This window comes from Hordeum vulgare, chromosome 3H, assembly GCF_904849725.1.
Source record: "Hordeum vulgare subsp. vulgare chromosome 3H, MorexV3_pseudomolecules_assembly, whole genome shotgun sequence".
Taxonomy (NCBI): Eukaryota; Viridiplantae; Streptophyta; class Magnoliopsida; order Poales; family Poaceae; genus Hordeum; species Hordeum vulgare.
The window spans coordinates 211,357,523-211,429,611 of NC_058520.1; the positions used below are offsets into that span (position 1 = coordinate 211,357,523).

General features: G+C 47.5%; 2 protein-coding genes across 6 annotated transcripts; both read left to right on the forward strand.

The window, feature by feature from the left end:
* Positions 1 to 29,416: 29,416 nt before the first annotated feature.
* On the forward strand, positions 29,417 to 34,077 carry LOC123443538 (chaperone protein dnaJ 3-like). Of its 5 annotated transcripts, none has more exons than XM_045119951.1 (6): positions 29,418 to 29,896; positions 30,850 to 30,936; positions 31,930 to 32,003; positions 32,132 to 32,379; positions 32,824 to 32,906; positions 33,192 to 34,077. In XM_045119951.1, the coding sequence occupies exons 1-4, from the start codon at positions 29,744 to 29,746 to the stop codon at positions 32,268 to 32,270; spliced, it is 453 nt and encodes a 150-aa protein (XP_044975886.1). In that variant the 5' UTR covers positions 29,418 to 29,743; the 3' UTR covers positions 32,271 to 32,379; positions 32,824 to 32,906; positions 33,192 to 34,077. The 5 variants fall into 5 exon arrangements, with proteins under 5 accessions (XP_044975890.1, XP_044975886.1, XP_044975888.1 ...); XM_045119953.1 differs by having other exon boundaries at positions 33,906 to 34,077; XM_045119952.1 differs by having other exon boundaries at positions 33,912 to 34,077.
* Positions 34,078 to 62,979: 28,902 nt separating this feature from the next.
* Positions 62,980 to 65,795, forward strand: LOC123439810 (probable protein S-acyltransferase 1). The gene is made up of 4 exons (XM_045116475.1): positions 62,980 to 63,529; positions 64,218 to 64,409; positions 64,504 to 64,821; positions 64,921 to 65,795. Exons 1-4 carry the CDS (start codon positions 63,476 to 63,478, stop codon positions 65,632 to 65,634), a joined length of 1,278 nt encoding a protein of 425 aa, XP_044972410.1. The 5' UTR covers positions 62,980 to 63,475; the 3' UTR covers positions 65,635 to 65,795.
* The last annotated feature ends 6,294 nt before the right edge of the window (positions 65,796 to 72,089 follow it).

A 72,089-nucleotide genomic window follows, 5' to 3' on the forward strand; every position in this document is an offset into this window, starting at 1 on the left:
TATTCCTAACGATTGTATCAATGGCGCCTCCATTGCCGCGTTGACGGAAGTTGTCAGTTCCCGCCAACGTCGGTGAACCAATAGTGTAGCAGGTAGCAGCAGTGCAACGAGCAATAGCAGTGGCAAGGAACAGCAATAGTGACAGCAGTAGCAAGTAGCAACAGTAGCAAGTGACAGTACTAGCAACAGTAGTAGCAGTAGAGCAAGAGAAGTAACAGCAGTAGCAACAGTAGTAGCAGCACCAGAGCAAGACAGGTAATAGCAGTAGGACAAATTCGTAGGCAATCGTTCGGTGATTTGTTTGGATGATATTCAGCATGCAACAGCTATAACATGGAGAGATATGTGGCTAGCTCCCGTTCGTCAATGTGATGTAGGCATGCATTCCATGTGTCGTCATACGTGCTTAGGAAAAAGAACTTGCATGACATCTATTGTCCATCCCTCCCGTGGCAGCGGGGTCCAAAAGGAAACTACGGGATATTAAGTTTCTCCTTTTAATAGAGAACCGGACCAACGCATTAGCACTTGGTGAACACATGAACTCCTCAAACTATGGTCATCACCGGGAGTAGTTCCGGTTATTGTCACTCCGGGGTTGCCGGGTCATAACACATAGTAGGTAACTACAACTTGCAAGATCGGATCTAAAACACACATATATTGGTGACAACATAATAATTTCAGATCTGAAATCATGGCACTCGGGCCCTAGTGACAAGCATTAAGCATGGCAAAGTAGTAGCAACATCAATCTCAGAACATAGTGGATACTAGGGATCAATCTCCATCAAAACTAACTCGATTACATGATAGATCTCATCCTACTCATCACCACCCAGCGAGCCTACGAATAGATTACTCACGAACGACGAAGAGCTTCATGGAATTGGAGAGGGAAGAAGGTTGATGATGACGATGGCGACGATTTCCCCTCTCCGGATGTTGGAAATATGCCCTAGAGGCAATAATAATTAGTTATTATTATATTTCTTTGTTCATGATAATCGTTTATTATCCATGCTATAATTGTATTTATTGGAAACACAATACTTGTGTGGATACATAGACAAAACACTGTCCCTAGTAAGCCTCTAGTTGACTAGCTCGTTGATCAAAGATGGTCAAGGTTTCCTCGCCATAGGCAAGTGTTGTTACTTGATAACGGGATCACATCATTAGGAGAATCATGTGATGGACTAGACCCAAACTAATAGACGTAGCATGTTGATCGTGTCATTTTGTTGCTATTGTTTTCATCGTGTCAAGTATTTGTTCCTATGACCATGAGATCATATAACTCACTGACACCGAAGGAATGCTTTGTGTGTATCAAACGTCGCAACGTAACTGGGTGACTATAAAGATGCTCTACAGGTATCTCCGAAGGTGTTCGTTGAGTTAATATGGATCAAGACTGGGATTTGTCACTCTGTATGACGGAGAGGTATCTCGGAGCCCACTCGGTAATACAACATCACACACAAGCCTTGCAAGCAATGTGACTTAGTGTAAGTTGCGGGATCTTGTATTACGGAACGAGTAAAGAGACTCGCCGGTAAACGAGATTGAAATAGGTATGCGGATACTGACGATCGAATCTCAGGCAAGTAACATACCGAAGGACAAAGGGAATGACATCGGGATTATATGAATCCTTGGCACTGAGGTTCAAACGATAAGATCTTCATAGAATATGTAGGATACAATATGGGCATCCAGGTCCCGCTATTGGATATTGATCGAGGAGTCTCTCGGGTCATGTCTACATAGTTCTCGAACCCGCAAGGTCTGCACACTTAAGGTTCGACGTTGTTTTATGCGTATTTGAGTTATATGGTTGGTTACCGGATGTTGTTCGAAGTCTCGGATGAGACCACGAATGTCACGAGGGTTTCCGGAATGGTCCGGAAATGAAGATTGATATATAGGATGACTTCATTTGGTTACCGGAAGGTTTTCGTGCATTACCGTAAAAGTTTCGGGCTCATCGGTAGTGTACTGGGAGTGCCGGGAGGGGTGCCGGAGACCATCAGGAGGGGTGTCACGCCCCAAGGGGTCTCATGGGCTATGGGAAGAGATAAACCAGCCCCTAGTGGGCTGGAATAAGTTCCCACTAAGGCCCATAAGGTTTGAGAAGGAAAAAACACAAAGTGGAAAGAGTTTCCAAGTGGGAAGGTGGAATCCTACTCCACGTAGGATTGGAGTAGGACTCCTCCACCTCCAATTTCGGCCAATCCTTTAGGTTTTGAGGCTGCCTCCTCCACTCCCTCCCTCCTATATATAGTGGGGTTTTAGGGATGATTTGAGACAACTTTTGCCACGGCAGCCCGACCACATACCTCCACGATTTTACCTCTAGATCGCGTTTCTGCGGAGCTCGGGCGGAGCCCTGCTGAGATTAGATCACCACCAACCTCCGAAGCACCGTCACGCTGCCAGAGAACTCATCTACCTCTCCGTCTCTCTTGCTGGATCAAGAAGGCTGAGATCATCTTCGAGCTATACGTGTGCTGAACGCGGAGGTGCCGTCCGTTTGGCACTAGATCGGAGCGGATCGCGGGACGATTCGTTGGACGGTTCGCGGGGCGGATCGAGGGACGTGAGGACGTTCCACTACATCAACCGCGTTTCTTAATGCTTCTGCTATGCGATCTACAAGGGTACGTAGATCGGAAATCCCCTCCCGTAGATGGACATCACCATGATAGGTCTTCGTGCGCGTAGGAAATTTTTTGTTTCCCATGCGACGTTCCCCAAAAGTGGCATCATGAGCTAGGTTCATGCGTAGATGTAATCTCGAGTAGAACACAAAAGTTTTCGTGGGCGGTGATGTGCGTTTTGCTGCCCTCCTTAGTATTTTCTTGATTCCGCGGTATTGTTGGATCGAAGCGGCTTGGACCGACATTACTCGTACGCTTACGAGAGACTGGTTTCATCGCTACGAGTAACTCCGTTGCTCAAAGATGACCAGCGAGTGTCGGTTTCTCCAACTTTAGTTGAATCGGTTTGACCAAGGAGGTCCTTGGATGAGGTTAAATAGCAATTCATATATCTCCGTTGTGCTGTTTGCGTAAGTAAGATGCGATCCTACTAGATACCCATGGTCACCACGTAAAACATGCAACAACAATTAGAGGACGTCTAACTTGTTTTTGCAGGGTATGCTTGTGATGTGATATGGCCAACGATGTGATGTGATATATTGGATGTATGAGATGATCATGTTGTAATAGTTAATATCGACTTGCACGTCGATGGTACGGCAATCGGCAGGAGCCATAGGGTTGTCTTTAAACTAACGTTTGTGCTTGCAGATGTGTTTACTATATTGCTAGGACATAGCTTTAGTAGTAATAGCATGAGTAGCACGACAACCCCGATGGCGACACGTTCATGGAGATCATGGTGTGACGCCGGTGACAAGAAGATCGTGCCGGTGCTTTGGTGATGGAGATCAAGAAGCACATGATGATGCCATATCATGTCACTTATGAATTGCATGTGATGTTAATCCTTTATGCACCTTATCTTGCTTAGAACGACGGTAGCATTATGAGCTGATCTCTCACTAAAATTTCAAGACGAAATTGTGTTCTCCCCGACTGTGCACCGTTGCGACAGTTCTTCGTTTCGAGACACCACGTGATGATCGGGTGTGATAGACTCAACGTTCACATACAACGGGTGCAAAACAGTTGCACACGCGGAACACTCGGGTTAAGCTTGACGAGCCTAGCATGTGCAGACATGGCCTCGAAACACATGAGACCGAAAGGTTGAGCATGAATCGTATAGTTGATATGATTAGCATAGAGATGCTTACCACTAAAACTATTCTCGACTCACGTGATGATCGGACTTGAGATAGTGGATTTGGATCATGTACCACTCAAATGACTAGAGAGATGTACTTTTTGAGTGGGAGTTATTAAATAATATGATTAATTGAACTAATTGTCATGAACATAGTCTAATGCTCTTTGCGAATTATGATGTAGCTTGTGCTATAGCTCTAATGTTTTTAATATGTTCCTAGAGAAAATTTAGTTGAAAGTTGATAGTAGCAAACTTTGCGGACTGTGTCTGTAAAACTAAGGATTTTCCTCGTTGCTGCGCAGAAGGCTTATGTCCTTAATGCACCACTCAGTGTGCTGCACCTCGAGCGTCGTCTGTGGATGTTGTGGACATCCGACATACACGTTTCTGATGACTACGCGATAGTTCGGTGCAAAATACTTAATGGCTTAGAAGCGTGGCGCCGAAGACGTTTTGAAACGTCACAGAACATGAGTGATGTTCTAAAGAGATGAAATTGTGATTTCATGCTTGTGCCCTTGTTAAGAGGTATGAGACCTCCGACAAGATTCTTTGACCATGAAGTAAAGGAGAAAAACTCAATCGTTGAGCGTGTGCTCAGATTGTCTGAGTACGACAATCACTTGAATCAAGTGGGAGTTAATCTTCCAGATGATATAGTGATGGTTCTCCAAAGTCACTGCCACCAAGCTGTGAGAGCTTCGTGATGAACTATAACATATCAAGGATAGATACAATGATCCTTGAGAGATTCGTGATGTATGACACTGCGAAAGTAGAAATCAAAAAGGAGCATCAATGGTTGATGGTTAGTAAAACCACTAAGTTTCATGAAAGGCAAGGGCTAGAAGGGATACTTCGTGAAACAGCAAAACAGTTGCCGCACTAATGAAGAGACCCAAGTCTAAACCCAAACCCGAGACTAAGTGCTTCTGTTATGAGGGGAACGGTCACTGAGGCGGAGCTACCCTAGATGCTTGGTAGATAAGTAGGTTGGCAAAGTCGAAAGTAGTATATTTGATATACATGATGTTGATGTGTGCTTTACTAGTACTCCTAGTAGCGCGAGGGTATTGGATACCGGTTCAGTTGCTAAGTGATTGGTAACACGAAATGAAAGCTACGGAATAAACGAAGACTAGCTAAAGGCGAGGTGACGATACGTGTTGGACGTGTTTCCAAGGTTGATATGATCAAACGTCGCACGCTCCCTCTATCATCGGGATTGGTGGTGAAACCCAAATAATTGTTATTTGGTGTTTGCGTTGAGCATGAACATGATTGGATCGTGTTTGTTGCAATACGATTATTCATTTAAAAGAATAATAGTTATTCTATTTGCTTGAATAATTACCCTCAATGGTTTATTGAATCTCGATCGTAGTGTTACACATGTTCATAATATTAGTGCCAAAAGATAAAAAGTAATAATGCTAGTACCACTTAGTTGTGGCACTGCCACTTGAGTCATGTTGGTGTAAATTGCATGAAGAAGCTCCATGCTGATGGATCGTTTGGACTCACTTGATTTTGAATCACTTGAGACATGCAAAACATGCCACATGAAACAAGTAGAGTAACTTGTTGGGAGTAATGCATTTTTCATGTGTGCAGTCCAATAAGTGCTAAGGCACGCAGCGGATATCATTATGTTCTTACTTCACTGACGATTTGAGTAGATACAGGAGTATTTACTTGATGAATCACAAGTCTGAAATGTTGAAAAGTTCAAAGCTATTTTAGAGTGAAGATCCTCGTGACAAGAGGATAAACAGTCTACGATATGATCATAGAGATGAATATCTGAGTTACGAGTTTTGGTACGCAGTTAAGACAATGTGGAAATTGTTTCGTAGTTCATGCCACCTGGAACACCATAGTGTGATGATGTGTCTGAACGTCTTAGCCACGCCCTATTTGATATGGTGCATACTATGATGTCTCTTATCGAATTACCGCTGTCGTTTATGGGTTATGCATTAGAGACAACCGCATTCACTTTAAATAGGGCACCGCATATTTCCGTTGAGATGACACAGTATAGACTAAGGTTTAGAGAAATCTAAGCTGTCGTTTCTTGAAAGTTTGGAGCTGCGATGCTTATGTGAAAAAGTTGCAGTCTGATAAGCTCGAACCCAAAGCGGATAAATGCATCTTCATAAGATATCCAAAACAGTTGGATACATCTCCTATCTCAGATCCGGAAGCAAAATGTTTGTTTCTAGAAACGGGTTCTTTCTTGAGGAAAGGTTTCTCTCGAAAGAATTGAGTGGGGGGTCATAGAACTTGATGAGTTTATTGAACCATCACTTCGACTAGTGTGTAGTAGGGCACAGGAAGTTGTTCCTGTGGCGCCTACACCAATTGAAGTGGAAGTTGATGATGGTGATCATTGAGCTTTGGATCAAATTACTACAAACCTCGTAGGTCGACAAGGTCGCGTACTACTACAGAGTGGTATGGTAACCATATCTTGGAGGTCATGTTGTTGAACAATAATGAACCTACGAGCTATGGAGAAGCGATGGTGGGCCCGGATTCCGACAAATGGTTGGAGGTCATGAAATCTGAGAGAGGATCCATGTATGAAAACAAAGTGTAGACTTTGGAAGAACTACTTGATGGTCGTAGGACTATTGAGTAAAGATGGATCTTTAAAAGGAAGACAGACGACGATGGTGATAAGTCACTATTAAGAAAAGCTCGACTTGTCGCAAAGATGTTTCCAACATGATCAAACAGTTGACTATGGTGAGACTTTCTCACTCGTAGCGATGCTAAAAGTCTGTTAGAATTATGTTAGTAGTTGTTGCATTATTTTTGAAATATTGCACATAGGATGTCAAAACATTGTTTCCTCGACGGTTTCCTTGAGCAAACATTGTATGTGATACAACCAGAAGGTTTTGTCGATCCTAAAGATACAAACAAGTATGCAAGCTCCAGCGATCCTTCAATGGACTGGTGCAAGCATCTCGGAGTTGGAATATACACTTCGATGAGATGATCAAAGATTTTGGGTTTGTACAAGGTTTATAAGAAACTTGTATTTCCAAAGAAGTGAGTGGGAGCACTATAGAATTTCTGATAAGTATATGTGGTTGACATATTGTTGATCAGAAGTAATGTAGAATTTCTGTGAAGCATAAAAGGTTGTTTGAAAGGAGTGTTTCAAAGGAGTACCAGGATTGAGCTACTTGAACGTTGATCATCAAGATCTATGGAGATAGATCAAAACGCTTAATAGAAGTTTCAACAAGATGCATGCCTTGACAAGTTTTTGAAGGAATTCGAAATAGATCAGCAAAGAAGGAGTTCTTGACTGTGTTGTAAGGTGTGAATTTGAGTAAGACTCAAAACCCGACCATGGCAGAATAAAGAGAATAGACGAAGGTCGTCTTCTATGCCTTAGCCGTAGACTCTAAAGTATGCCATGCTGAGTACCGCACCTGATGTGTGCCTTGCAGCAAGTCTGTTAAGAGGTACACACAGTGATCCAGGATTGAATCACTGATCAGCGGTCAAAGTTATCCTTAGTAACTAAATAGACTAAGGAATTTTTCTCGATTATGGAGGTGGTTAAAGAGTTCGTCGAAAAGGGTTACGTTGATGCAAGCTTTGACACTAATCCGAATAACTATGAGTAGTTAAACGGATTCGTATAGTAGAGTAGATATTTGGAGCATTTCCGAATAGCACGTAGTAGCAGCATCTATAAGATGACATAAAGATTTGTAAAGAACGCACGGATCTGTAAGTTTCATAACCGCTGACTAAAACCTCTCTCATGAGCAAGACGTGATCAAACCCCAGAACTATATGGGTGTTGGATTCGTTGAAATCACATGGTGATGTGAACTAGATTATTGACTCTAGTGCAAGTGGGAGACTGTTAGAAATATGCCCTAGAGGCAATAATAATTAGTTATTATTATATTTATTTTTTCATGATAATCGTTTATTATCCATGCTATAATTGTATTGATTGGAAACACAATACTTGTGTGGATACATAGACAAAACACTGTCCCTAGTAAGCCTCTAGTTGACTAGCTCATTGATCAAAGATGGTCAAGGTTTCCTGGCCATAGGCAAATGTTGTTACTTGATAACGGGATCACATCATTAGGAGAATCATGTGATGGACTAGACCCAAACTAATAGACGTAGCATGTTGATCGTGTCATTTTGTTGCTACTGTTTTCATCGTGTCAAGTATTTGTTCCTATGACCATGAGATCATATAACTCACTGACACCGGAGGAATGCTTTGTGTGTATCAAACGTCGCAACGTAACTGGGTGACTATAAAGATGCTCTACAGGTATCTCCGAAGGTGTTAGTTGAGTTAGTATGGATCAAGACTGGGATTTGTCACTCCGTGTGACGGAGAGGTATCTCGGGGCCCACTCGGTAATACAACATCACACACAAGCCTTGCAAGCAATGTAACTTAGTGTAAGTTGCGGGATTTTGTATTACGGAACGAGTAAAGAGACTTGCCGGTAAACGAGATTGAAATAGGTATGCGGATACTGACGATCGAATCTCGGGCAAGTAACATACCGAAGGACAAAGGGAATGACATACGGGATTATACGAATCCTTGGCACTGAGGTTCAAACGATAAGATCTTCGTAGAATATGTAGGATCCAATATGGGCATCCAGGTCCCGCTATTGGATATTGACCGAGGAGTCTCTCGGGTCATGTCTACATAGTTCTCGAACCCGCAGGGTCTGCACACTTAAGGTTCGACGTTGTTTTATGCGTATTTGAGTTATATGGTTGGTTACCGAATGTTGTTCGGAGTCCCGGATGAGATCACGGACGTCACGAGGGTTTCCGGAATGGTCCGGAAACGAAGATTGATATATAGGATGACCTCATTTGATTACCGGAAGGTTTTCGGAGTTACCGGGAATGTACCGGGAATGACGAATGGGTTCCGGGAGTTCACCGGGGGGGCAACCCACCCCGGGGAAGCCCATAGGCTTTGGGGAGACACACCAGCCCTTAGTGGGCTGGTGGGACAGCCCCAAGGGGGCCTATGCGCCAAGAATAAAGAATCAAAGGAAAAGAAAAAAAAAGAGGGAGGAAGTGGGAAGGGAAGGGGACTCCTCCCACCAAACCAAGTCCAACTCGGTTTGGGGGGGGGAGTCCTCCCCCCCTTGGCTCGGCCGACCCCTTGAGGGTCCCTTGGACCCCAAGGCAAGGTTCCCCTCCCTCCTCCTATATATATGGAGCAATTAGGGCTGATTTGAGACGAGTTTCTCACGGCTGCCCGACCACATACCTCCATAGTTTTTCCTCTAGATCGCGTTTCTGCGGAGCTCGGGCGGAGCCCTGCTGAGACAAGATCATCACCAACCTCCGGAGCGCCGTCACGCTGCCGGAGAACTCTTCTACCTCTCCGTCTCTCTTGCTGGATCAAGAAGGCCGAGATCATCGTCGAGTTGTACGTGTGCTGAACGCGGAGGTGCCGTCCGTTCGGTACTAGATCGTGGGACTGATCGCGGGATTGTTCGCGGGGCGGATCGAGGGACGTGAGGACGTTCCACTACATCAACCGTGTTCTCTAACGCTTCTGCTGTATGATCTACAAGGGTACGTAGATCACTCATCCCCTCTCGTAGATGGACATCACCATGATAGGTCTTCGTGCGCGTAGGAATATTTTTGTTTCCCATGCGACGTTCTCCATCAGTTTAAGCGCGGATGGCATTAATCCTTTCGGGGAGCAGAGCAGCAATCACAGCACCTGGCCCGTGACTCTATGTATGTATAACCTTCCTCCTTGGATGTGCATGAAGCGGTAGTTCATTATGATGCCAGTTCTCATCCAAGGCCCTAAGCAACCCGGCAACGACATTGATGTGTACCTAAGGCCATTAGTTGAAGAACTTTTACAGCTCTGGAATGGAAACGGTGTACGTGCGTGGGATGAGCACAAATAGGAGGAATTTAACCTGCACGCGTTGCTGTTTGTAACCATCAATGATTGGCCCGCTCTCAGTAAACTTTCAAGACAAACAAACAAGGGATACCACGCAAGCATGCACTGTTTAGCTGACACCGAAAGTATATACCTGGGAAGCTGCAGGAAGAATGTGTACTAGGGCCATCGTCGATTTCTTCCGACCAACCATCAATGTCGAAAGAAAGGCAAGCATTTCAAAGGCGAGGCAGATAAACGGAAGAAGCTCGCCATGCGTACCGGTGATCACGTACTTGCTATGGTCAATGATTTACACATAATCTTTGGAAAGGGTCCCGGCGGATTAGCTGTTCCGAGTGACGCTGGGGGACACGCACCCATGTGGAAGAAGAAATCTATATTTTGGGACCTACCCTACTGGAAAGACCTAGAGGTCCGCTCTTTGATAGACGTGATGCACGTGACGAAGAACCTTTGCGTCAACCTGCTAGGCTTCTTGGGCGTGTATGGGAAGACAAAAGATACATCTGAGGCACGGGAGGACCTACAACGTTTGCACGAAAAAGACGGCATGCCTCCAAAGCAGTATGAAGGTCCTGCCAGCTACGCTCTTACCAAAGAAGAGAAGGAAATCTTCTTTGAATGCTTGCTTAGTATGAAGGTCCCGACTGGCTTCTCGTCAAATATAAAGGGAATAATAAATATGGCCGAGAAAAAGTTTCAGAACCTAAAGTCTCATGACTGCCACGAGATTATAACGCAACTGCTTCCGGTTGCATTGAGGGGGCTTCTACTAGAAAACGTCTGATTAGCCATTGTGAAGCTATGTGCATTCCTCAATGCAATCTCTCAGAAGGTGATCGATCCATAAATCATACCAAGGCTAAGGAGTGATGTGGTGCAATGTCTTGTCAGTTTCGAGCTGGCGTTCCCACCATCCTTCTTCAATATCATGACACACGTCCTAGTTCATCTAGTTGACGAGATTGTCATTCTAGGCCCCGTATTTCTACACAATATGTACCCCTTTGAGAGGTTCATGGGAGTCCTAAAGAAATATGTATGTAACCGCGCTAGGCCATAAGGAAGCATCTCCATGGGCCATCAAACAGAGGATGTCATTGGGTTTTGTGTTGACTTCATTCCTGACCTTAAGAAGATAGGTCTCCCTAAATCGCGGTATGAGGGGAGACTGACTGGAAAAGGCACGCTTGGAGGGGAGACAATAATATGCAGGGACGGATATTCTTGGTCTGAAGCACACTGCACAGTTCTACAGAACTCTACCTTGGTGACCCCTTATGTCGATGAACACAAGAATAGTCTGCGCTCCAAACACCCGGAGCAGTGCGACGAGTGGATTACATGTGAACACATCAGGACTTTCAGCAGTTGGTTGGAAACACGTCTCAGAGATGAAAACACTGTTTTTGATGAGCTGTACTTGTTGTCCAGGGGACCATCCTCGACTGTTACGATTTGGAAAGGATACGAGATAAATGGGAATACATTTTACACGATCGCCCAAGATCAAAAGAGTACCAACCAAAACAGCGGTGTCCGCTTTGATGCAGCCACCGAGAGGGGAAAGGACACATATCATGGTTACATAGTGGACATATGGGAACTTGACTAAGGAGTAGATTTTAAGGTCCCTTTGTTTAAGTGCAAATGGGTCAATCTGTCAGGAGGCGGGTACAGGTAGACCCACAGTACGGAATGACAACAGTGGATCTGAACAATCTTGGGTACACTGACGAACCGTTCGTCCTAGCCAATGATGTGGCACAGGTTATCTATGTGAAGGACATGTCTACCAAACCGAGAAAAAGAAAAAATAAGGAAGCGAATACATCATACGATGAGCCAAAGCGCCACGTAGTTCTTTCAGGAAAAAGGGACATCGTGGGAGTGGAGGGCAAGACAGACATGTCCAAAGATTATGAAAAGTTTCATGAAATTCCTCCCTTCAAAGTCAAGGCTGACCCAAGCATCCTGATAGATGATGAAGATTATCCATGGTTACGGCGCAATAAGGAAAGGACACAAGTGAATAAAAAGTGAAGACTTTCTCCACAACTATTATGATGATACCATGCCAACTTTCAACCTTTTTGTAGTTCATTTGAAATGCATGTTGTAACAGACAGGTGAGCACTGCGCTTCTCCCTTCATCGTCTCTACACTCACGGCTTATAAACCGCTAAGAGTGCCTCTCGCTTGGCGAGGTGGGACTAAAAAACAGCTGCAGAAATAATCAACTAAAAAACTCTTTTACCGGTTCATGCCATGAACCGGTACTAAAAGGTGCTCGTGAGGCCCAGCCTTAAAATATGTACCTAGATAATTATCATAGAAGAAAATAAATAAGTAATTAGAATTTTGTTACAAACTTTAATAGCAAAAAGAATTATCGTAAAAGAAAATAAATAAGTAATTAGAAACAAAGAAGAAAGCAAAAAAAACTGGGAAAAAATTAAAATAAAGGAGTCAACTAAAAAGCTTTTATAAACCTCTAGTATTATTGAAACTAAAATTATATAGAATTTTGTTACAAACTTTTGTTACAAACTTTAATAGCAAAAAGCATTATCATAAAAGAAAAAAATAAGTAATTAGAAACAATACAAAATAAAAAAATAAGCATTTTGTTCTAAGTAGAAACAAAACAAAAAACAAAACAAAAATAATGGAAAAAATTAAAAAAATAGATTCGAATTTAGAGAGAAATTCAACCTAAATTCAAAGTGCTAATTAGCCTAACTAGCTCTTTGAATTTAAAGTGCTAGTTAGCCTAACTAGCTGTTTGAATTTAGGCTGAATTTTGTCTCTAAATTCGTACCGCTCGACATTGCAGCCGCGGCGGAGCTTATAAACAGGCTCGGCAGCCCTTCGCTTGGCAAGGTGGGACTAAACATCCAACCGCACCGTGGCTGTGGCAGGCACATGCCTTTAGTCCCGGTTGGTGGCTCCAACCGAGACCAAAGGCCCCTCTTTAGTCCCGGTTGGTGGCACCAATCGGGACCAAAGGCCTCTGCTTCCCGCCCTTTGGGCTGCCGAAAAGAGGCCTTTGGTACCGGTTGGTGCCACCAACCGGGAACAATGCAACCCTTTAGTCCTGGTTGGTGCCACGAACCGGGACCAATGCTTCTGCTATATAAGCCAACACTTTGGAAATTTTCAGATTTGACGGCGTCGGAGCTCATCCACGCCCGACGACGCTCTGAGCTCATCCACAGCGCCGCCAGGCTGCCCCGTCGCCGTCGCACGTCGCCCTCCGCCCCCAAGCCCACGCCGTCGCCCGTCACCGTTGCCCTCCGCCGTCGCCCTCCGCCGCCCCCGAGTCGTCACCAGTCACTGTCGCCCTCCGCCCCCCGCCGGCGTCGTAGTCGCCCTCGCCGCCCACGCCGTCGCCCCGGCCGCCCCCGATGTGAGCCGCCGCCACCATGGTTTTGTTTTTGTTTTTTTGATTTATTGTTTTTAATTTCTGATTTTTTTTGGTGATATTATTGTTGAATATGCATGTTTGTATGTTCATATATATGCAAAAATAGACCGCATCACCATGGTAACTACGACCCTTCTCTTCGATAGACTTCTCCTCCTTTATTTGAAAGGGCGATATGTTGAATTATGAATTTTCCTTAGTAAGATAAGGGTACCTTAGATAGAAGTACGACATGGCATGAACATCGATGGAAAATAAAACAGAACTATGAATGAACATTTAACATATATCTTTAGTAATCCTTTATTTAAGTTGGCAAACAAAGATTATACGTAGTACCGAATGGGAAACCATAAATAATATAATTAAATGTGTAACAAATGTATAATTTGGTCCTTACGTAAAAAGCCCTGAACTTTCATCGTGGCAAAAATATGAACTGAGAAAATATATCACTATCATGTACTAACAGAGAACATTCGATCACCCTCACAAACAGAAAATGGTGACAATAAGATTATTTCAAGACAAAAGATGTTAGTGGTGTGTATAGAGACCCAACACCCATGTAGCAAGATTTAAAGTAATTGACATATTGACCTAATCACTACCAGTCTGCTTTCATATAAACTAATATATTGACAAACACTCGAGAAGACCATATATACCACTTTATCACTTCTCCCTGGAACAATCAATTGTCCTTTTACAGAATTAATTAGCCTAGATGATATCTAAAGGAAGCAAAAAATCCATAAGAACTGCGGGCATTCTCCAAGCAGCAATGTGTATGCAAAAAAAATGAACGAAACTGGGCTGTATCACCAAATTTGAAGTCATCCAGATCTTTGTTCGAAACCTTTCTTTTTTTAAATTAAACTAACAATGTTTTAAATTTCTTGTACCATATGTTTGTGTTCTAGTTTTGGTAGTCCTACGAATCTGATACTTGTGCATCTCGACCTATTTTGGTAGTCCTGCATACTTGTGCATTTCGGATACTCTAGGAACATCATTTCCTTTGATATGTTTATCCTATGTTGTCCTGCATGAGCAATGGGATTAGATATGCAATTTTTGCTCACTGGAATAAACATTTCTGCCACTTTTGCAAAACTTATGGTAGTTGAATTAATCTAATGTTGTTACCAACCAAAAGATGGCATATATTAATTCTTGTTCATTAGATTGTTAGTTCTAGTGCAATATGAGACAGATAATTAACAACTAGTATTACCACCATAGTGAATATAGCTTTGGTTTTATTTATTTATAGTAAGTGCTTAGTAGTTGAACTAGTTGATTTAATAAAACTACTTTATTTTACTATATATAGAAGTAGTTTATTTTTAGCAAGAAAATTAATAGAACTAGTTTATTTTTTAGTTCATTTTAGGATGCCCATCCCGCATCCTCGTCATCGAGTCGGCGGAGGACACCTGCTTGATCAGAGGGCCCCTTTCCGGGACTGGGCTCCGCCCGGCTGGTATTGGGAGGTGCTACCTTCCGGGGAGCGTAGGTTGGTGAGGAGGCAGCCCGTTGTTGACCCGATCCTTGTTTGGTGACGGTCGCCTGGGCCAGTGACGGTGCCGAGGCTTCCGGACACCGCGGAGGTGGTACGTCACCGTGTCAGCGAGGAGGACGAGCACGTCCGTCGCTACATGGTTGCATTGGAGGGCAGGTTCTCCAATACCTGGCAGGTTCTTCAGGGATCTCACTAGAGCTATGATCCTGTGATGGTTCCTTCTCTTTGGGTGTCCACCACCCGCGACGATACCCGTCGGGCGCTACGGTTCTAGTTGTATTAATGATGCTTTATGTATGATAGTATTCGAGGAGTATTAATTAGTGATAATATTCGACGATGTATGGACACAAGAGATCGATGATGTAGTCTTGCTTATAATTGAATGCATGCTAATTTGAATACTACTTTATTTTACGATTTTTTTTTGCTTATTGAATGTTCAAATTGGAAAAGTACTCCTACTTTGAATGCTAAAATTAGAGAGCACTATGCAGAAATCAAGGAGCCCCCGTCCATCATCCGCGCTGTCGTCCCCGTCACCGACCCCCGTCCGACCTCGAGTCAGGGTCTATATTGTTTTATGCTATTTTACCTTAAATAGGGTATTTAATTAGGTCCTCCCTAATACTAATGATCATGTTGCTGTAAATGTTGTATGACAATGTTGTAAAGGGTAGTAATTGGTCTCTTCTGCTGCTTTTCAGAGATGGAGTTCTTCACGATTATACTTGAGAAATCCTCAAGGCTGTTGGTGCCGCACAATTTTGTGAAGATGCTGGACGGCCATCGGCCACAGAACATGAAGCTGAGGTAGGCCGACAACGGGCTTCGCAAGCTGTGGGACGTGGAGGTGGTGTTCGACGCCGATGGCCGCATGTACCTAGATCGTGGCTGGAAGCAGTTCGTCTGTGCCTACAAACTGGGGATCGGGTACTTCCTTGTCTTCAGGTACGACGACAATGCCACGTTCGCCGTGAAGGTGTTCGACACGACTATGTGTCGGAGGCGCTACCAGGACGACGACGATGCCGGTACGCTCTGTCTCTTCTTCCTCTCCATTAGGCTATCTCTCACACCCATTTTTAAAAAAACTTTTTTGCATTTGGCAAGGCAATGGGAGCAGGAGCAGCGAGTACTGTGACAGGTGCTATGTCTACGGCAGCAGCGACTCTTGCAACAAAAGTAGCAGCAACTCTGGCGACAGCAAAAGTAGCAGCGACGATGGCCTCGCGATGGATGTCTCACAGCTGGGCGACAGGGCCATGCCAATTGTGGTAGAGGAGTACATCCCACAGCCTGGCCTGGGGCTTCGCCGCTCTAAGCGCATCAAGATGATGAAGGAGAAGGTGAAGAAGCAGGAGTGAATATCTTAAGAACCTGATGGCTTTAATCTTTATAGTATAAACCTTTTAAGTACGATAGTGTTGAACTGCTACGGCAGTTTTAAGTATGATGGTGGTGTGCCTGATGAAATTTTGTGCATGCTCATGGATGCTCCTTGTTATTATGATGTATGATGATGCATGATTAGTAGGACTTGTTATTATATATGATGATGTATGATGCGAGCATGAAGAGTTATTATATATCAGCGGGTGAAATGAACATAGCAGTAGCGTTGGTAAGCCAAGCACGAAGATAAGAGAGGACACTTCTCTCTATTAGCTAGCTAATAACAACCTAAATTAACACCCAAAACCCCTAAACCAGCCACTTTCAAAAAAAAACTCAGATGCAGCTAGTTTCTTACATGTGGATGCCTTTTGGTCCCGGTTTATGTCACCAACCGGGACCAACGGCCCCCCTACCTGGGTTGCCCGCAGCGGCCACGTGGATGCCCATCTGTCCTAAAGGGGGGAGGCATTAGTAAAGACCTATTAGTCCCGGTTCAAGAACCGAGACTAATGGCCCTTACGAACCGGGACAAATGCCCTGTTTTCTACTAGTGTAAGAGGGTGATCAGGCAAAGCATTTTGTAGCTGGACGAGCCTCCCCCAAGCTTGTGGAAGACTCTCTTCTTGGAGTTGAGCAAAGTTGTATATTTCCTGCAAGGCAGCTTGCTTCTTATGGGCAGGGAAATATTTCTCACACAAGTAATAGACCATCTCATGGGGACTACGCACACATCGAGGAGCAAGAGAGGTGAACCAGACTTTAGCGTCATCCTTTAGAGAGAAAGGAAACAGCTTAAGGATATAGTAGTGGCGGATCTTCTCCTCATTAGTGAAAAGGTTGGCTATTTCGGATAGTTTGGGAAGATGGGCTATGACCGTCTCAGACTCATAACTGTGAAAAGGATCAGATTCGACTACAGAGATTATCTCAGGGTCGACAGAGAATTCATAATCCTTATCGGTGACAAAGATAGGCGAAGTGGCAAACTTCGGGTCATTTTTCATCCTAGCTTCCCGAGATTTTTCCTTCCACTTGAGAAGTAATTTCTCAGTGTCATAGGCATCCTTACACGCAAGAAAATCCTCGGCTATCTCTCTCTCCATAATGTAACCCTCAGGTATATCAGGCAATTCATATCTAGGAGAGCTAGATCTAACAAGAGCAAAAGCAGGTTCTATCTCAAAAGTATCGGTAGTTTCAGAAACATCACGAGCATTGGTAGTAACTCTAGCAATATGAGCATCAAGGAACACTCCTAGTGGAACATCAGGCAAAGGAGTATCTCTAGCAGTATCAAGCATATCATCATCAGGCAAACTAACATCTCTAGCATCATCGGGCAAAGCAGTATCAAGCATAGCATCTCTAGCAGTATCAAGCATAGTATCATCAGGCATAGTATCAAGCATAGCATCTCTAGCAGTATCAGGCAAAGCAGTATCAGGCATAGTATCAAGCATAGCATCTCTAGCAGTAGCATCATAAGCATCATCAAGCACAGGCGACATATCAAGATTTCTAGCAGGAGGTGAAGTCGCAAACTTACTCATAACTGAAGGTGAATCAAGTGCAGAGCTAGATGTCAATTCCTTACCTCCCCTCATAGTTGAAGGCAAGAATTTGGTCTTCGGATCATTCAGATTCTTCATAGTGATCAGCAGATATAAATCCCAAGTGACTCAAAGAATATAGCAATACCTCCCCGGCAACGGTGCCAGAAAAATGCTGATCTGGAATCTCTGGCGTTAGCTAGACGAATGCTTATGACAACAAACCTTGTCCTGCAACGGCACCAGAAGAATGCTGATAGCACTCCCTAGTAATGAAACTAGAAGAATGTTGTTGACGGCCCACCAGCGCGTGGGTTCGCAACAGTTTTCAAGGGTAGAGTATTCGACCAAATTTGTTAGTTTGCCAATCCGGATGTGAGAGAATACTCTCGAGTATTAGCAGCTGAATTTGTCGGATTCAACCACACCTGAAAGATTAGTATCTGCAAGCACAGTAGTAACAGCAAAGTAATATGATAACAACGGTGTCAGAAACGATCTGTTGACGGCAGACTATTCCTAATGATTGTATCAATGGCGCCTCCGTTGCCGCGTTGACGGAAGTTGTCAGTTCCCGTCAACGGCCGGTGAACCAACAGTGTAGCAAGTAGCAGCAGTGTAACGAGCAATAGAAGTGGCAAGGAACAGCAATAGTGACAGCAGTAGCAAGTAGCAACAGTAGCAAGCAATAGTAGTAGCAGCAGAGCAAGACAAGTAATAGCAGTAGCAACAGTAGTAGCAGCAGCAGAGCAAGACAAGTAACAGCAGTAGGACAAACTCGTAGGCAATGGGTCGGTGATTTGTTTGGATGACATTCATCATGCAACAGCTATAACATGGAGAGATATGTGGCTAGCTCCCGTTCGTCAATGTGATGTAGGCATGCATTCCGTGTGTTCTCATACGTGCTTAGGGAAAAGAACTTGCATGACATCTATTGTCCATCCCTCCCGTGGCAGCTTATAGAGCTGGAGCTGGAGTTGGGGTGTGTTCTCATACGTGCTTAGGGAAAACTTCTCTTTTTATTTTTTCTGGGACGAAAGGCAACTTATAGAGCTGGAGTTGGGGGTGGCAGGTGCCTGTGGGCCCCACAAGCCTGCCCACCGCCACCACGGGGTGGTGGCGGAGCAGGGGCTTGTGGCCCACTGGCCCACCCCCTAAGGTGGAACTTGGCGCAGATATTTTTGATATTTTCAAAAACTGCTCCCCGTAAATTTTCAGGACGTTTGGAGAACTTTGATTTGTGCACAAAAATAACACCAAGGCAATTCTGCTGAAAACAGCATCAGTCCAGGTTAGTCCCATTCAAATCATGCAAATTAGAGTCCAAAACAAGGGCAAAAGAGTTTGGAAAAGTAGATACGATGGAGGCGTATCAGTCGTCATCGGAGGTGTCCTCCTCATGGGCCACCAAACCCCTTGGATGAGTCTTCTTGGTGAAGGTGTTCTTGCTAGGGAAAGACATGGGCATGTCCTTGCGAATGAGATTTCCCCCGTTGTCTTCCCTCTTCTCATAAGGACAATCTGCCACAAAGTGACTCACATTGCCGTAGTTGTAGCATGTCCGTACTCGTTGTTTGTTCTTGGACCCACTTGAGTTGTCCTTGGAGAAGTTGGGTCTTGAGTTTCTTTTGTTTCCCCAAAACTGCCTTGAAGCAAGAGCCATGTGCTCATGATAAGCGTATTTTGTGTCTTCGGGGCAACCATCTTCTTCCTCTTCTTCTTCATCAACAATGGCCTTGATCTTTAATGAAAGTTTGGGTGATACTATTTTTGACCAAAAACAAGCAAGGGCATTGTCGGCGGTCTTGTTCATAATATCCATAGCAATGAACTCATCCAACACTTCGCCTGAGGTCAAGGAGTGGAAATTTGGTCTTTGTCGAATGACGGAAGACATGGCTTTGTTGAAAGGCATGACGACCTTGAGAAAGTTGCGCTTGATCCACGTGCCATTCGTATCTTTGCTCCCATGGTCTTGGAGAGCAACAACGAGGGTAGACACACTTCGATAGAGATCATGGGGGTCCTCACCTTCTAGCATCACAAACTCATCGGCCTGATCAAGGACCACTTCAAAGTTAGACCATTGAATTCTTGAGATCCCCTTGTACAGCACCATGATGTGCTCCCAACAATCCTTTGCATGAGTGAAGGGGCGCAGGTGTGGGAGATCTTCTGGTGGAACTGCGGATTGAAGGATGAACAATGCGGAATGATTGTATTGGTTGTCCCCCTCTTATCTTGGAGTAAGGTTCCTTGGATCATGGGGGTCATAGTCTTGCTCGATGATTCTCCAAAGATTTGTTGAACTGTGATTTAAATGAGACTTGATGGAAAAAACCCAATTAGCGAAATCACCTTTAACAAGTTTCGGAGGAGGTCCTACACTACAAGAAATATGTCAACTAACGACCTTCTGTCAGTGACACTCACAGAATTGGTCGTAAATCTACGACCATTTGAGACCAATTGGTCGTAAGCTGTCCGGAGGGGTCCTAACCCCAAAAACTAACGACATTTTTCATCAGAAAGGCCGTAACTTCCTTACTCGAAAAAGTCGTAAAGCAGATAGCCCTGTTTCGCTACCTAATTTGTAGCTAATTACGACCAATATAGATGGTCATAGCTATGACTAGGTGCCACATCATCAGTTTTGCCTAGGTGTCATGTCCATGTGTTAGTTTTTGCCTAGTTTGTGAAACAACCTACTATTCTGTCATTCCAAAAATTCTCGAAAAATTCTCATAAATACTTTGGATCATATATTCCTCAAATATGTGAAAACCCTTCCTTCCATAGTTTGAAAGAAATTCAACAATATTCATTTTCCTATTTTGTTCAGAATAGCACTTTGTGAAGGAATTGTCACTTTGGCATGTCCAAATAGTATAAATTTTTTACAGTGCCTTCATATGCCCTAATTAACATCATACACCAAATTTCAGCTCAATCCATTGATTCATTTGATCCCAGCTTCAACATCCATATTTCTGCACAATGTGATACTTTGCAAAGCAAGTGTCACCTAGGTTCATCCATTTAAGCTAAAATTTTGGCAAGAGAGTCTCCTTAGTAGATGATCATCCTCAGCCAAAATTTAGGTCCATTGTCTATGTGCATTACCCGCACCGCTAATCAAACACTTGGCTGCTAATTCATGTTTGAGCTTAGTTCGGTCTCCTCGTGAGATTCTTATATTGTATTCTTCTTACTGACACCTACCGAGGGAGTGCATAACCCACCAAACATGCCTATTCCACCCAGAATGTGTGGCAACGCAACGGTAACGCGGTGACCACGCGGCTCGCATGCAAGTTCATGCGCTGTGGAGTTGGGGCCCTCGACCACCATCCAAACCTCGGCTTCAAGTCACCACACCAATTAATTCTTATTAAATATATACTTATGTACATATAAATGATTTTTGAGAAAAATAAATAGCAAATTATAATGCAGCTGCAGTTCAAATTTGACCCGCTTCATGATGAATCGGCGGCAATTTGTCTTTTTCACTAGAGGTGGATAAAAGCTTTTAACACCCAACCATTTTGTCAATTGTATATTAAATATGGCTTAGTATTTTAGAAAAATGATTTGGTACAATTTTGAAACAAATATATGGTAGGTCCTTCACAAAAAAACTCATTTCGGGCACTTGAAAAATGGAAAATGAATTTTCCATACAAGGAAAATAAAAACGTCCTTAATCAACATTGTTTGCCATTCCAATATGCACCCTTGTGCATAATATTAGATCATTTCAACAAACTATGTCATAAATGTGGCCATAAGATTGATCATTTGGCTTGAAAGCCATGAATCTTCACACACGATAGCCCATTTCTGAGAACATTTTTTTTAAATAATCACTGTATTATAAGTTTATTATTTTTCCTGGTAACTTGGTCACATATTATGACACAACGCGAAGGTTTTGCATTTTTTTGATTTTTTTTAATTTGTTATGCCCGTTTCAAAATGCGGTCAAAACGGCAGGCATGACCGTTCATAGCTAGGGGTTGAATCTTGCCAAAACTTTGTTGGATCTCTTATTAAATATATACTTCTTTACCTAACAATGATTTTAGGAAAAAAATCATGAGAAAACTATGAGGCACCTCTAGTTCAAATTTGACCCGCTTCCTGCTGAATCGGCGGCAATTTGTCTTTTTCACTAGAGGTGGACAAAAGCTTTTAAGACCCAACCATTTTGTTAATTGTACATTAAATTTGGCCTAGTATTTTAGAACAATAATTTGGTACAATTTTGAAACAAATATACGGTAGGTCCTTCACAAAAAAACTCATTTTGGGCACTTGAAAAATGAAAAATAAATTTTTCATACAAGGAAAATGAAAACTTCCTTAACCAACATTGTTTGCCATTCCATCATGCACCTTGTGTATAATATTAGATCGTTTCAACAAACTCTGCCATGAATCTCGCCATGAGATTGATCATTTGGCTCGAAAGCCTTGAATCTTCACACATGATAGCTCATTGCTAAGAACACTTTTTAAAAATAATTATCGTATTATAAGTTTATTATTTTTCCTCGTAACTTAGTCACATATTATGACACAACGCGAAGGTTTTGCATTTTTTTATTTTTTTATTTGTTATGCCCGTTTCAAAATGCGGTCGAAATGACGGGCATGACCGTTCATAGCTAGGGGTTGAATCTTATCAAATTTTTGTTGGATCTCTAATTAAATAGATACTTATTTACCTAAAAATCATTTTTGAAAAAAATCATGAGAAAACTATGAGGCACCTCTAGTTCAAATTTGACCCGCTTCGTGCTGAATCGACGACAATTTGTCTTTTTCAGTAGAGGTGGATAAAAGTTTTTTAACACCCAACCATTTTGTAAATTTTACATTAAATATGGCTTAGTATTTTAGAAAAATGATTTGGTCCAATTTTGAAACAAATATATGGTAGGTCCTTCATAAAAAAACTCATTTTGTGCACTTGAAAAATGGAAAATGAATTTTTCATACAAGGAAAATGAAAAATTCCTTAATCAACATTGTTGCCATTCCAATATACACCCTTGTGCATAATATTAGATCATCTGAACAAACTATGCCATGAATGTGGCCATAAGATTGGTCATTTGGCTTGAAAACCATGAATCTTCACACATGATAGCCCATTTCTGAGAACACTTTTTAAAAATAATTGCCGTAATACAAGTTTATTATTTTTCCTGGTAATTTTGTCACATATAATGACACAATGCAAAGGTTTTCCATTTTTTTAATTTTTTTAATTATTCATGGCCATTTCAAAATGCACTCAAAGTAGCGGGTATGACCGTTCCTAGCGAGTGATTGAATCTTTTTCATGGGAATTTTTTTTGATGTTTCTATGATTAAATAGATACTTTTGTATCTGAAAATAATTTTTGGGAAAAATAAAAAAGCAAACTATGAGGCAATTGCAGTTTAAATTTGACCCCCATCCACCTGATTCGTCGAAAGTTTGTCTTTTTCACAAGAGGTGGATAAAAGATTTTGACACCCAACCATTTGGTCAATTGTGCATTTAATATGGCCTAGTATTTTAGAAAAATGATTTGGTCCAATTTTGCAACAAATATATGGTAGGTCCTTCACAAAAAAACTCATTTTGGGCACTCAAAAAAATGGAAAATGATTTTTTCATCCAAAGAAAATGAAAACTTCCTTAGGCAACATTGTTTGTCATTCCAATATGCACCATTGTGCATAATATCAGCTGTCAACAAGGTCCTTCATAATAAAATATCTTTGTCACTCGAAAAAGAAAAAAAATCTTGTAAAAAACCTTATTTTCAATCAATTATGACCAATTTAGATGGTCATAACGTCTTCATAGTGTTTACTACATTCTGATTGGTCCATATGAATGTCACGCGGATGATGCATCAACGGCCATTGGATAAGCCCGGATCCAACGGTAGCCCTCATCTCTCTAGCCCAAACCCTAGCTTTGTCCTGTTGGAATTGTTCCATCCACCCCCCTGACTCCTTTCTTCCTCTATTCTCCTTCCTCCCTTTCTCCCGTGCTCTCCTCTCCCCCACCCCTCCCGCAACCCAACCCAACCCCGCCATCGATCTCCTCTTCCCCACCCCTCCCGCCGGCCACGGCCTCGAGGCCAGGCCGCCTCCCATCCCGGGCGGGCGCGATGGCGAGCAGGATGGCGTGGCGGGGCGGGAGGCCGCTGCTGGGGGGCGGCGCCAGGGGCGGGAGGCCCGGGAAGCCGTCCAAGGCGATCCTGGTCGCGCTGCTGCTCGCGTCGGTGGTGTTGCTGCTCCTCCTAGCGCTCGGCGCGCTCTCACTGCCGGCGGCTCCGGCCGTGGCGCGGTCCTCTCGCTCTCGCTGTTGGAACACGTCGCATGCCCGTTGGGCTTCTAGCTGACCACACGACCGGCTCTCTTAGATCTCAACTAACCCATGCATATCGCATGCCACTAGCCATGATTCCCATGCAGGGCCATGCCCATCGTGGCCGTTATGGCCTCTTATCTCTTCCTCTGTAACTGTATATAAACACCCAAGAGGGATTGAATACATCAAGGCAATACGAGCTCATTCCTTCACTTGGTATCAGAGCTTCGATCCTCGCTTCCGCCATGAATCATCTTCTCCGTCGCAGCCGCTCCGCCGACTTCGACAACACACCCAGCAACCCCTTCGCCCCTCTTCCCGTAGCTCGCACCCCTTCGACGGTCGACCGCGGCAAGCAGGCCGTCGCCGCCCCTCGTGCGGGTTCCTCCTACGCCACTCCCGCCCGCGGCGCTCCTCTTCCCGCACCGCTCTCTCTCAGGTGCCTGCGGCCGCCCTCCGTACAGCCGGCAGCGAGCTCGTCCCGCGCCTCACCCTCGGCGCCCCCGACAATGCCGACGCTGACGCTGGCCCATCCGCCCTCGCCGGCCTCCCTGCCTCCATCGCCCATCACTTCCCCCGCAAGCTCGAGCTGGAGACCGGAAACTACTCCAAGTGGCGTCAACTCTTCTACTTCATCTGCTGCAAGCACAACGTGCAGCACCATCTCGACGTCACCACCGATCCCGCCGCCGCTTCCGCCGTCTGGCGCAACGACGACATCACCGTCGTTCTCTGGCTCTACGAGGTGATCGCCGAGGACCTCCAGGACGTGGTGATGTCGCCGGAGCACACGGCACACGACGTCTGGCTTCAACTCCACCTGTTGTTCCGCGACAACTAGTCGGGGCGTGCCATCATCCTCGAGGCGGAGTTCCGCAACACCCTGCAAGGTGACCTCTCCATCACCGAGTACAGCAGGCGGCTCAAGGCGCTGGCCGACGCGCTCCGCGACGCCGATGCCCCCATCTCCGACCAAGCGCTCACCCTCCAGCTCGTACGCGGTCTCAGCCGCCGTTTCCATGTCATGGCAACCCTCCTGACGATGCAGCACCCCTTCCCCACGTTCATCCAAGCCCGCTCTCGTCTGCTCATGGAGGAGCTATCCGCCAACGAACGGGCACGCATGGATGGCCACACTGGCGGCTCAGGCGGCTCGCCCTCCACTGCGCTCACCGTTGGACGTGCGCCCGACCCCGCCGTTGCTCCCAACACTGACAAGAGCAAGGGGGGCGCGTCCTCCCCTCGTGGCGACAAAAGCTCGCGCCGGAGAGGCTGTGGGCGCGGCCGCGGCCGCGGCTCCCCTTCGGGCAACCCCACGGCAGGCGGCCGCGGTGCTCCGACACCTGCCTTGACAGACACTCGTCCCTGGCTGGGTTACTTCGCCCCTTGGGATGCACCCTTCCCTCCCCAGCCGCCCCAGCCTCGCACGCCGTGGTCCGCCCCCAACGCGGCCGGCGTCCTCGGGCCTTGCCCGACCCCTCCGCATCACGCGTACACCGCGGCGCCTCTGGCCACCGGCGGGCCCTCTTGGGAGCAGTACCACAACCTCAACGCCGCGCTCCACAACCTGTCGCTCCAGCAGCAGCAACACGCCGGCGCCCAGGACTGGATCCTCGACACCGGTGCCTCCTCCCACGTCGCCGGTAAGACGTCCACCCTCACCTCGTGTTCTTCCCCCTAGCGCATCACTCCTCTGGCATTACCGTTGGGGATGGCTCCCGTCTTCCCATCACCGCCGTAGGCCGCACAAACTTGGGTTCCTTCACCCTCAACGACATCCTCGTCTCCCCCTCCATCATCCGCAACCTCATCTCCATTTTTCGTTTTACCATTGACAACTTCTGTTCCATTACATTTGACCCATATGGTTTCACTGTGAAGGACCTAGCGACCGGGCGCGTCATGATGAGATCCACTAGCCACGGCGACATGTACCCCTTCTTCGGCAACTCCGGCGTCCAACATGCACTCTCCGTCGTCGACACCCTGTGGCATCTTCGCTTAGGCCACCCGAGCAATAACTCCATCTCCATTTTAGCTAAAGATTTTCTTCCCTCATGTACTCCTGGCGTGAGCCACCGTAGCATTTGTAACTCATGCCAATTAGGCAAGCAGCCTCGACTACCGTTTTCTTCCTCTACTTCTGTTACAACAACACCATTTCAGTTATTACATTGTGATCTATGGACCTCGCCTGTGTGTAGCTTCTCTGGTTTTCAATATTACCTCGTGGTGCTTGATGATTTCTCTCACTACCCCTGGACCTTTCCCCTCCGGAACAAGTCCGACACCACAGACACAATCACACGCTTCTTCGCCTACGTCCAGACGCAGTTCCATGTCACCATCCAATGCATGCAATGTGATAACGGCGGTGAGTTCCTCACCACACCTCTCCGCTCGCTCTTCTCCCGCCATGGCGCCTCCTTCCGCCTCTCTTGTCCCCACACGTCGCCCCAAAATGGCAAGGCCGAGTGCCTCATTCGCACGACGAATGACATCCTCCGTGTCTTGCTCATCCATGCTCGCCTCCCGGAACAGTTCTGGGTCGAGGCCCTCCATACGGCAACACATGTCCTCAACCGCCGCCCATCGTCTGCCATCGCGCATCAAACACCCCACTTTCGCCTGCTCGGCCGCCACCCTTCCTACGACCACCTTCGGGTCTTCGGTTGCTTATGTTTCTCTAACACCTACGCCACCAGCCTGCACAAGCTTGCGCCTCGCGCCGTTCGCTGCGTCTTCCTCGGGTATGCCCTCGAACACAAAGGCTACCGTTGTCTAGATCTCGCCTCTCGCCGTGTCATCATCTCCCGGCATGTTGTGTTCGACGAAACTGTCTTCCCTTACTTCTCCGCTACATCACCGGTGGCCGCACCGCCTCCTCCCACACGTAGCACCCTGCCTCCTACTCCCGCGCTTCGCTACCCACCCATGCAGCGCCCTGCAGTTCCCAGCCAACCAACTCCCGCGGATCCCATGCCTGCTGCTCAACCAACCCCGCCTTCCTCGAGCCCACGCAGCGCACCTCCCCTGATCCCATGCAGCGTGCCTCCCACGTCCCCCGCTGCTACACCGCCATGTAGCCCGCCTCTGGCAGGCCCCACCACTACACCCCATGCAGCCAACCTCCCACGCCCCGCGGCTCGTCTTCGGCCACTCCCGCTACCCAGGCCGCTCCTCCCATCATCAGCACCAGCGCGCCTCCCCCGGGTCTGTTCCCGTTGCCCCGCCAACCAACACCCACGCCATGCGCACGCGGGCCAAGTCCGGCATCTCCCTCCCTAAAAAGATCGTTTCCCTGCACACCACCATCCCTTCCATTAGCCCCATCCCATCCTCCTACCGCGTTGCTCTCCAAGACCCCAACTGGTACAACTCCATGCCTGAGGAATATGATGCTCTAATGAGGAACGATACATGGTGTTTGGTGTCTCGTCCTGCAGGTGCTAACGCGGTGACAAGAAAATGGATCTTCCGCCATAAGTTCAACGCCGACGGCACGCTCGCTCGCTACAAGGCTCGGTGGGTCCTTCGCGGCTTCACGCAGCAAGCCGGCGTCGACTATGGCGAGACATTCAGCCCCGTCGTCAAGCCGGCCACTGTCCGGACTGTGCTCAGCATCGCCGCCGGGCACTCCTGGCCCATTCACCAGCTGGACGTGAAGAACGCTGTCCTCCACGGGCACCTCGCCGAGACGGTCTACAGCCAGCAACCGGCCGGCTTCGTCGACTCCGCTCACCCGTCGCGCGTGTGCCGCCTCAACCGCTCCCTGTACGGCCTCAAGCAGGCTCCGCGCGCCTGGTTCTCGCCCTTCACCGCCTTCCTCCGCACGCTCGGCTTCACCGCGTCTCGCTCGGACTCATCGCTGTTCATCCTCCGGCGTGGGCGTGACCTTGCCTACCCGCTACTGTACGTGGACGACATTACCCTCACCGCCAGCTCCGACGGGCTTCTTCAGCACATCATCGCCTCGCTACATGCTGAGTTCTCCATGACGAACCTCGGTCTCCTGCACCACTTCCTCGGCATCAACGTCGCCACCACCGCCGCTGGGCTCTTCCTCTCCCAGGAACAGTACGCCCTCGAGATCCTCGATCGCGCCAGCATGCTCAACTGCAAGCCCATCTCCACGCCAGTCGACACGCTCTCCAAGCTCTCCACCGATGCTGGGCCGCTCTTCCACGACCCAACGCTCTACCGGAGTCTCGCCGGCGCGCTCCAGTACATCACGCTCACGCGCCCGGACTTGTCCTATGCGGTGCAGCAGTGCTGCCTCTTCATGCACGCGCCTCGTGACGCCCACTACCAGCTCGTCAAGCGCATCCTACGCTACCTTCGCGACACGATGCACCTCGGTCTGCAACTCCATCGCTCCACTGCTTCGGATCTCGTTGCGTACTCGGACGCCGACTGGGCAGGGTGCCCCGACACTCGACGATCTACCTCGGGGTACTGCGTCTTCCTCGGTCCCAACCTGCTCACCTGGTCCTCGAAGCGGCAGAACACGGTCTCCCGCTCCAGCGCCGAAGCCGAGTACCGCGCCGTCGCCAACGCCATTGCCGAGTCTGCCTGGCTTCGTCGACTCCTCGGCGAGCTCCATCAGCCTCCTGCACATGCAACCGTCGTCTACTGCGACAATGTGAGCGCCATGTACATGTCCAGCAACCCGGTGCAGCACCAACGCACGAAGCATGTGGAGATCGACCTCCATTTCGTCCGCGAGCGCGTGGCTCTTGGCGAAGTGCGTGTCCAGCACGTTCCTACGAGCTCCCGGTTCGCCGACATCTTCATCAAAGGGCTTCCGACCTCCCTCTTCAACGAGTTCCGCACCAGCCTCAACGTTCGAGCTCCCCACGTTGTGGCTGCGGGGGGGGGGGGGGGGGGGGGGGGGTGTTGGAACACGTCGCATGCCCGTTGGGCTCCTAGCTGACCACACGACCGGCTCTCTTGGATCTCAACTAACCCATGCATATCGCATGCCACTAGCCACGATTCCCATGCAGGGCCATGCCCATCGTAACCGGGATGGCCTCTTATCTCTCCCTGTGTAACTGTATATAAACACCCAAGAGGCATTGAATTAAGAACATTAAAACTGAGCCTAAACAAGGCCTCTCACGAGTTGTACATTTTTGACCGTCGGATCCGGTGCTTTGGACATTCTTGGCCATGCGATTGATTTCTGGTCACAAACTGGGCCAGCTGTCCTGGAGGGCTGCTTTTCTGGATGCCGAAACGGTGGCCTGTGGTTGATTGGGCCGGGCACCTCCCAAAGACCATTCTTCCTCCCTTGTGCGCCCTCTTTTTTTTTGTTTTTAGCCCGTTATCGCCCTTTCACATACTTCTCGTCCAAGCGACCTAGCCAAAACAACGAAACAATTGTCCCGATGCAGAGTGCCGCTGCTGAAGGAACCTGTACATCAAGGCAATACGAGCTCATTCCTTCACTCCCGCGCCCGCGCTTCCGCAGATCCGCGTTCGAGTCGTGCGTCCCCAGGCCTTCGCTCTCCCGGCCACCCGTCCCGCGCTCCGCTATAGCTACCACCGCCCCCTCTCCCCCACCCCACCTCACAAACCGATCCCACCGGTGACCCCATCCCCCCACCGATCAACCAGCTAGGGTTTCGTCCCCTTCGTCTTCTCCGCCGAGCTTGGAGAGTTCGTGCTCATTGCCTGAGGCGAGATGTTCGGCCGCGGGCCGCCGAAGAAGAGCGACAGCACGCGCTACTACGAGATCTTGGGCGTGCCCAAGGACGCGTCCCAGGACGACCTCAAGAAGGCCTACCGCAAGGCCGCCATCAAGAACCACCCCGACAAGGGCGGTGACCCCGAGAAGGTGAGCGCCCGCCCGATCTCTTCCCCCTTTCCTCCCGATCTGTTCTCGATGGGGATTGCTAGGCTTGGTGGATTTGGTACGGCAGATGGATCTGGTCCAGGGCCGCGCCGGTGTAGGATACGATGGGATTTGGCGAAGGAATTGGTGGATGCGTGTTTCGTAGATAAGTTTAGGCAGGGAAGAATTCTGCTTTTTGATCGGGGGCGGCTTTAGAAAGAACATTTAGTTGTCACTTGTTTAACATTCGGCATGGAATCTTTGAAATCGTCCTTATACACGTGCTCGGAATTGTTGAGAATACTTAGTACGCTCGATGATTTTAGATGTTAATTAAGCAATTCATTACGATCTATTCCATTATGATGGTGTTTTTTCTTGAATTGCTGATGATGTAGCAGTAATCCATGTGTGTGTTGTTAAATTGCTTGCTATTGGACCTCTCGATGCACAGTTTGATAATTGATGATGATTAAGCGTAGAGAATCCAGACCAATGCAATTGTTGAGAGTGTTGTCATCATTTGTATATTCAAACATTATGCAATGTCATACTTGTACTAGGCAGGAAACTTGTTAAATTCACATCGCCATATGCCAACCTAGCTGAACTAAAAGCTGACTACCGATGCTTCGATCGGTCAAAGCTAAAACTAACAACTAATGCTTGTTAACTCGGTCAAGCTTTGCTGGGTAGTGGGTACTGATGCTTTGGCTGGTTGATCTGTTTGCGTCAAACATTGTTTTGTGCTTGAGCTGACTACCGATGCTTCAATCGGTCAAAGCTAAAACTAACAACTAATGCTTGTTAAGTTGGTCAAGCTTTGCTGGGTAGTGGGTACGGATGCTTTGGCTGGTTGATCTATTTGCATCAAACATTGTTTTCTGCATGCAATCTGATGGAGTAACTGTTATGTGCCTTCATCTCGTAATTCCCGTAATTTTGTCCTTATCCAGGCGACCCGGCTCGGCGCGGCGCAGAACTGCTCGGCGATGCTCGCCGGCAACCACCTCATGCGGGACGCCGCCGCGCTCCCGGAGACCGTAAGTGCCAAGTTTTACTTACTACTCTCACCGCAGACTATGAACTATTGGTAGCGTAGCTGAGTTGGAATGGTCCCTATATCTGTATGGTAACGTTAGTAACGGTTGCTGAGGACGAGCAGGGTCACATGGTCAGTTTCAGATGTCAATATATCCTCCGTTCGAAAACCAGGATAAGTAATTTATTTGGGTTTCAAACCAGCTAGCTGTCGAGCCTGAATTGCTGCAGGATTTTGCTTGTTGCTGTATTTGCTCAGGAGGGCCAATGTGCGCTAATTATTGTCCTAAGGACTTTTATGTCCCCTGATAAGGAAGACCGTGTTAGCTGTTTCTTCCACGGTCCAGGCACATGTTGTAGTTAAAAGTTACTTCCATCGTATGTACACCAGCCAATGAAAGAGCAGGAAATGTTAGGCCCTGTTTCTTTAAGAAGTCCTAAGACTTTTTTTTAGTCCCAACTAAAAAGTCTCTAGTCCCTACCCGTTTCTTTACAAGGACTAAACATGAACTAGAGGTCATTAAATGACATGCAAAAAGACCATGTTACCCCTAATAATATACTAGAAGTTATTAAATGACATGCTAAAAGTAGGGGCATTGTTGGAAAAAGTGCCAAAAAGTCCCTCCCATAGGGACTTCTTCCTTTAGTCCCAAATACCCCCTTTTAGTCCCTAAAAGTCCCTCCTGTTTCTTTCACGTGGGACTAAAAGGGACTTTTTTTAGTCCGTACACCAAAAAGTCCCTGGAAAGAAACACCCCCTTAATTACCCAAGTAGCATGGTGGTAAGGATTGCCGCACAACATTTCGTGCTATTTATAACTAGTATGGTTGTGCGAAGACGAGTGAATATATAGCATAGACTATGTCCTGTTGTAGCCGTTGACGCTTAATTTGCAAGTATTATGTCGCTTGATCCAGGAAGCAGCAGAGTTGATGTACGTACCAATCGACTCCATTAATGTGGGGAATAAGTGATGTTGTCATTGCTGCAGAAAGACTGGAGGGAGGATGGGATCGTTAGCCCCGTCAAAAACCAGGCCCATTGCGGCTCCTGCTGGACGTTCAGGTAACTACTGAATTTCTGCAGTGCTGTTTTTTTCCCACACGTGCCCCTGTATCAGTAATAACCCTTGATTATGTTTCTAACTTCTCATAATTTTTTATTTGCATATGCTGGCCTTCATTCTTTAAAAGTTGGGTTTACAGGAGCTCCTCCTCCTCAACCATGCCAAGATGGCAGCGGCGCGATGCCGGTCGAGGACGTCGGCGTGTAGTCGCCCGAGGCGTCGCCGGGGTGCTACGTGCGGCGGGTCGACAAGGTGCTGCCCGATGATGACGGTTGCGACGAAGCCCTTGAGGACGACGGGTGGGGCACCGGGGATGACGACCCCTTCGACATCCCCGCCAAGCGCACGCCCGTCGAGAGGCTATGGTGGTGGAGGGTGAGTCGCCATTCCCTACTCAACTTGCTGCATTCAGCTCGACTTGGTGGGGCTGCAGGGTGCTTGAGTTACTTTCCATTTGGATCCTCTAATGCAAGTGTTAGTGATATCTCTGTAACATTCTATTTAGTGAACAACATACACTGTTATGGACCATGTGCTAGTTAATAGGTTATAATAATTTATTCATTTGTGCTCAGATGTTAAAAATATTGTTGCTTGCATGGCCCTTATCCAATGATTAAATGTTTTACCAGCATTAAATCCAATATATAAAAAAGCTTCAGTTTTGGATTGTTGATTTAGCAGCTTCAAACATTAATTCTGATCCAATTTCAGTTTCTGTTGATTGTCGATTGTTGATTTAGCATTCGGCAACGCGGCTTCCAACTTTAGTTTCTGCATCTCCTCTTATTTTGATCCTTGCGTTTGTTTTGCGTGCAGGTTGCTATGACGCGGACAAGCTGCTGCTGCAGGTGGATGACTCCTCATGGATGCTCAACCTATCTCTCCTACCCCCACACATGGTGAGCTCCACTTTGTCTTTCTACCCATGCAGATCTGATGTGATGTGCACAAAATACTTGCAATTGTTCTCGACACAACACCCCATCACGTCTTGTTCGATTCGGATGTGCAATTTCATTGCTATTGTGTTGTTTGATGCTTGCTTCACAAGAGGGAAACCATGGATATAAGTTGAGCTTCCTTTTAATTTTATAGTAATAATAATCATTTGGTTCCATTTTCTCTGCTGCTAGTATAGTTTGCTGCTGTACTAATCTCATTGTGATGAACTCTGCAATAACCAGTTTTCTCATTACACTGATGATGCAAAGCTTCTCCTACTGCTGCTGCATGTCTTCATCGACTTAGTTCTTCCACAGGGAGAGATATAAATCCTTTACTTGTTCACTGTGTAATCTACAGATTACTTCTTCCATTAATCATCTAGTGCTCCTATTAGTGAGATTCATCTTTTTTTTTGCAAAGCATGCAACGGTTTGGAGTACTTTATCATGACCTGATGAAACCTACATGTCGTTAGCATGCATATATATTAAATGCATTAAATCTGGTTAAATGCATTCTACTACAACAGCCAGAAGCAATCCATTTTATTAAATGCATTCTGGTTAGGATTTGGTCATAGCAGCACCTTGCTGTTCTGTTTTAAATCTGGTTGCAAGTTTTTTTTTCCAGAACCAACATCTTACATTTCGGGCATTGGGCATTGGAATTAGGAATTTCTGTATAATTTTAGTTCTGGATGTGTCCAATGCAAACATTACTGTGAGCTGACAAATTGATTCTAAAATGTCCTATTAACTTTATTTCCGATGGTGATTTCTGGATTTAGTACCAATTTATTGTTGCTCTCGCCTATGCATTGTACCTTGCTTTGTACCAATTTATTGCATTATTTGTTATTTACTGTTAAATACGCTGTTAGATTATTTTTATTTTGTTCCTAACCATTTTGTTGTATAACGTGCCGATGCTATCCTTTCATGTTTCTTCACAAGCATCAGGACAAAGAAGAAGAAGCATAGTTGAGTGGATCTAGTTCTGGGAGTAATGAAGCCCATGTGATGCTTCATTACTATACACTTGTAGAGCTTTTTATCTGATTGTAAACTTAATGTTGATCACATTTATATGTGTTATATTATGTAAAAGATTGCTTTTTTGCTGTTATTTGAAGTATTGTGTCTATTTTTTGTTTATTTTGATTTAAATATTGGTTGTTTAATTATGAGCATATTGAAATCTGAAAAACATGACCTTGAGAACATGAGCCCACAAAGCAGAATGTGACATGTGGGACCCACTTACCAGAACTTGACAATTGGGGTGCATTAAAAAACAAAAAACAAAGGCTACAACCCAAAAATAAAAAGGCGAAAATGTTGGGCCTGGCCTGGCCCATGTAGCTGACGAAAATTAATAGAAAAAATAATAAAAAGGCTGATTTGTTGGGCTCGATCCATGTAGAACACCGAACTGGAACGGGCTGATTCTTACCAACGATCAATCCAATTGGTCATAACTTTGCCACATCAGCTTGCCACGTTGGATCCGATGTGGCTTGGGCGCACAACCAACGATCAAAATAATTTTAATGTTTTCGTTTGGTCGTAAAATCCTATGAACAATCCAGCAAAAAGGTCGTTATAGTTCATTAGAGACCCTCAGCTTTTGACAGTCTATTTTTGGTCGTAAAAAGGTCACAAATGAAAATCAATGACCATTCGGTGACCAATATTGAAGGTCATTAATTGACATATTTCTTGTAGTGCTAGGTTATTAATATGCGGTGTAGTAACTGGACCTCCATAGACCGGGTGAGGGGGAATCGAGGCAAATGTCCCCTTCCCATTCTTGTCATGAGGGGAGAAAGTTTGAATACCTTTAGCCGCTTCCTTGTCGGAATTGGCCTCCAACACCGATGAGGTGGGTTTAGCCAGAAGCAACGGATCGGGAGAATTCCTCATCCCCTCAAGTAATTCTTTAAGCATGGATTTGACTTCGGTCGTCACAGACATCTTGAGTGAAGCCATGGCGTGGGACCCTTCGGGCCGAACCTCACCATCGTCAACCATACTCTTCGGGTGGTGAAACCCTTAATAAAGTTACGTTTCTCTCATACCAATTGAAAGGATCGATATGGTTGACTAGAGGGTGGGGTGAATAGGCAACTACCAATTTTTAGCTTGTCTTAACAAATTAAGGTTAGCAACAAAAGGTTCTCTATATGAACAACTAGGTGAGCAGCCTATATGATGCTAACTACGAGGATAACAAGTGCAAGCAAATAATACACCACAACAATAACAAGTACAAAGTAAAGGTAAGAGATAACTGCAAGTGGAACCGGTGTAGACGAGAATGTGTTACCGGAGTTCCTTCCATTTGACACGAAGCTTGGAGTCCCCAACAAGACCACGAAGCTTCACCACAATGGCATGTGACTCCGAGGTGACATCAACCGTCTAGGGTGCTCAAACACCCAAGAGTAACAAGATCCACAAGGGATTAGTGGGGGGAATCAAATATCTCTTGGTGGAAGTGTAGATCAAGGCCCTCTCAAGAAATCCCTCGAAAATCAACATGTTTGATTGGCTAAGGAGAGAGATCGGGCAAGAAAAAGCTTATGGAGCAATAATAGAGCTTGGAGAGGTAAGAGGTGAGCTTCTAGAGGAAGAAGACACCTATATATAGTGGTGGTGGGGGGGGGGGGTAAAATCCAATCGTTACCCACCCACCACAGCAATAGCCAAGCGGTACTACCGCTCTCGGAGCGGTACTACCGCTCCGCATCTCACCAACCACGGTAGTAATAAAATACTACCGTGCCTACTACTGTGGGGGGAAAAGTATGCGAAAAAGTCCATCAGAGCTGTAGTAAAAAACTATTACCATCCCGAGGGCGGTAGTACCGCTGACCCTTTTGCATAAGCATCAAAGATAGGGATGGAGCTCCACTGTAGCAAGGGAAAGGTGGTGCACTAGATGTGTACGTGATGATTCCATCCAAACCTTTCTGACGCGGACCTCCTCTTAATAGTACGGCTTTCCTATGACTCAAATCCACCAAAGAGAAATGTGGAAAGCAACCGTCTTCGAGAGATTCCGAGGGGCATCGAATTGTCTTGTGCCTATATATGAATTATCTGAAATGCTCAATGCACACGATTATTCCGCACATACATTGTCATCAATCACTAGAACCACTTAGAGAGAAATATGGCCTAACATCAGTTCATTTATAGGTTAATATATTCGTTATATGGAGGTTTCTGTTCCTTGACCAAAAGTGGGGTTCATATTCCATACATGTGAAAGTTCATAATTGCTAAGTCAATGTGAAGGTTATGTTTTCCAAACAACATATCTTCTTTACAGTATAGAAATGTCTACTATGATTCTCGGATGTTTTACACACTTTACATATGGAAATGTGTCATGCTGATGTTGTGCCTAACATTGACATTAATAAGGATAACTGCCAATCGGCCAGGTTTCTAATCGTGGCGCACGTGCTAAGTACCGAGCGTTGGAGCTTTTCTAAGTGGATGATCAAGGAGCACAACAAATATGTAGCACCATAGTTTATTAGGTCTGATGGTCTGATGGAGAAGGGGTGAATGGAGGAGGAAACAAATCACATGTATCTTAAAGAGGTAAAAAAACACATGTATCTTAAAGAGGTGAGTGTAGAAAGAAACCTCTTGAAATCGGAAAAGGAGGAAGGTAAAAGTTCCCTCTAGATAGAAAACGGGAAAGTGATACACGTGTTCCCTATGTAGCAATAGTAAAACACTTGTTTAATCTATGTGGTAGTACAATTTTTCTGTTATCCAGTGGCAACATATGTACATTCAACTGATTTCATAAGGAAAATGTATGCACATCTTTTCTTAAAAATTAGGAGATTATTTTATCCACATCGTCTCCCATAGCAACACACGGGCGTTCTACTAGTATAGGTGGAGGGGCATGGTGGACAGCCCCTCAAGCCCTAGGGGCGCAACCAAGGGGGAGGTGGAATCCTAGTCCTCCCCTTCCCTTCCATACAAAGGTGGACTTTCCACCTCTCCCAAGTCAAATGGGCCTTGACGGACTTGTGCGCCTGGCCTAATAAGGTCAGTGCGCCTCCCCTTAGCCCATGCTGGCCCTCGGGTCATGGTGGAGCCCTTGGTGGACTTTAGGACTCCTCCGAAAGTTTCCAGAACCTTTTGGAAGCTTCCCGGTATAATTCTGAAAAATTGAGAAACTTTTCCGGTAGACAAAATATGATTTCCCATATATAAATCTTTACCTCTGGACCATTTTGGAGCTCCTCTTGACGTCTAGGATCTCGTCTAGAACTTCGAACTACATTCGGTCACCAACATACAACACCAAATAATACTATATCATCATCAAATGTTAAGCGTGCGAACCCTATGGGTTCGAGAATCATGTAGACATGACTGGGACACCTATCCGGTCAATAACCAATAGTGGGACCTGGATGCCCATATTGGTTCCTACATATTCCATGAAGATCTTTAACGGTCGAACAACGATGTCAAGGATTCAGTCAATCTCATATGTAGTTCCCTTTGTCCATCGATATGTTACTTGCCCGATATTCGATCGTTGGTATCACCATACCTAGTTCAATCTCGTTACCGGCTTGTCTCTTTACTCGTTTTGTACTACAATATCATGTTACTAACTCCTTAGTCACATTTATTGTAAGCTTCTTGTAATGTTGTATTATCGAGAGGGCCTAGAGATACCTCTTCGTCATACATAATGAAAAATCCAAGTCTCGATCCATGCCAACCCAATAGACACCTTGGGAGATACCTGTAGAGCATATTTATGATCACCTAGTTACAAAGTGACATTTCATGCACACATGGCATTCCTCCCGTGTCAACGGGTTGCGTGATCTCATGGTCTTAGGAACAGATAATTGACATGAAGAAAGCAATAGCAATAAACTAAGTGATACGATCAAATGCTATGCTTACGGTTGGGTCTTGTCCATCACATAATTCTCTTGATGATGTGATCCCGTTATCAAATGTAAACTCATGTCTATGGTTAGGAAACCTTAACCATCTTTGATCAACGAGATAGTCTAATAGAGGCTCACTAAGGACACGGTGTTGTTTATATATCCACGCATGTATTTAAGTTTCTGGTCAATATAATTCTAGCACGGATAATAAACAATTATTCATGAACAGGGATATATGATAATAACCAATTTATTATGGCCTCCATGGCATATTTCCAACACTTTGGACCCTAACGGCTTCACGGGCTACTGATTGGGAAATGACCCCTAGGTATACCAAAGGAGAGGAGTCAACACCCTGAAACATTTGGGGTCGGCTCTCCCCCCTTGGCCGCCTGGCCGTATGGACGGCCGCTCTTGTGGGATACCCCCCTCCACTAGTCGTAGGTCGGCCGGGTGGCGACCAACTCCACCAGCCGGCAAGGGCGGCAACCGGTGGGTCGGTGCCTGTCCCATCATCATGTACCAGCATACGACGACACGACGAGACCTCCTCGACAAGACGAAGCATGGCTATAGGATCCCTTGATGGGGCGAAGTGTGGCTACAAGGCCGCATGTACCTCTTACCTTGACTGGGCGAACCGACATTTTAGCAGGTTGTGCCTACCTACTCCATGACGATGACGCGTGCTAGCCACCGTTGCATGAGCTAGTAGGTCACGTGCCAAAGAAGACCTGGCAGCCGGCGGGCCCTAAACCGTCCTGAGAGGTTGGGTGCCACCCCACAGCTCCCCTGAGAGCGGGTCGCCCCTTTTTCCACTCATACACACACTCACGAGCTAACAAGGTAGGTAGCGAGAGCACCTTCTTCCTCCTCATGAACAGTCCAAGGAGCGCTCTGTATTGTGAACACCTATAGTCACCCCGATAAGACTAGGGGTTTTACCTTCATTGGAGAGCCCTAATCCTGGGTAAGTCGGCGTCATGTGGCTCGCACCCTCACCCATCTCCGAGTGCCGCCGGCGCACGTCGGCCTCAAACCACGACTCAAGACACCCCTAGCATCAGCCTTGGAAATACCACGACAGTCTTGTTATAAACTACTGTATGAAGTTGGTACTCGTTCAATATTTTGATGACATTGTCGGCGTTCTAGGAACCAGGGTACCTAGACCTGCCTCCCTGCGGTCCAGGGCTGAACCACCTCATAAGTGCAAGATCAGCAAGGAGTGGAACCACCATGAACCAGGCCCTCGTGAGGGGCCAAGCCTCACGAGGAGGAGCAGCATCAAGACCCGCATGGGGGCCCCTCAGGACCCCTTCGGAACAGCGGCCATTCCGAGGCAAGGCCGAGCCTCACGAGTCAAGGATGACTCCAGGGAAGGACATGCGAGCAGCAAATGACAGGACGGGACAGTTCCCCTTTGGTGAAAAGGAGGCGGGAGCGAACAGGTTTTCCAAAGGCATCTTCCAAAGGTTTCCCTTCTAGTGCAACAAAGCCGCAACCCCCCACATGTAGGGAAAGCGTCATCCACGGGCCCGTCTCTGCGGCGCGGGCAGATACTTTGCAGGCGAAGACCACCTTTGGGCAGGGTAGCATGTGCCCCTGTTCCCCTTCAAAATTGGCCACTTTGGGATCCCTTCCCGCCGAAGCTACGAGGGAAGAGGACCCAGGCCTCTGCTATAAATAGAGAAGGACAGGCACTTGAGATGGAGGGTTCATTTGGACGACAGAACAACACATTTAGTCCCTCAGCCTCCGGAGGCCCAAGAAGATTGTACTAACTCATCCAACACTTCTATGAGAGGCAATCCACCAAAAGAAGGAGTAGGGTTTTACGTTTCGCAGCGGCCCGAACCTGGGTAAACTGTTGTGTTCTGTGTTCCCCTCGCCATCGAGTGAGTCCTTCATCGTTTCCATTGAGTAGTGAGTTAGGTGAGGCGAAGCAGGGAGATCTTCGTACACGCCCCAGTGTTCGAATCCTTAGGGTTCTGCAGAGCCCGAAATCCGACATTTGGCGCGCCAGGTAGGGGCGTGTCGAGGTCCCCCCAAAGTTTGTCTCGCCACAACTGACCTCGTCCATGGCGGGGAAACGACGAGTCCGCACGGAGAGACATGTTGCCCGCGTGGCGTGGACGGCGTGGGCAGGCCATGGTGCCCAGTTGCCCCCATCCTCCCCGGCGCCCGACGGCCGTGCTGGACAGACTTCAGGTGAGCGCCGATGTTTGCCATCGTCGTCAGCCGTGCGGCATCCCCACGTCGCCCCGGCTCCTCCGCGCGTCCCGCTGCTGCCTCCCTTCATCCGAGCGTGCCAACACCCGACGCACAGGCATGTCGCACTTCTGGTGGCATACGAGCTCAGGCACCAGCGCACTGCGTGTGACCGTCGCCTTAGAGGTCATGCGTGCCATCTCGAGCTCTCTGCCGCCGGTGAAGCCCGACATCGTCCCCGCGCGAGCCATTCCCACCAGCCTGCGCCGCCGGGACCTGAAAGAGAAGGACCGCGCGAGCGCGCCCACGAGCGTGCCTCAAACCTTCATCGAGGCTCGCTCCTGCAGAGGATCCGGCGGGAGTGGATGGGGGTGCAAGACTCGGCACCACTTGGAGGGCATCATCAACTGTTCCCGGACGTGCTTCCCGGAGTAGGGAGAGAGCATCAAAGGCCCGACTACATCAACCCTCGAGAGCTCACACGAGCCGGCAACAACCACACCGGCCCGTCTACGCGCCACAGAGGGAACCCCGTGGGCCATTACTACAACAGGAGGCACGAGCGCGACCCTACGAACCGCCCCCACACGAAAAGGTATGAACAACATTGTGGGGGTGATCCAAGGGGGTGGATCTGCGAGGTAGCCCAGCGTGGGTATGCTCGTGGGGCACACCTGCTAGCTAGGAGCTGCCTGAGGTAGGCGTCTGGGTCTGGGGACCGGGGACCTCTAGCCTTGGACAAGGTGGACGCACCCTCATGTCCATGTCGAGGGGCCCCAGCCTGGGGAGGGAGGGTGGAACATACGCCCAAGTCCCCGAGCGAGACGAACCCAGCCTGGGGGCCGGGGGTGGTATACCCGCTGCCGCCCCCAGGGCGCGCGATGCTAACTTGGGGACGGAGGATGGAACACACGCCCATGTCACGTGTGCAGGCTTCGTTCGATTACCAGCAGGTGTTCGGATACCCGTCGCTACCCTTAGGCTGGGCCAGACCGGCCTAGGGGCGCGACCCAGGGTATCGGCCAGGGAACCCCCGGGGTCCAGCAAGGCGCGCTGGGGCATCGCCCCGGGGATCCCACACTTGCTGTGTGGGCGAGTCTTCCGACCGAAGGGCGCAGGGGGTTCCCCCCACGCTCGGGGGCTCGCTCAGGGTGGGTCATGCTACCAGCGTGGGGATCATGAGCAGGGCGCACGCCCATGAGGCATGGAGCCCTCAAAGCATCCCCGGGCCCCGAATCAACCCGAAGCACCTCGGCGCAGCTCCGCAACGCCCCAGTGCCACCACTGCATCGACTCTGCATCGTACTGCAATCCTTCCGGATCCTACTTCATCCCGTGTCATTCTCGCATAATAACGAGCCGAAGTTGTCTACTCCCAGCCCCCCCCCCCAAGGACGCGGAAGGGGTCCACAACACGCCTAGTGGAGAAGAAGAAGGAATCAACACAGTCCCCCAATGACTTCTCGAATCAGGCGCCTAATGCCGCAGGGGTAGGGACACTCGCGAGGCCAAAGCGTCCTCGCGACCTCCCACTTACGCCCCCACCATGACACTCTCACGTAATAATGAGCCGAGGCTGTATACGCCCAGGGCCCCCCGAGGATGCGGAAGGGGTCCACCCCACGCCTAGTGTAAGCCCTATGCTGTCAAGGGCTCGTGAGTTTCCCAGTTTGACGTTTTGAAAAGAAAAGGAGGGTGGGGATTTCGATTTTGTGTTCTCTCGTCTCGTCAGACTCGTGTCCCCTTTTCCCATTTGCTTTGATTGATATTTCGCGGGAACCTCGGGGATCTTCGGTCCTCCCGGGGCTGTCGCAAATAGGGGTGGAATGCGGAATCGCTCGAGCGCCAGAAAGGAGGCCCCTGGGTCCCACCTCCGGTGCCTTACCGGTCATAATGCCACTCATCTCTATCGGCGAAGACTTGGTTAATGCCGGGAGTGGCGGGGCCCCGCCCAATGAAGCGCGAGCTTCGCGGTGGCTGGGATATGTGCAGGACTGGGGCCTGATGACATAGAGCGCCTTGAGTGTCAAAGGGGGCTCCTGAGCAACACGCCTCAGGGGCCTCACTAGTCACAATGCCACCCGCCCCCCAGGGCGTCGGGGCTCTGCCCCGTGAGGAGTAGCCTTGGTAACGGGTTGAACCGCACGACGGCAGAGAGATGTGTTGGACCGGGACCTGCAGACACAGAGTGCCGAAAGGGTCTTCAAACTGCCCCAAAAGAGAGTCGAGGCAGCCTGACCTAAAAGGGCGCGGCTATTATGCTCCGCGAATGCAATGGCCTTCCCAGCGCTCACCTCAAGACGGTCCACTTTGCAGCAAAAAAGCCCAAGTACCTGGAGTTGTCAGAAATCAGGGGACCAGAAACGCCCTCTCCATAGATGTTGCCCAGGGCACGGGAAGCACTCCGCTCAAGGGACTAGAACATCTTGGAGCGTTCAGGTTGGAGGCTGCGAGCGCGGGCGGCCTCTTCGAAAGCCTCTTCAACCAGGGAAGACGCGCCTTTCACTTGTTTGTAGATGTTCGACGGCTTACCTTCGGCGATGGCCCGCGCGTCCAGCGCAGCCTGTCGGCTTTCCATTTCCTGATCCAACCTCCTCTGGTGGGTGTTGACCTCATTTTGCACGCAGTCATGGCGCCTAAGGAAGCGGGATTCCTGGAGCCTCAACTTCACGCGATAATCAAGGAGAAGGGAACGTCGGGCCTCCGCCACCCTCCTGTATACGTCCTCCTCAAGCTTCGCCTCATGAGAGGCAAGGGACTCTTCGGCAAGCGACAACAGGCGCTCTCGCGTCTCTAAACGCTCCTGCTCCAAGCACTACTCCACTCCTTCAAGCACCAGCGAGTCTGCGGATGCTCGAGGACCGACAAGGAAGGATTCCACCGAGGCCCCCCCTGAGGAACCATCGGTGAAGCTTGCGCTTCGAGGCGGGCGATGAGGGCGCATAGCTCCTTCCAGCGTTCCTCGGTGGCCCTGCGTCAACGGTCAGCCTCGAGAGCCTCGGCAAGTTCGCGCTCGCAGGCTTCTACCGCCACAACAAGGGATGCCTCTGCCTCTGCGCGGGCGCCCTCCCGTTGCAGACGACCAGGTTCACGGTGACTTCAAGCTGGCGCCACCCCCATGCAAGGTATTGGCGTTCACCTTCCCGACGGGCCTCGTGACTGGCGAGCCCCGTCCCCAGACATTGAAGCGCGTCCCAGCGGTGCGGAGAAAGCCCCAGGGTGAGGCGGGCGAATCTGCAACAGGCTCCAGAGGCAGGCGGGGGTCCTCACTCCCCGAACGGTGAACAGAAGAAGCGCGCAAGGGGGCCGGGGGCTTCCTTGGGCCGGATTCATCAACGTCAAGCATCGCATGAGGCCCCTCATCACCGTGCTAGAGGGGCCCACGGGTAAGGTGCGACATGGCTATGGGAGGTGCCACGGCTGAGGGGAAAGGCAACCCCTTGAAGAACCGAAGGCCTCCAGCGAAGAAGACTATGGGGGGTTCACGCGCATGAAGTTCCAAAGACCATGCTACGCGAAGTGCGAGGGAAGAAGCCGCGGGACGCCCAACGGCTTCCGGAGCGGGCAACGCAGAACCGCCCCCCTGGCCGTCGAATGGAGACCTCAAGAACGGAGGCTTAAAAGACGGGCGCGTAAATGAGGACAGAAAGGGGGGCGGGTTCTTACTCATCAATGGCCATCCATATCTTCCTCGCCAGAGCCACACGCGCCGGGGGCCGACCGCCCTCGGACGAATTCCTCTTCCGGCTAGCGGGGGCACCCCGACAGAGGGGCTCGGCAGCCCTCGAGCAAGGGTCGGTGGCGGGGCGGCGCTTTCCGTTGTCGACCAATCGTCATCACCAACCCTAGCTCGGCATGGATCCAGAGCTGGAGGGGCAACCGCCGGTGCGTCGCCCATCATGACCCCGGAGGCAACCCCGCGATTAGGGTCCTCGCGGGGCCGAACCCTAGGAGGCCCGACCCCCTGGGAATGTTCCTTCCCCTCAGGGAGGAGATCTCATTCGTCGAAGAAGGGCATCCCCGCGGTGAGACCCTTCAGGGCCTTGAGGCGGTACAACGGTTGGCTGTCCGGGGGAAGCTCGTCAGGATTGCCGCCGGTCAACCGACGAAGCATCTCATGCAGAACATCAGAGGAAAAGGGGGCAACTTGAGTCCACATCGAGTCGCTGGGCCCTGCATAAACCCACATGGGGCGGGAGTGGCGTTGAAGGGGAGCAATCCGCCGATAGATGAACTCACGCACCACCATCGCCATCGACACCCTCGCGCACCTCAGTTTCCCAAGCTGGGTCAAGACTGACGTGAGCCGGGGGTTGCTGAGCTCTTCGCGCTCCCACCCCTGTTTTGATGTCGCCGGAGACGGAGGAGGTTGGAACAGAGCTCCTGCCCTGGTAGCTTCAACCAGCACCCGCTGCCGCCGGAACCCTTCCACCTCGGGGAGGATCTCGACGCCTGGGATCCCGAGGGCCGATGCTTCATCAATTTTCAAGGACGCACACCCAAAGCACTGGACCTCGGAGGTCAATTCAAGTGAGAAGAAGTGGCAGAGCAATGCCGCGGAAGGAGTGACGCAGACAAATGCCTTGCACAAGAATGCGAAGGCAGCGAGGAGGATCAAAGAGGAGGGGTCGAGATGAAGCGCGTGGATCTGGTAGTGCGAAAGCACCGTGTCTAGGAAGCCCGAGAATGGCGGTAGCGCACCCGAAAGGAGGTCATGCAAATGGAGAGGAACCTTGGCAGACACCTTCTCACCCCGAGGCCATGAGCCGAGCCGAATCCGGGTGGCCCCCCACTCACTGGAGTTGGCGGCAACTACTAGTCGAACCTTCTCCAACCCCTCAAGGTTGACCACCGTGGACCGCTCCAACGCGGGCCGGGGCGTTGCCGGGACAAGTGAGCTCGGCGAGCTCCCGCCAGCTCCTTCTTTCTGAGGCATGACAGAGAGAACAAGGCAAAGACGACGCGACGCGTGCGGAACAGGAGGAAGAACCAGCAGAGGAATGGATAGGGGGCGAAGATGAGCGACAGATTCAGATCAGGAGATACAATGCAGATGGAATCGGCTGTCCGTTTTAAAGGCTTGGGCCACAGGCGAATGGGGCCTCCGGCGTTTCGGGCCACCTCCAAGGCTTCGCCGAGAAGCCAACCCAAGCATGCCTTGGGCCCGGGGGCTACTGTTGGCATTCTGGGAACCAGGGTACCCAGACCTGCCTTCCTGCGGCCCAGGGCTTGCCCACTTCATCAGCGCAAGATCAGCAAGGAGCGACACTCCATGAACCAGGCCCTCGCGAGGGTCCAAGCCTCATGAGGAGGAGCAGCATCAAGACCCGCAGGGGGCCCCCTCAGGACCCCTCCGGAACGGTGGACATTCTGAGGCAAGGCCGAGCCTGAGGAGTCAAGGGTGACACGAGGGAAGGACAAGCGAGCAGCAGATGACAGGACGGGACAATTCCCCCTTTGGTGCAAAGGAGGAGGGAGCAAACAGGTTTTCCAAAGGCATCTTCCAAAGGTTTCCCTTGTGGTGCAACAAAGCCACAACCCCCCACCTGTAGGGCAAACGTCATCTACGGGCCCGTCTCTGCGGCGCGGGCAGATACTTTGCATGCGAAGACCACCTTTGGGCGGGGGAGCATGTGCCCCTGTTCCCCTTCAAAAATGGCCACTCTGGGATCCCTTCCCACCGGAGCTACGAGGGAAGAGGATCCGGGTAAACTGTTGTGTTTTGTGTTCCCCTCGCCATCGAGTGAGTCCTTCATCGTTTCCATCGAGTAGTGAGTTAGGCGAGGCGAAGCTGGGGAGATCTTCGTACACGCCCCAGTGTTCGAATCCTTAGGGTTTTGTGCAGCCTGAAATCCAACACACATGTATGTTGTGTTTCCTCTAGTGGTGTCATGTGAACATCGACTATATGACACTTCACCATATTTGGACCCACAGGAAAACATTGTGGAATAGCAAGTAGATGATGGGTTGCGAGAGTTAGAGAAACTAAAACCCTAGTTTATGTAATATTCTGTCACGGCCTGATTGGATCCATATGTTTCTTGATATGGTTAGATTTATCTTAAATCTTCCTTCGTAGTTTCGGATGCTTGCAAAAGGGTGTAATCATAAGTAGGTTACTTCTTCAAGTAAGAACAACACCTTAGCATTGGTCCACCCATATTAAAATTTATAAAAATAGTGAACACAAACCAACTAAAGTATGATATGCATGACTAGACAATATTCCCATGTGTCCTTGGGAATGCTTTCTCACCATAACAAATACTTTTGGCTTGTCCTTTGTCTAATAAGGATTGGGCTACCTTGCTGCACCTTGCTACTATTGTTACTTGTCACTTGTTATGAGTAATATTGCTTCCACCCGTCGTTGGATATTTCCTGGCAGTCTACGAACCCGCGCGGTGCACCTCCATGGACATCTCCAGAGTCGTTGCATCCACACCTCCTAGCGCTAGCCGAGGAAAACTACCCGCCACCGCTATTAGCGGAACCTGTCGAGCTTTGCTAGATGGCCCACCTGGCGACGACGAGCCGAGGAGAGGGAGTGAAGGATGATCGGTGGTGCGAGCCCCCTGGTCACGAGGGAGGGAAACATGGGGGGCCGTGCATGCTTCATGCACCCTACGGCCTAACCGAGTGGAGGAAATATAGAAAATCATCAAGTCTGCCTGCTAAAGTTGGTTCATTCTGGTGGAGAGACTATTATTTTATTATTAATGAATTTAAAGATATTGCCATTTCAACATCCAATTTGGCAACATTGGTAAGTTATCATATGATAAATGGCATCAAGAGAAACTTCTCGTATTATATTGTGACACCCCGATGCCGACGTTCCAGAAGATTCCCCTTTCCTTTCCGTTTTCGTCGTGTGTCTATTTTATTTTGTCGCATCATCATCGCATCATGCGCATCATCAGCATTACATCGACATCTCCATTGTCGCCAGTTTTCAAAACTTGCATCCGTTGTTAGTTGCCGGTTCTCGTCGTTGTTCGTTCCGAGTCCGTCCGCACTCGCACGCGCCCGCGGCATCGTCAAACCTTATTTTAAAAGTGTGTTGACAACTTTCTCTGTTTGGGTTGAGATTTGATGTGCGGTGTTATTTTAATATAGGTAGGCCGCCTGTCAAGTTTTGGCGCAAACGGAGTCCGTCTGGTACCCGTACGGTCGACCGTAGCGGCACCGTCACCGGTTATTCGTCGGACGTTTGTCGGTGTTTTAAAACTCGTTGCTGGGCCGCCCGTTCTCCCTCTCGTCTACGGATACCCCCTCTACACAGCCACTCACCCGTTCCCGTGTGCGGAATCGTCCGATTCCGACCGCACGGTTGGATCCGGAACGAAATTCTGGGTAACCTAGCCCCCCCATTTGTCTATAAATAGTCCCCGTGTGCATTTTTTGACAACCCCCCTCTCCACCTCGGGATCCGTGCCCCTAACCCTAGCCTCCTGCCTCACCCGCAACCAGCTCCACCCACCTCAGCCGCCGGGCCCGGGAGCCCAGATCTGGCCCCCTGAGGCCCGGATCACCGCCTCCCTCTCTTGTGCTCCCGCTCTGCCATGCGCACCCGAGGGTGGAGCCCGAGCCGCAGCTTCCGAGGTGCCCCATCAAGGCGGTCGCCGTGCCGCGCCGGATCCAGCGCTACCCCTTGCCGGTACCCGTCGCCGGAGGTCGCCCCGCAGCCCGGAGCTCCGGCCGTCTCTGCCAGCCGTCGCCGTTCTCGCCGGAGGCCGTCGCCCAGCTGCCTCTGCCGTCGGAGCCTCGCCCTCGCCGGTTCCCGGGCGCAACCGACGACAGCTGCACGTCAGGGGCCGCCCCGCGCCGGAGCCTCGCCCCGCCTCCTGTTCTGTCCACGGGAGAGCCAACTCGAGCGCCGCCACCCCCCTGGTTCGAGGAGAACGACGGAGGAGACGAGCGCCTCGCCCCAGCGTCGAGCGGGCCACGCAAGCCCCCCTCGTCGGCCCAGTCGCAAGCTAGGCCGAGGCCTGCCTCGCTTCACCCTGGCCAGTGGGCCGATTTGCCCGAGCCGGCCCAGCTGGGGGTGGCCTCCAGCCCCTCCAATTCGGCCCAAGCCTCGGCCTCCTCTCCCCAGGCCCCGAGGTGAGTATTCCCCGCCTGTGCACTTTTCCCTACATTGCACGTGCGCTTTCGGCCCATTTAGGCTTTAGGTATTTATTTATTTTTCCTACGATTTATTCTGTTTTCAGAAAAAAGGGTCATATTTTCAAATGCTTGTAGTTTCCAAACCAAATGTCGGATCGAGGCGTGTAGTATATGGTTTTCGTGTAGTTTCTCGCGTAGAATGCGATTCCACAACTTGCATATTTGTTTGACGACGTTTAGCATGCCGTATACATAGATTAACGTGCTGTCCTAATATGTTTGCGTCCCGTATTTATTTTTCGCGCGTGTCCGGTTTGCCCGAATGCCTTAGATAAAATGTTCATGCTCTAGGGACCCATTTGCCATGTATTTTAGAGTAGCCATTCGTATTTTTGCACGTAGGGATTTGCCGCTAGATTATTTTCCGTGTTTAGGACGTTATCTCGCATTTACGTGTGGCATTATTTTTGTTGTGCAACCCCACATATTTTATGTGTTTTCGGGTAGAAAAATCCATGGGATTTTTCTGTGCAATTAGTTTTAGCATTAGAGCAAATTAGTTCGCGCGATATTTTGCCGTGATGCCCTTTTGTTTATTTCGTAGGATTTATTCCGTGCTTCGTTTGACGGAGTTGTCAACTAGGGAGTTGTTCTTTGATGTTTTGTCTAGCCCCTGATATTTTTAGTTGCAATAGAAATGCATCTTTAGGTGTGGTTTGCTTGCTATCAAGTTATTAGAAATAGTGCTGATTTGGAGGAGCTGAAATATTTCTAAGTCTGGAATCTGTTATATTTTGTTGCTGTCTTGTCTTGTTTGTATCTTTTGATCTGTAGCTCTTTTGAGGTTGGTCCAATGGAGTTAGTTGTAGCCCTTGTGTTTCTCTAGCATGCTGTGAATTTTCATGCCATTTGGGGACCTGTAGCTTAAGGTTTTGCTGCTGTCAATATGGCTTCAGATCGAAAACTGCACTTTCATGAGATGTAATTTTCACTAAGTCTGAAATAGTGTGTGAGATGCCATTTTGTGTCTTCTTTCCCTAGTGATCCATGATGCCATGTTAGTTGTTGTTAGTTGTTTGTAGTAGTGCTTCTTTCCCTCTTTCGTGTCATGCCTTGCTTGAGTTTATCGGAGTTGTGTAGCCCGTAGTTGTGGGGTGTAGAAAATGCAATGTGGCTGATTTTGGTAGATTGTAGTGATTTCTTGTTTTGCTCGTAGTTGTTGAACCGTAGGTTCGATTTAATCGTGTCCTACATGAAACTTTCTTAGAATCTCGTGTAGTTTCATTTTCTCTTGCTGGTTGTGTGTTTTGAAGTGCTCGTGACCACCGTTGCACACATATTGCATTCATGCCATCATATCTTGCGGTGCTTATAACTTTTGATCCGTAGCTCCGTTGGAGATTATCTCTATGTGTAAATTGCTTGTCTCGACGTGTTGAATCACGTGAACCTATTTGTTTTGCTGTTTAACAACTAACTAAATACGTTAGTTCAGATCTGGACAGAATTGTAAATTAACATGTGAGGTCGTTTCAGAGGTGCTATATGTCATTTCTGACCTCATTTAAAATGCCTAGATAGGTAGTTTAATTGCGCTTCACATCTTGTCATGTTTAACCACATTTAATATTGCCGTGTATCTAATCGGGATAGAACTAAATAAATAAACGTGGAGTTCCGTCAATATGCAACTCCTTGCATATTGAACTTCTCTTAATGTGTAGTGTTTGTTTGTGTGATTAGTCATGCCGTGACTTGCATGTATATAGCTGCTCATGCATCATATGTGTTGTGCATCGCGTGGTGAATTCTGTGTGTTGATTTGTGTTTCCGGTTTGCTTCGTCTCGATAGAGTTCCGCAGCGTGCCGGATTGTCAGGACCCGTTCCACTACATCGGTTCGTTTGCTTCACGGAGGCATTCTTCTTCCAAGCGGGATCTCAGGCAAGATGACCATTTCCCTAGATACCATTACTATCATTGCCATGCTAGTTATTTCGATGCTATCGTTATGTCTTGTTGCCTACCACATGTTAAATATCAGCCTCTCAACAATGCCATGAAAACCTTCAACCTGTTCAACCTAGCAAACCACTGATTGGCTATGTTACTGCTTGCTTAACCATGTTGATAGCGTTGCTAGTTGCAGGTGCAGTTGCTTCCATGTGAAAACATGGGTTCCTTGTCATATCATCCTGTTAATGCTATTTAATTTAATGCACCTATATACTTGGTAAAAGGTGGAAGGCTCGGCCTTTCTAGCCTGGTGTTTTGTTCCACCTTTGCTCCCTTAGTTTCGACTACCGGTGTTATGTTCCATAATTGAGCGCTCCTAACATGATCGCGGTTGTTTGGGGACCCCCTTGATAATTCGTTTTAGATTAAAGCTCGTCTGGCAAGGCCTAACATTGGTTTTACATTTTGATAATACTGAAACGCATAGGGAGTTAGCGCTACCCGAGGAGTAATTTTACATAAACAGGAGGGGCCAGTACTGATGGTGTTGGTCCCAAACGGTCTGCGTGTGGGGCCACCGCGAGGAAACTCGAGGTTTGGCACTCGTAGCTAGTTCCATCCGTCGTGTCCTAAGAACGAGATATGCGGCTCCTATCGGGATCGTCGACACGTCGGGCGGCCTTGCTGGATTAGTTTTACCTTTGACGAGATATCTTGTGCATCGGGATTCCGGTGATGCTTTCGGTAATCTCAGAGTTGAGGTTTTCCACTAGGGAATCCGACGAGATCGCGAGCTTCGTGATTGAGGATTTCTATGCGGCTTGTGGTAATTTGTGATGGACTAGTTGGAGCACCCCTGCAGGGTTAAATCTTTCAGAAAGCCGTTCCCGCGGTTATGTGGCAACGTGGAAACTTTGTTTAACACTGGTTCTAGATAACTTGAAGTTTTACATAATTAAAACTTGCCAACTGTGTGCTTAACCGTGACTGTCTCTTTCGTGAGTTCCTTCTCTGACCGAGGACACGGTGGGGTTATGTCTGACGTAGGAAGGTGTTCAGGATCATTCATTTGATCATCAGTAGTCACGTCCGCTATGCATAGATCTTGCCCCTCTTATTTCTTGTACTCGTAAGTTTAGCCACCAAATATATGCTTAGGCACTGCTGCGACCTCACCACTTAACCATGCCTCACCCATTAAGCTTTGCTAGTCTTGATACCTTTGGAAATGAGATTGCTGAGTCCCCTCTGGCTCACAAATTACTACAACACCAGTTGCAGGTACATGTAAAGGTTACATGACGCGAGCGCGTTCATTGTTCATTTGGAGTTGCTTCTTCTTCTTCTTCATCGATCTAGGATGGGTTCCAGGCCGACAGCCTGGGATAGCAAGGATGGACGTCGTTCTTATTTTTCTCGTTTGTTTTTGTCCGTAGTCGGACCCTGCTCTCACTCTTGATGAATATGTAATGTACTGATGTGACTCTGATGTAGCTTGTGGCGAGTGTAAGCCAATCCTATATATATATCTCTTCTTTTCAGTACATGTACTTGTAACGATATCCATTCTTGCGACACGACGAGATGCGCTTCTATCCCTGACGAGGCCTTCGTGCCAAATTGAGGATAGGGTCGCATCTTGGACGTGACAAGTTAGTATCAGAGCAGTACCGACCTAGGAGCCCCCTTGATTGATCAAACTTGGCCAACTCGAGTCTAGTGAAAAACTGCTTTGAGTCTAGTTATATATCGGAGAGTAGGATTCTTTTTTCTCCTCTTCTTTGCTCTGGTGAGGAATCTTGACGTAATAATTTAATTCTACTCCTCTTCTCACTCAAATTTTTTTTAGGATCACGCGGATATTTTTGGAATATATATGATGCGGATGTGACGGGGTTCTGTCTTGGTGCCTCCTATCTACTTTGAGTTTCAGGGGAGTTGAGCTCCAGGGGATTCTTGAGCACATCGTTATCATTCAGATTTCTTAATATCTCAGAGCGAAGGATGTTCGTAATTGCTTCAATACTAGTAGTGGCGAGATAACCCCGATTCCCAAGTACTGGTGCAGATTGTTCGGGAGTACTGCCATACTTTGTATCGTTGTGATCATGAGGGTCTGTTGTAGATGAAGGTCCGAGATTCTGGTCGTGTGTTGACGGATGTGATACAGGTGACGGGTTAGTATAGGAGTTGTGTGATATTACTCCTTGTATCCGTGTACGAGATTGCATGACCAGATATTTCGGGAATTCTTAGGTGGGAATTCAAGTAGTTGCTTATAGGACAATCTTCCAACAAATGCATGATGTTAGGTTGGGGTTCGACATGTAGTGGATTCCTGTCCACGAAAATATCGGACGAAATCTTTCTCATGAGTTTGTTTTGGCTTGTTTCATAAGCCTCACCCTTTGTTTGTTGGAATATGGTAATTTGTGTTGCTTCGATGTCAAGTGGTGTTTTCAGATCTTTCCTAATTTGTGTTCTCATATTTTTATGTGAGCGCTAATTCTTTTGCTCAATCAGTTGTCTCATCAATTTTGTCAACTGGAGTCGTCATGTTAATTCTTTTCCAACCGGTGTGCTTCTCTGCAACTGAATTCAATCTTCTCCAGTTGTTGCAGATCATTCTCTCATTTTATTCCGGAGTTCATCTCATCTACCCCATGTTGTCTTTGTTTTCCCCGCCCTCCCGCCCTTTTCTTCAGTGTTTGGATTTCATCCAAGTGCCTTCTTGTTCAGTGATGCTTCCGCTATCTCTTCTTCCTTTTTGTAGCCGGTGATTCATTGTGAACATTCTCAGGAGTCGAGTTCATCATTTTGTTCCTTCCCGGTGAATTTAATTCAGTTGTCCGTGTTCATCATATCCTTTTCATCCTTGTAATTCTTTCCTATGTTGGAATTTTTTTATTAGTCTATCTTCTTGTTGTCATTTCTCTCTATTCTATCCGGAGCGTGGAAGTTATCTCCGAAATCTTTTTCTCAATTCTTTAGTTATTTCGAGGTGCCAACCTCATCTAGTTCTAGTTATACCGGTGCAATATCTCTCCTTATAATCAGTTGTTTCAACGGTGATTTCTTTGAGTGGGCCCATAACCCACAGGTTTTCCCAGGATCTTATAGCTCTTGTAATCTTTCCGGAGATCTTTAATTCTTTTCAACTATGACGTAAGTATGAATTTCATCAGTCATATCCCTTCTCCAAGATCTATTCGAATTAATTCTCATATTTGGCTCAACCTTTCATTCTTCATTATTCCGCAGTGTCTCAGTTATTCTTGGTGGTGTTCTTCTCGGCATGTTCAGCTTTGAAGACCGAAGGAGTGTTTCCCTCAAATCCTTGTCATTCTCTTGGAGATTCATCATTTCAGCTTTGTGCCATCATCTTAATTGTTGTCAATCATGGGTATCCCTTTCTTGCTATCCGGTGCATTTCTGAGTTGTTTTCATTCTCGTTCCTCCGAAGGCCATAATTTTAGAAGATTCTTCGTTCTCAGCTTTCAGCTTTCACCCTCAATTCTTCTCAATTGTTGTCTCTTCGTTCGTCTCTCGATTATCCGGTGCCTTGTTCAAGTTTTCTCTCAGGTGGCTTATGATCTCTTCATTCTCTTGTGTCTCCATGCTTTCTTGATAGTCCATTCAATTGTGAATTCTGACCGCTGCTTCCTTCAATTATGCTTCAAGTGGTGCTTTTCTCTCTGTCTCTTCAAGATTCATTTCTAGAAGAATAAGTTGTTTGCTAAATCCGTTGCTTGTCATCAATTAAACTTGATGAAGGATAAGCATAACATAATTCTTATTCTTGTTCATAGTAATCTGAATTCTTCTTCCGGAGTGGCGCATGGTTTCAATTCTTTTCTAGTGTTCTTATCTTTTCTTTTTCCGGAGTTCCAAGTTCTTTTAAGTATCTCTTTGTGAGGCTTCATCTAAATCATGGCAAGGTCATAATCTTATTTTTTTCTACCTTCATATCGTTGCATCATTCTTACGGAGGTCCTTCATGGCGGTTCATCATCATATCAATTCATTCTCAAAGTGTTCTTTAAGATTCTTGTTGGAGAACCTCAAGTATCCGTTCCCTTGCATTCCCAAGTGCATTTGTTCTTCCTTCATCCTTTGAGGTGGTATTATAGCATTCTTGTTAGTGTAGGAGCCTCAAAGAGTTTTCCTTTCAAGAATGAGATAATTAAATCCACCAATTCTATGATCATGAGATATTTTCAACCCATGATTTCTTCATTGAGCTATCTTGGTTTGGACTTCACCAAAGCTCTTCCTATGGATTGTTGCTATCATGGTGCTTGTCATTAATCCAAGTTCTCAATGTATCCTCTTGGTGTAAGAATTGTTCATATCTTGTTTCTCCCAATCAAACCTTGTTTCTGTTAGTGACTGGCTGTCACTTCATTAGTTTGAAAAGGTTTCCATAAGCCCACTACTATCTTGTTCTTTTCGTTGTTGGTTTTCCAAATACTCTGTCAATTCTCTGTCCAGAGGCTCTTCAATTCTATTGTGATGATAATTGTCATTCTCTTCTTCCGCTTGAGCTAGTTCCTATTCTATTGTTCCGGAGGCTTTGTGATATTGCTCTTTTGGGTCTATCATCTTGTTCTGTCAAGATCATGGTGTTCCCTTGCTCTATTTAGTTGTTTGTTATGTTTATTGTCTAATTCTCTCTTCTTATCGATTTTTTTGTCCCATTTTCCTGCCGAAGTGCTGACGAAATTTTCCGTGAATTCTTGCCCCTTTCTCTTATCATTCCTCATCGCCTTGCAACTTTCAAGGATCGTTGACTTCAATCGTTTGGTAAAGAAGAGACTAAGTTTTCCTCTTGCTTTCTCATCCTCTCCCCCTTTCATTCTTGGATCTCGGGGCGAGATCCTCTTGTAGTGTAGGAGAGTTGTGACAGCCCGATGCCGACGTTCCAGAAGATTCCCCTTTCCTTTCCGTGTTCGTCGTGTGCCTATTTTATTTTGTCTCATCATCATCGCATCATGCACATCATCAGCATTGCATCGGCATCTCCGTTGTCGACAGTTTTGAAAACTTGCATCCGTTGTTAGTTGCCGGTTCTCGTCGTTGTTCGTTCCGAGTCCGTCCGCACTCGCACGCGCCCGCGGCATCGTCAAACCTTGTTTTAAAAGTGTGTTGAAAACTTTCTCTGATTGGGTTGAGATTTGACGTGCGGCGTTATTTTAATATAGGTAGGCGGCCTGTCAAGTTTCGACGCAAACGGAGTCCGTGTGGTACCCGTACGGTCGACTGTAGCGGCATCGTCTCCGGTTATTCGTCGGACGTTTGTCGGTGTTTTAAAATTCGTTGCCGGGCCGACCGTTCTCCCTCTCATCTCCGGATACCCCCTCTACACAGCCACTCGCCCGTTCCCGCATGCGGAATCGTCCGAATCCGACCGCACGGTTGGATCCGGAACGAAATTCCGGGTAACCTAGCCCCCCCATTTGTCTATAAATAGTCCCCGTGTGCATTTTTTTGACAGCCCCCCTCTCCACCTCGGGATCCGTGCCCCTAACCCTAGCCTCCCGCCTCTCCCGCAGTCAGCTCCACCAACCTCAGCCGCCGGGCCCGGGAGCCCAGATCTGGCCCGTCGAGGCCCGGATCACCGCCTCCCTCTCCTGTGCTCCCGCTCTGCCATGCGCATGTTGGGGAACGTCGCAAGGGAAACAAAAAATTTCCTACGCGCATGAAGACCTATCATGGTGACGTCCATCTACGAGAGGGGATGAGTGATCTACGTACCCTTGTAGATCGTACAGCAGAAGCGTTAGTGAACGCGGTTGATGTAGTGGAACGTCCTCACGTCCCTCGATCCGCCCCGCGAAAAATCCCGCGATCACTCCCACGATCTAGTACCGAACGGACGGCACCTCCGCGTTCAGCACACGTACAGCTCGACGATGATCTCGGCCTTCTTGATCCAGCAAGAGAGACGGAGAGGTAGAAGAGTTCTCCGGCAGCGTGACGGCGCTCCGGAGGTTGGTGATGACCTTGTCTCAGCAGGGCTCCGCCCGAGCTCCGCAGAAACGCGATCTAGAGGAAAAACCGTGGAGGTATGTGGTCGGGCTGCCGTGGGAAAGTCATCTCAAATCAGCCCTAAAACCTCCGTATATATAGGTGGGGGGAGGGGACCTTGCCTTGGGGCTCAAGGAGCCCCAAGGGGGTCGGCCGAGTCCAAGGGGGGAGGACTCCCCCCCAAACCGAGTTGGACTTGGTTTGGTGGGAGGGAGTCCCCCTTCCTTCCCACCTCCTCCTTTTTTTTCTTTTCTCTCTTGATTTTCTCTCCTTGGCGCATAGAGCCCTTTTGGGCTGTCCCACCAGCCCACTAAGGGCTGGTGTGCCACCCTCAAGGCCTATGGGCTTCCCCGGGGTGGGTTTCCCCCCCGGTGAACTCCCGGAACCCATTCGTCATTCCCGGTACATTCCCGGTAACTCCGAAAACCTTCCGGTAATCAAATGAGGTCATCCTATATATAAATCTTCGTTTCCGGACCATTCCGGAAACCCTCGTGACGTCCGTGATCTCATCCGGGACTCCGAACAACATTCGGTAACCAACCATATAACTCTAATACGCATAAAACAACGTCGAACCTTAAGTGTGCAGACCCTGCGGGTTCGAGAACTATGTAGACATGACCCGAGAGACTCCTCGGTCAATATCCAATAGCGGGACCTGGATGCCCATATTGGATCCTACATATTCTACGAAGATCTTATCGTTTGAACCTCAGTGCCAAGGATTCATATAATCCCGTATGTCATTCCCTTTGTCTTTCGGTATGTTACTTGCCCGAGATTCGATCGTTAGTATCCGTATACCTATTTCAATCTCGTTTACCGGCAAGTCTCTTTACTCGTTCCGTAATACAAGATCCCGCAACTTACACTAAGTTACATTGCTTGCAAGGCTTGTGTGTGATGTTGTATTACCGAGTGGGCCCCGAGATACCTCTCCGTTCACACGGAGTGACAAATCCCAGTCTTGATCCATACTAACTCAACTAACACCTTCGGAGATACCTGTAGAGCATCTTTATAGTCACCCAGTTACGTTGCGACGTTTGACACACACAAAGCATTCCTCCGGTGTCAGTGAGTTATATGATCTCATGGTCATAGGAATAAATACTTGACATGCAGAAAACAGTAGCAACAAAATGACACGATCAACATGCTACGTCTATTAGTTTGGGTCTAGTCCATCACGTGATTCTCCTAATGACGTGATCTAGTTATCAAGCAACAACACCTTGTTCATAATCAGAAGACACTGACTATCTTTGATCAACTCGCTAGCCAACTAGAGGCTTGCTAGGGACGGTGTTTTGTCTATGTATCCACACATGTAAATGAGTCTTCATTCAATACAATTATAGCATGGATAATAAACGATTATCTTGATACAGGAATTATAATAATAACTATATTTATTATTGCCTCTAGGGCATAATTCCAACAGCGCACCCGAGGGTGGAGCCCGAGCCGCAGCTTCCGAGGTGCCCCGTCAAGGCGGTCGCCGTGCCGCGCCGGATCCAGCGCTGCCCCTTGCCGGTACCCGTCGCCGGAGGTCGCCCCACAGCCCGGAGCTCCGGCCGTCTCTGCCAGCCGTCGCCGTACTCGCCGGAGGCCGTCGCCCAGCTGCCTCTGCCGTCGGAGCCTCGCCCTCGCCGGATCCCGGACACAACTGGCGCCAGCTGCACGTCAGGGGCCGCCCCCGCGCCAGAGTCTCGCCCCGCCTCCTGTTCTGTCCACGGGAGAGCCAACTCGAGCGCCGCCGCCCCTGGTTCGAGGAGAACGACGGAGGAGACGAGCGCCTCACCCCAGCGCCGAGCTGGCCACGCCAGCCCCCCCTCGCCGGCCCAGTCGCGAGCTAGGCCGAGGCCTGCCTCGCTTCGCCCTGGCCAGTGGGCCGATTTGCCCGAGCCGGCCCAGCTGGGGGTGGCCTCCAGCCCCTCCAATTCGGCCCAAGCCTCGGCCTCCTCTCCCCAGGCCCCGAGGTGAGTATTCCCCGCCTGTGCACTTTTCCCTACATTGCGCGTGCGCTTTCGGCCCATTTAGGCTTTAGGTATTTATTTATTTTTCCTACGATTTATTCTGTTTTCAGAAAAAGGGTCATATTTTCAAATGCTCGTAGTTTCCAAACCGAATGTCAGATCGAGACGTGTAGTATATGGTTTTCGTGTAGTTTCTCGCGTAGAATGCGATTCCACAACTTGCATATTTGTTTGACGACGTTTAGCATGCCGTATACATAGATTAACGTGCTGTCCTAATATGTTTGCGTCCCGTATTTATTTTTCGCGCGTGTCCGGTTTGCCCGAATGCCTTAGATAAAATGTTCATGCTCTAGGGACCCATTTGCCATGTAGTTTAGAGTAGACATTCATATTTTTGCACGTAGGGATTTGCCGCTAGATTATTTTCCGCGTTTAGGACGTTATCTCACATTTACGTGTGGCATTATTTTTGTTGTGCAACCCCACATATTTTATGTGTTTTCGGGGTAAAATATCCATGGGATTTTTCTGTGCAATTAGTTTTAGCATTAGAGCAAATTAGTTCGCGCGATATTTTGCCGTGATGCCCTTTTGTTTAGTTCGTAGGATTTATTTCGTGCTTCGTTTGATGGAGTTGTCAACTAGGGAGTTGTTCTTTGATGTTTTGTCTAGCCCCTGATATTTTTAGTTGCAATAGAAATGCATGTTTAGGTGTGGTTTGCTTGCTCTCAAGTTGCTAGAAATAGTGCTGATTTGGAGGAGCTGAAATATTTCTAAGTCTGGAATCTGTTATATTTTGTTGCTGTCTTGTCTTGCTTGTATCTTTTGATATGTAGCTCTTTTGAGGTTGGTCCAATGGAGTTAGTTATAGCCCTTGTGTTTCTCTAGCATGATGTGAATTTTAATGCCATTTGGAGACCTGTAGCTTAAGGTTTTGCTGCTGTCAATATGGCTTCAGATCGAAAACTGCACTTTCATGAGGTGTAATTTTCACTAAGTCTGAAATAGTGTGTGAGATGCCATTTTGTGTCTTCTTTCCCTAGTGATTCATGATGCCATGTTAGTTGTTGTTAGTTGTTTGTAGTAGTGATTATTTCCCTCTTTCATGTCATGCCTTGCTTGAGTTTATCGGAGTTGTGTAGCCCATAGTTGTGGGGTGTAGAAAATGCAATGTGGCTGATTTTGGCAGATTGTAGTGATTTCTTGTTTTGCTCGTAGTTGTTGAACCGTAGCTCCGATTTGATCGTGTTCTACATGAAACTTGCTTAGAATCTCATGTAGTTTCATTTTCTCTTGCTGGTTGTGTGTTTGAAGTGCTTGTAACCACTGTTGCACACATATTGCATTCATGCCATCATATCTTGCGGTGCTTGTAACTTTTGATCCGTAGCTCCGTTGGAGATGATCTCTATGTGTAAATTGCTTGTCTCGACGCGTGGAATCACGTGAACCTATTTGTTTTGCTGTTTAACAACTAATTAAATGCGTTAGTTCAGATCTGGACAGAATTGTAAATTAACATGTGAGGTCGTTTCGGAGGTGCTATATGTCATTTCCGACCTCATTTAAAATGCCTAGATAGGAAGTTTAATTATGCTTGACCTCTTGTCATGTTTAACCACATTTAATATTGCCGTGTATCTAATCAGGATAGAACTAAATAAATAAACGTGGAGTTTCGTCAATATGCAACTTGCTGCATATTGAACTTCACTTAATGTGTAGTGTTTGTTTGTGTGATTTGTCATGCCGTGACTTGCATGTATATAGCTGCTCATGCATCATATGTGTTGTGCATCGTGTGGTGAATTCTGTGTGTTGATTTGTGTTTCCGGTTTGCTTCGTCTCGATAGAGTTCCGCAGCGTGCCGGATTGTGAGGACCTGTTCCACTACATCGGTTCATCTGCTTCACGGAGGCATTCTTCTTCCAAGCGGGATCTCAGGCAAGATGACCATTTCCCTAGATACCATGACTATCATTGCCATGCTAGTTATTTCGATGCTATCGTTATGTCTCGTTGCCTACCACATGTTAAATATCAGCCTCTCAACAATGTCATGAAAACCTTCAACCTGTTCAACCTAGCAAACCACTGATTGGCTATGTTACTGCTTGCTTAACCCTGTTGATAGCGTTGCTAGTTGCAGGAGCAGTTGCTTCCATGTGAAAACATGGGTTCCTTGTCACATCACCCTGTTAATGCTATTTAATTTAATGCACCTATATACTTGGTAAAAGGTGGAAGGCTCGGCCTTTCTAGCCTGGTGTTTTGTTCCACCTTTGCCCCCTTAGTTTCGGCTAACGGTGTTATGTTCCATAATTGAGCGCTCCTCACACGATTGGGGTTGTTATGGGGACCCCCTTGATAATTCGTTTTAGATTAAAGCTGGTCTGGCAAGGCCCAACATTGGTTTTACATTTTCCCAACATAATAGTTTGATAATACTGAAATGCATAGGGAGTTAGCGCTATCCGAGGAGTAATTTTACATAAACAGGAGGGGCCAGTGCTGATGGTGTTGGTCCCAAACAGTCTGCCTGCGGGGCCACCGTGAGGAAACTCGAGGTTTGGCACTCGTAGCTAATTCCATCCATCGTGTCCTATGAATGAGATACGCGGCTCCTATCGGGATCGTCGACACGTCGAGCGGCCTTGCTGGATTAGTTTTACCTTTGACGAGATATCTTGTGCATCGGGATTCCGCTGATGCTTTGGGTAATCTCAGAGTTGAGGTTTTCCACTAGGGAATCCGACGAGATCGCGAGCTTCGTGATTGAGGATTTCTATGCGGCTTGTGGTAATTTGTGATGGACTAGTTGGAGCACCCTTGCATGGTTAAATCTTTCGGAAATCCGTGCCCACGGTTATGTGGCAACGTGGAAACTTTGTTTAACACTGGTTCTAGATAACTTGAAGTTTTACTTAATTAAAACTTGCCAACTGTGTGCGTAACCGTGACTGTCTCTTTCGTGAGTTCCTTCTCCGATCGAGGACACGGTGGGATTATGTCTGAAGTAGGAAGGTGTTCAGGATCATTGATTTGATCATCAGTAGTCACGTCCGCTATGCGTAGATCTTCCCCCTCTTATATCTTGTACTCGTAAGTTTAGCCACCAAATATATGGTTACCCGCTGCTGCAACCTCACCACTTAACCATGCCTCACCCATTAAGCTTTGCTAGTCTTGATACCTTTGGAAATGAGATTGCTGAGTCCCCTGTGGCTCACAGATTACTACAACACCAGTTGGAGGTACAGGTAAAGGTTACTTGACGCGAGCGCGTTCATTGTTTATTTGGAGTTGCTTCTTCTTCTTCTTCATCGATCTAGGATGGGTTCCAGGCCGGCAGCCTGTGATAGCAAGGATGGACGTCGTTCTTATTTTTCTGTTTGTTTTCGTCCGTAGTCGGACCCTGCTCTCACTCTTGATGAATATGTAATGTACTGATATGACTCTGATGTAGCTTGTGGCGAGTGTAAGCCAATCCTATATATATATCTCTTCTTTTCAGTACATGTACTTGTAACGATATCCATTCTTGCGACACGACGAGATGCGCTTCTATCCCTGCCGAGGCCTTCGTGCCAAATTGAGGATAGGGCCGCATCTTGGACGTGACATATATCCTCAACTATTCTCATTTCCTAAAGATAAGGATATTCCCATTGCCAATGCACATGTACTTGCCACGAAGGAATTTTGTGACATGTTCCATCTTCCCATGTCATCCATTGTTGTTTAGCAAATTATGCAACTTTAGGAGCTTTTGATTAGCATCTGAGATACATATGATAAAGACTGTTCGAACTACTACTGGTCTATTAACAAATATTCTACCAAAAGAATATACACTAAATTATCAGGAAACCCGCGATTTGCACCTAAGCATTTCCAATGGATTTGGAAATCATGTTTTCTGCACAAACAAAAATTCCTTTTCTTGTGGTTGATACATGACATGCTAAATACGAAAATTCTCTTGACCAGGAAGATATTCTATATGGACAATAACTCATGTGTATTATGTGATGATGAGCCAAATGAGGACTATATGTATTTATTCTTATCATGTAACTTCAGTCAAAGTTTCTGGTTTGGCCTAGTGCTTGAATGAAATGCTGATTTGGATACAATTGATATGTTACTTGAGGCCAAAGAGAGAATGGAGATCTCATGCATTATGGAATGCCTCATCACTGGATGTTGGAGCATATGAGAACATAGAAATAGCACCATATTTTACCGCAAGCAGGATAATCTTGATTATCGCATTAGTTGCTTTAAAGAACATTTTAGCATAGTCATTGAAAAGTTTAAGCCTAGGCTGAAGGAGGCTATGTATTGTGGCTGGACTATTGGTGAACTTCTTAGATGTTCACCACTATGTAACATCCACCTGCATGTGTTCCATCATATAATAACGAAGAAAGAGTTATAATAGAGACCTCCCCTACTGTTTTGTTCAAAAAGAAAAATTGTAAACAAATAATGATTTTCTATGAGGTCAGCGGCCAAAAAAATATTTTGATGTATTATACAAAGTGTTTCACTCTCAGCAATTTTTGTTGCTAATTTCAATTATAAAATCCAACAAGCTCTATAGGAATTTGAAAAATCCTGCGAAACTACTTCAAATATATGATGCCCTGATTTTGGAAAAGTGTGGTACAGATATGATTACACATCAAATTTTCTGCAGGCCGAAATTGAATCCTTAAAAAACAAGTAAATAGAATCATTTCGAAGCTCTTGATAATTGCCCTGGTTTAGGCGAAGAGAATAATAGAACATGAGTCCAAGAATATCCTAGTACACCGACAGACAGGTGGGCCAGCACGCATAGACTGCCGGCCGATCCACCCTGTCGTTCAGGCCGGCACGTTGGGGCAGGAAGGTCGTTGAGACCAACCTTGATTGATTTCCGACGGAAAACAATACACACGTAGCTACAACTGGCGCCCTCGCCTCGCCTAGAGAGAGAAACCCAAAGGGAAAAGCCGGAGATGGGCATTGCCATGGCAGAGAGCTCAAGGAGGTTGTAAGTTGTAACCCTCCATAACGAGCTGGGAGAGCAAGAGAAAGAAGACAGAGGAATCTGAAGAGCGACAGGTAGCTGTACCTCTGACCAGCAGGCGGCAGGCCTCGTCGTCGGCCACGTGTGGTGTGGCAGCGCCAGCTCCGGTGGCCGCAGGGCTGAACCGGACCCTGTGAGCAACTGGGCCTTGATCTCGGAATAAAGAGGGTGGCAAAATCGGGCCGTTTGGAGGAAGAAGCAGTGAAGCAGGATGGAAGAAGAGCCAAACCGGAGGAGGCTGTATCAAGTTTGGAGAGGAAGCAATGTACGTACATGCTGCTGTTCATCTTCATGTCTCTCTTGTCAAGTACTCCTACTTTTTGGTGAAAATCGGAAATTAAGATGTCACATTTGCTTCTTGGGAAAATTGTCTCTTTAGGTGTTGTGTGCTTCAATTTTATTTAGCAAAACAAAATTTAGTGTTTCCACGGTACATCATTTTCTGGTCAAATTTTTATTTATAAGAAAGTTTGGTAGCAGCTGACATATGGACAAGGTGCAAATGAAAATCTCAAGAAATGATCATAATAATCCATCTACACATTCTGTTAGCTGTTAACTGTTAGCCATTAGACTCCCTACTACTTTTGCATAATAATAATGCATTCGATTCCAAGATTCAATTAACGGACGTTAAATTTAAAGCTAACCATAGTGAGAAGTTTGATATAATGTTATTATGCATATGATACTATGGTACGATACTACATTCATAAACCATAGTATCAGAAACTAGTATCATAGACGATCTCATTTATTACTGTAACATACATGACACATAGTATTAACATAGCATTTAACCTGATACGATATCTACTATACCTATGTTAATCTAACTCTTTCTGTCTTCTCTTTAATAACTTATCACATCAGCATGTTTACTATTCCTAAGAATATGATACTAGCTATGATATCCCGCTATGCCCAGACTAACCCCACCAAAACGATTTCAGAAATTTGTCTGCGGCGGGCGCCTGATCTTCGGTCCCGACGCGGGTTCCCTCTTCCTGTCCACACTTCTAATCGCAGGCCCCTTGGTCGGCCTATGCTGCCAGTGCATCTCAAAGATGAACTCCAGCACTTCGGATCAGAAGAATGTCCTTGGCTTGCCGGTCCTCGTTGTCACAGTCGTTCTCGGTCTAGCGGTACGTGAGCTTCACAAAATTCAGCTTCAGGCCTTCAGCAAGCCGGAAATAACATCACAGCTGCTTGTTCTTGTCCTGTTGTAAATGGTTGTAGGATTTGGCATTCCTGTTCCTGACGTCGAGCAGGGACCCCGGTATCGTGCCGAGGAACGCGCGCCCTCCCGAATGCGGCGACGATCAACAGGTGGTGGACATGACCACGCCGTCGACGGAGTGGGTGAACGCGGCGAGCCCCCACCTCCGTCTGCCCCGCTCCAAGGACGTGGTCGTCAACGGATGCGTGGTCAAGGTGAAGTACTGCGACACGTGCCTGCTGTACCGCCCGCCCCGCACGTCCCACTGCTCCATCTGCAACAACTGCGTCCAGAAGTTCGACCACCACTGTCCCTGGGTCGGCCAGTGCATCGGCCTGGTCAGTCATCTCAATCATATAACTGCACTGCATCCTGAATCCTTCTTAATTTGCCACCAGCAACTGGAGCTGATAGATTCTGGTGTCCTTTTGTCGCAGCGGAACTACCGCTTCTTCTTCCTCTTCATCTCCACCTCCACGCTCCTCTGCTTTTACGTCTTCGCCCTGTCGTGGCTCAACATCGCCGCCGAGAGGGAGGAGTACAGCGGCTCACTGCTGAAATCCATGGGCGGCGAGGTGCTGTCCGTCGTGCTGATCGTCTACACATTCGTGTCGGTGTGGTTCGTCGGCGGGCTCACCGTGTTCCACCTCTACCTCATGAGCACCAACCAGACCACGTACGAGAACTTCAGGTACAGGTACGACAAAAAGGAGAACCCCTACAACAGGGGCGCGCTCGCCAACATCGCCGAGGTCTTCTTTACGCGGATGCCGCCCTCGCTCAACCGTTTCCGGTCGTGGGTGTCGGAGGACGACGACCCGTACGGCGGCGGCGGCGTGCTCTCTCCGATGAGCGGCGGGCTCGATCTGGAAATGGGGCGCAAGGGCGTACACTACAGCCCCGGCGGCATCCCGGCTATCCTTCAGGGGATGGATTACAGCGAGATGGAGAAGATGGATGGTGTGGGCGTGCACGTAAAGGACCGGCAAGCGGCGCCCGAAGCACCGGACCTGTTCGTGATCTCCCCGGCCCGGCAGCACGCCATGGGCTGTGGAGAAGGAGGAGGGGAAGGGGACCGTAGTCCCGCAATTGTACACGACCAAGAAGCTGAGAGGACACCTGTGAGCCCGAATGGAAATTCTGAACGGTGATCATGCATGACCTCTTTTCTTTACCCTTTTTGGCGATGAGGCCTACGTCGTGCAATTTTCCTTTATTTATTTTTTGCCTCGACTTGAAAGGTAAATTTTGGGTCCCAATAGTGGAGCAACATATGACCACACGTTTCATAATTATAGATTGAATCATCTCACCGCATGCATGTAAAGTGACGAAACTAAAGATGTCAACAGGATTTTTTCATCATTTCAGTTTTTAAAATATTATATCTTTTAAATAAAAAAATTCAATTAAAACACCGTTTTCATCATTAAATCCGTTGCGATGAGATCTTCGAAACTCGATCTCATAACGATATGCTGCGACGACTTTTTTGAGTTAAAAGTTACCATTGATGGGTCACCTACTAGTGTAGGGTCATGGACTAGATATCCAGGATCACCTAGGAACCCACACGGCCATTAAAATCTCATGATTACATATGCATTCGGAGCATACAACGGATCCACTTGGATCCATGGGTCACTCGGATGTCTTCTAATCAGTCGTCCAAAGACCATCACTTGGACAGAGACAAGCGTGGCGTGGTAGCTTCAACGACCAGGGACTTAAAACCATACATGAAGTGTAGTCAAGACTAGTGTTACCAGTAACGTCCATATATAGAGCTGCAGTTTCTAGTAACGCATGTAGTTACTCACATTAAATGTCTTTATAATGACATTTGGCGTGTCCTCACGAACTCTATATAAGCAACCCCGAGCTGTGTGACAAGGGTTCAGCATTCATTGTAATCAGGCACCCCCAGCGAAAACACAAGGCTCCGGGCACGAGACATAGGGTCTTTACCTCTTTCAGAGGGGCCCGAACTCGCTAAATCCGGGTGACACTTGTGCCGTAGCTAGGCTCCGCCCTCATTTGTACCCCTAGTATTCATTGTCGGGATCGTTCCCGTGACACTTGAGCCCACCATGGGGTTGCACGTCTAGCGATTTACAGTGTAGGTGGAGTTTTTCGAGTCACCATGATGACCCTCAACGGAGAGATTCTGTTCGGTTCCCTCAGCTTCATCTCCGACGATTCGACGTGGCTGCAGGAAGCTCCGCTGGACACGGACGTGCTGCCCGCCCGCGACGCGACGCATTTCTGTGCAACAACGTTCGCAGTCCTTCTCCGGCAGCTGTCGGTCCCGTGCCACTCGGCGCACCTTCATTCTGATGTACGCCGTCGCAAGCGCTCGTGATGCTCATGGCTCCAGTGTTGGATCAAGCACGATGTGCTCTTCAGACCACGGTCAAGAAAGTGGCCACGCTCGACTTCGACGAGCCCACCCTCAACTTGTTCCCGTCTTCGTGCGACAACTCCTTTAATGAAGTCGAGTGCGAGAGCAGCGAGCCAGCTGCAGAAATTCTGATGGCCGGAATAGACGGAGCACCTCCTGGGTTCTTCGCGCGAAATTCCCGTGGGCGAGATGAACAGGCGACGACGACAACGCCGGCGACGTGTACGTTCCCCATCCTGTCTCTGAGGAGCAACACGAGGAACTGAGGCAGAGGAATGAGCCTGCCCTTCTCACCCCTATTACCGGGACTACCCCGGAAGAGATGACTTTGGAAGCCGTGCGTGAGGCCACTCTGGCTGAGGGCGAGACGCTCGAGCGGATGCAGAGGTCACTCAACAAGGGAGCGGACCGAGAGCACCCCAGCTCCACTCGACATCACAAGAGATTATCCCCGAGCGATCACCCGTGCAATTATCATGAGATGTGCACCCCGCTGCAAAATTTGGCAACAACCACTAGGATCACTCATTCCATTCAACGGTCTGATTTGGCAGCTGGGGAAGGCATTCGGCAAACCCAGACACTCCCGAAGACTGCCTTGGAGAAAAACTCTATGGTGTCACACGCGCACAACCGCATACATAACAAGTTCGTCCGAACGGACAGGCCCAGTCGGCTCACAGCCTAGTCGCACCAGGAAGACACCGACGCTCTCCTCTGCTGAGAGAGCAGTATGGAGGCCCCAGATGCGACCACCACCATCACTTTCGGTCGCCCTCTCTAAGGGATGTCACCTACGGATGCCACTCTAACGGGGACAGATGGTCATCCAAGGACGATCGGAGGTGTAGTCCATCTGGGCGAAGGGGCTACGGAGATAGAGATTTCCGAGCACCACCGCTCAACGCCAGATACATCATCCTCCAAGTGTGGTCGACAGAGTCAGAGCCAGTAGAGAGCGGCCGAATGCTCGCGGTGTTACTGGTCTCGAGTGTTTCAATATAGACATTCCGGAAAATGAAATGATCCCCAACTACAGGTTAGCAACGGGGATAAGCAAGTTCAACGACGAATCGAAGCCAGAGAATTAGTTCAAGGATTACCGAGTGGCCGTTCAAATCGGTAGTGGCGACAATGATTGTGTCGCCATGAAGCACTTACCCCTCATGCTAGAAGGATCGGCAAGGTCATGGCTGAATCAGCTGCCACAAACAGTATTTACAGTTGGGGTGACCTGGCTTGAGTGTTCGTCAAGATGTTTGAGGGCACTTACAAACACCTAGGCGGACTAACTAAACTGCATTACTGTGTGCAGAGGAACAACAAAACTTTCCGCGTGTATATTCAGCATTGGACCACCATACATAATAGTGTGGAGAACATAATAGAGCATCATACCATTTGCGCCTTTAAGGCAGGCCTTCGTACTGCGAGCTCATACTGAAGTTTGTCCGGGATGATGTTCTGTCCCTTAGTTGGGCTATGGAAATCACGAGTCGGTACGACGACGAAGAAGAAGACTACTTCCGTGGCGGTAAAATCCGTGTGTCCGAAGCCCCTGAGTCGGGGGCGACGGGGCAAAAAGAAGAAGCCAAAAGCCGAGTCAGCCAATAAAATGGAAGCTGCAGCTATGCCCGGGCAAAGCAAAGGTGAGGGGAAATAGAAGAAGAAGGATTTGGTAGCCAAGAAGAAAGGCAAGCCCAAGGTCGACATCTTGGATCAGCCCTGCCAGATTCACACCAAGAGGGATGAAGATGGCAACCCCATTTTCCTGAAGCACGCCACTTGGGACTGTCATCTGATCAAGAAGGAGATGAGAGGAGGGCCTTCCGAGGGAAAGAACGATGACGATACAGAGGGGGATGATGCTTCCTAGTACCCGAACATCGAAAAAGGTCCTCATGATCTTTGCAGACGTCGAAATCAAGAGCCGATTGAAGGTTAGCAATCGAGAGGTGAACATGGCGGTTCCAACTGCCACCAAGTATTTGGATTCGGCCAAGACACCTATTACATTTGATCATTCGGATCACCCAACCCATGTAGAGACCCCCGCACGGCAAGCGCTGGTCGTAGATAAAGATGTCAATGGAATCCGATTGCGCAAAGTCCTCATGGACGGGGGAAGGAGGCTCAACATCATCTACATCGACACGCTGAATGCGATGGACATCCCTCTGTCCAGACTAAGCAAGAGCAACATGGACATTCACGGGGTAATCCCTAGGAAGAAAGGGAAGTCACTCAGGGAGATCACCGTCAAAATTGTCTTCGGCGGAAAGAAGAATTACACGAAGGAATGACTCACCTTCGAGGTGTCCCACTTTCATAGAGCACACCACACCATCCTAGGTAGGCCCGCCTATGCACGTTTCATGGCCCAACAATGTTACGTATTGTTAGGGAACATTTCATGGGAAGCAAAAAATTCCTTAGGAACACCCAAGATCTATTCTACGGAGATGCTAGCAACAAGAAGGAGAGGTGTCTACATACCATTATAGGCCAAAAGCGTTAAAGATATAGAGATCGTGGTTGGCATACTCATATCGCGTCGGGATGCAATCTGATCCAAGCACCACACATGTGAGACCTCCGAGTTTAGCACATGTCCAGCTCGGTGACGTGTACTCCTTTTTGATCTAGCATGAGAGGGATAATAGGTAGATGAGATCTAAACCAACATGATGGCATGGTGGTGGTGGTGCCAGTGAAATTCCAACAAGGCATCGCCAAGCGCATACCAGAGAAATGTGGGAGGAGTTGGGAGAGCCAATGGCCAAGGGTGAGGGGTTGGCTGCCCCATGCACCTCCCCTATCTATATATCGGCTAGAGGGCAGGGGAGGGCATCCACAACCCTCCTAGGGACGACCACATGGGATGAAACCGTTTAAATATGAAGATAACATCTTATCTCTAGATTCAACCCTTTAAATTTAGAGATAAGATCTTCTCTCTAGATTCGAACGACATGTGCCTTGCGGTGCAGCCAGCCCATGCGGGATGTAGCCCCACCCCTCGGTCCATGTGGACCCTTCTTGGGTGATTGGGCCCCATGGGGGAACCAACGAAACCTTTTAGAACCTTCCTGGTACTCTATCAAACAATTCCCAAACTTTTATGGAACCCTCAATATGACTTCCCGTATATAAATCTTTTCATCTGGGCCATTCACCACAAGAATCAAAAACTTTGCCGTATGCCATGGCAGACGGCAAAGGGGAGCACCCCGGATGGCAAAGGCCTTTATCGTCCGTCTATAGACGGCAATCTGGATGACAAAGGAAAATCCGGTAAAGGGGTTCTTTGCCGTCTGCATTGGGCCTGCGGACGGCAAAGAATTTTTTTCGTGCGGGGCGGACGGCAAAGACCATGGACGGCAGATCCACGAGACAGGGCTGTCAAGTGTTAATGGCGTCCTTTGCCGTTTTCCCTTTACCCCCTTTGTCGTCTACCCTGGGAGCCCTTTGTCGTCTGCCTTGGGAGATGGCTGATGGCAAAGGGGGCATCCATTCTACTTCAGCCGAGGCTTGGGGGCCCTTTGCCGTGTGCTTGGGCACCTTTGCCGTCAGCTCGGGCACCTTTTGCGTCGGTGGGCGGAAGGCAAAGGCTCCAAAATGCCCCTTTTTATTTTATTTTTTATTATATCCAATAATTCCAAAATAGAAAGACCGTTTGGGGCACCTAGGTGCCCATGCTCCTTGTCTTTCGACCACTAGATTGCATTTAGATGCGTACTATCATAACGGGTATATTTGTTAATGGATTATTTATTTTGGAAACCATTAATGGAAAAATATGACATAATCACTAATTGAATGCCATAATAATGGCCCTGCATACCATGTATGGCAACGTTCCATGTTGAGACATAATAAGAGAAAATAATCAATAATTAAGGTTTGATGTTTCATGTATGGAAGGTACGTGATATTTGTTAGTACTAGAGAAAACTATTTGTAACTATATGCGTGCGTACTTTTATTGAAGTACCAGCACGTACACATGGGTATCTTTAGTATATGTATATTTTAGTTAGATATAATGCCCTGAGTGTGTGTATATTTTAATTAGGTATATATGCATTCGCTGGATACCTACAAGATAGTATTTAGTCCATATTTACTTTAGGTATATATTTAACTAAGTATAATACTCGGATATGTGTATATTTTCATTTGGCATAGTACATTGGGTATGTTAATATGTTCAATAAATATAATACATATGCTATGTGTATATTTTTAATAGATAGAATTATATGTGTATTTTTAATAGGTACAAACAATATGTCAATATTTTTAGTAGGTATAACACCTGCGGTATGTGTATTTTTTTATTAGGTATAACACCTGCGGTATGTGTATTTTTTCATTAGGCATAACACCATGGGTTTGTCTATATTCATTAATATAATGCCCTAGGTACATGTTTATTTTTCATTACGTATAACACCCGAGGTATGTGTGTGTGTATTTATTAGGTATAATACTTCATGTGTATGTATATTTTTGTTAGGCATATCATCAACGCATATATTTGTATTAAGTATAATACCTAACAACTAGTGTCGTGATCTAATTTCATGTACAAGTGTATATTGTAATAACCAGTGTCGCGTCTAATAATATGTACGTGTGTGTATGATGAATTTTGATTTTACAAGCGTGGGAGTCTCCTCCAAATAGAGCAGGTACATAAATTTGGAAATAAATTGTAGATGCTCCAAGCATGCAAATGTATTAGGAAACACTAATGCATTATGTTTTCTATTAAATGCATTAGCGGGTTGGACCCGAACAAGGTGCCCAGGCACCTAGGTGCCCCAAACATTTTACATATATATATATATATATGATAGTTTCATCCATGCCAAACCATATATTACATCCATATATACATACATATTATGCAAGTTTCATCCGTATCAAACCATATATTACACTAGTTTCATCCATCCATACAAAGTTTCATATCCATATATTACAATAGTTTCATCCATACATATTATCCAAAAAAATACAAGTAACCCAAGCACTCCATCAACCCATGCTTCCGTGAAGTGAATGTAATCTGCAAAATGTGAAATAAGAAAGTTAGAAGAAGAAGACTAGATGAAGAAGAGAAGTATAGGTCATTTCGGAGCTAATTAAGCTTACTACGTCGTCTAGGAGGAAACTAAGCTAAATATATGTCATTTTGGA

Excerpts from the sequence above, each read along its gene's own strand:
- LOC123443538 (XM_045119951.1), top strand. The coding sequence starts at position 29,744 with ATGTTCGGCCGCGGGCCGCCGAAGAAGAGCGACAGCACGCGCTACTAC. Across the intron at positions 29,897-30,849 it reads AGGGCGGTGACCCCGAGAAG|GCGACCCGGCTCGGCGCGGC; the intron begins GTGAGCGCCCGC and ends GTCCTTATCCAG. Across the intron at positions 30,937-31,929 it reads CCGCCGCGCTCCCGGAGACC|AAAGACTGGAGGGAGGATGG; the intron begins GTAAGTGCCAAG and ends TCATTGCTGCAG.
- LOC123439810 (XM_045116475.1), top strand. The coding sequence starts at position 63,476 with ATGGAAGAAGAGCCAAACCGGAGGAGGCTGTATCAAGTTTGGAGAGGA. Across the intron at positions 64,410-64,503 it reads CAGTCGTTCTCGGTCTAGCG|GATTTGGCATTCCTGTTCCT; the intron begins GTACGTGAGCTT and ends AAATGGTTGTAG. Across the intron at positions 64,822-64,920 it reads TCGGCCAGTGCATCGGCCTG|CGGAACTACCGCTTCTTCTT; the intron begins GTCAGTCATCTC and ends CTTTTGTCGCAG.